At 39.1% G+C, this 72,089-nt stretch overlaps 1 protein-coding gene across 2 annotated transcripts; it reads left to right on the plus strand.

The window, feature by feature from the left end:
* Nucleotides 1-16,114: 16,114 nt before the first annotated feature.
* TFAP2D (transcription factor AP-2 delta) lies at nt 16,115-59,668 on the plus strand. 2 transcript variants are annotated; one of them, XM_077489010.1, is made up of 8 exons: nt 16,115-16,582; nt 17,197-17,694; nt 20,862-20,922; nt 41,414-41,579; nt 45,286-45,404; nt 49,558-49,699; nt 52,054-52,167; nt 59,066-59,668. In XM_077489010.1, the coding sequence occupies exons 1-8, from the start codon at nt 16,544-16,546 to the stop codon at nt 59,283-59,285; spliced, it is 1,359 nt and encodes a 452-aa protein (XP_077345136.1). In that variant the 5' UTR covers nt 16,115-16,543; the 3' UTR covers nt 59,286-59,668. The 2 variants fall into 2 exon arrangements, with proteins under 2 accessions (XP_077345136.1, XP_077345137.1); XM_077489011.1 differs by lacking the exon at nt 16,115-16,582 and adding an exon at nt 16,804-16,993.
* The last annotated feature ends 12,421 nt before the right edge of the window (nt 59,669-72,089 follow it).

The raw sequence follows: 72,089 nt of genomic DNA on the forward strand, positions 1-72,089 counted from the left end.
GTGACCTCTCATGGCTGCTCAGGGAGAGAAGGATTTATCTTCCCTGGGTTTGTCCAGGCAGTGTTAATTTCATAGATGAAAACATTTTCGGCATAATTTTCCTCAGCAGCATATATTCAGTGACAAAAATTAAATGAAAACAATATACTGTACGCCTAAAACTAAATCGAAATTTGATGCCATGTACACACAATCAGACTATCCAGTGGATTTAGTCCGGCGGACAATCCGCCAGACTTTCCAGTGGAGGTCCAGCGGACTTTCCGAGCGAGCGGACTTGTACACACATGCCCACACACGAACAGACTTTTGGCGGAGGTCCACCACACTTGCCCACACACGGAGTAAAGTCTGTTCATTTTGAACGAGACTTCAGGTACGACGGGACTAGCGAAGGAAGTCAATGTCACCGCTTCCTTTGGCAAGATTGACGCCTTGCTAGGCCCGTTGACTGGTATGGATTTTAAGGGGAACCCCTGCGCCGAAAAAAACGGTGTGGGGGTCCCCCCAAAGTCCATATCAGACCCTTATCTGAGCACACAGCCTGGCTGGTCAGGAAAGGGGGTGGGGACCAGCGAGCGCCCCCCCCCCCTTCGGAGCCGTACCAGGCCATGCCCTCAACATGGGGGGTGAGTGCTTTGGGAAAGGGGGGCTGTGCGGCCCCCCACCTCAAAGCACCTTGTCCCCATGTTGATGAGGACCAGGGCCTCTTCCCGACAACCCTGGCCTAGGTTGTTGGGGTCTGTGGGCGGGGGGCTTATCGTAATCCAGGAGCCCCCTTTAATAATGTGAATGAGTATGGGATACATCGTACCCCTACCCATTCACCTGGGGGAAAAAGTGTCAATAAAAAAACACACAACATGGGTTTTTCAAGTAGTTTATTAGTCAGCTCCAGGGGCCTTCTTCTGACTTTGGGGGTCTTCTCGCCAGGCTCCCCTGCTATCTTCTACTCTTTTGCCACTCTTTTGCTAGCATCGTCCTCACCGCCATCCGGGGGTCTTCTTCCGACTTCGGGGGTCTTCTCCCACTCTTCGGTTCTTCTGCCGGGCTACTCCGCTATCTTCTTCCAGCTCTTTTACTAATATTGGCCCGGTCTTCTCGTTTGCCATTGCCGCCACCGACGCCGCCTTCTTCTTCTTCCTTGTTCTTCTTCCTTCTTCTCTTCTTCTTCCTTCCGATGTTGACACAAAGATCTCTCTGGCTGTAATGTCAGGGACACGCTGTGCAGCGACTTATATAGGCATAAGGGGCAGGGACACCGGCTGATGTCACATGCCACATGCCCCGCCCCTTATTTCACAGTCCCAGCATCCCCTGGGAGGAACCAAGTCGCAGGACAAGTCACACAAGTGTGAAAAGGGCCTAAATTAACACTGTATTCAGGGATTTGAGGGAAATGGATTGAAAGGGGCCTGCTCCAGCATCTGAGTATGGTGAGGAAATGGACACTTCACTACATACCAATAGTAAGGGGTTGTAGATGGAGATTAAAGTAAAAATAAAGTCCTACTGCAAAAAATGCAGGCAATTCAAAATGTATTGCCACTAAAACTTTTCCCCCAAGCTGCTACCAATTTTTTACTTCCTACACTCCTTGGCACTGTAAATTTAAGAACAGATCCAGATGGCCAAAAAGTGACAGTGGGCATGACTGAAAATCTCACTGCACAAAACCGCATGGTACCAGCCAGTGCAGTTACTTTGCCATGAAGCTTTTTTTAACAAGAGTCAATTTAAGGCAAAAGTGAACCTAATCACTACTCTTTTCTCATATAATCATCGAATAAAAGCAGCCGGCAACTCCATACCAACAAGCGTATATATTTTCAAGCCTTCAAAGCGAGTACAGTCAGCAGCAGACTAGTTTTAGCGATAAGCCTTGTTCACAGCTGTTGCCGGCTGCTTTTATTCGATGATGGTTTGTTTATTGGTGTGTGGGAGGACACCTCAGCTTGGACACCCTGACTGCAAACTTCCAAAGGAAGACTTTGTTTCCCACTGCTCTGAGCCATACAATCTTTGATCAAATGTTTTCTCATATAAGCTTTAATAATCATGTATAGCTTTCATTACAATACTACGAGGTGATCCCAAACATGAAGGTCTTTGTTCAAGTCCTTCCTGTTATAGGGTGACAGTGCTCTGTCCCTGTGTCTCAAGTATCCTCCTGGGCTACTGATGGAAACTTTAAGTGGGTGTACATCACCCAAACATGGTCCACTATTATGACTGTCAGTACACCAGTCCTGAAAAGTGCCATGTGGCCATCTGTCAAGTACGAGGTGTGACAGTTTAATTCCCGGAATGCCCATGACGTAGCACTATGGTGGTGAGTCACACAGCCATTTGCACTTGAGCATGTTCTGACATGTTCTAACTTGCACTCACCTGGGTAGCAGACCAGTTTACTCAGTCTTTATGGAGTAGCAGAAGAAATTACATTGCGCATTGCACTGTTGATCGAACATGAGTGAGCCCTTGTACACACGGTCAGAGAATCTGTCGGAATGAGTCTTATCGGACCGTGTCGTCAGATAATCCGACTGTGTGTGGTATGCATCGGACAGATTCCGTCCGAATCTCCGTCCAACCCAATTTTCCAACATGTTGGAAATATTTCCTGACCAACTGGGCCGGATGGACCTAATCCGATCATGTGTAGAGCATTTTCATCGGACCAAGTGCCACGCATGCTCAGATCAAATTCCTACATCAAAGCTATTGGCTACTAGCCTGAATGTAGTCCCATCGTAATGAAATTATGTCATCACGTTCTGAAAGATCGGATTTTTCGCCAACTTGGCCCGACCGTGTGTATGCAACAGTTTCGGACACAATCCGTCGGACTAAATCCGACGGGCAAAATCCGACGGATTTGGTTGGCAAAATCTCCGACCGTGTGTACGTGGGCTTACAGGAGTCTGGAGCAGTGGATTAACATCAAATTTTGCATGAAAAATTGGCAAAAGTGCAAGAGCTCAACTTTCTTTGTTACAACAGGCTTATAGTGAACATTCCATGAAGAAATCAAGTGTTTTTGAATGGCAAAGGTAGTTTAATGAGGGGCAGGAATATGTCCACGATGATGTAAGAAGTTTGCAGCCAGAAACACAAAGGACAGATGTAAATGTGGGCAGAGCGTGAACCCTTGTTCGCTCATCCTGGTGTGTTTTTTTTTTTTATCACACAGGGATAGTTTGAGTTTAGAGAACATGGTACAATGATCAACCACCTTTGGATAGAGCTTAGGATCTTCACTCAAGCTTCCACAGCCCTGTTCTGTGGATCCCACTGTGGGTGCAGGCAAGATGAGAGTCTTCACAACTCAATACAAACTGCAAGGTATGAAAAGTATCCCAGTCACTGCACACCATGCAAAGTTATATATTGTGAGAATAATAGCAGCCTCAGGTAAGTCCACCTGAGCCACACCCTCCAACAAGTTTCACACCTGACCCTGGGGCTTAATCATGGACAGAGTGAAATGCATCAGGGACAGTGTTTAGACTGAATAAGTTGAGGCTTCTATTACTTTTGCGATGGATGGCTTTGCATGATGTGCAGTGACTGGGATACTTTTAATGCTTTATGGTCAATCAACATTTTTTTCTTGAAAATTCTGAAAAGGTTACAAAAATCTGTTCAGGGGAAAGGACTACACAAGGAACGAGTACAAGCACTAAATGTATTCTCCCAGGAGAAGAGACGCTTGAGAGGAGATATGATAGCGATATACAAATATCTCAATGGTGATCCCAGCGTAGGTAGGAAAGTATTCAGTCTCAGGGAGTGTAGAAAAATAGGAGGACACTCAATGAGATTGGGGGAGAAGCAGTTTAAACTTAAGCTATGTAGGGGGTTTTTCACTGTCAGGGCGGTAAGGATGTGGAACTCTCTTCCACAATTGGTGGTGTCAGCGGGAAGTATTGATAGTTTTAAAAGATTCCTGGACATGCATCTTAGTGAACACAATATATAGGGATAAGGGAAATGATCTACATGAACACTCATATACCAATTACACAGGTTGGACTGGATCGACTAGTGTCTTTATTCTGCACCACGACAATGTTCCTGCACAACATTTGTTTTACAGTCCATTCCGGAAATTAAATTTCCACACGCCCTACATGCAGATAGGAAGTGCTTGCAATGAGGCTGCATAATATTAGCAACAACAAAGGATGAAAAAGACAGAAACAAATATTTTCTTTAATAAAAAAATATCTTGTTTTTTTTATGATAGAATGTGATTTAGCAAACTTAAATTCCATTTTACGTACTTTAGCATTTGGAGGTAGGATAGGGTTAGGTGTAAGAATTAGGTTACATATTAAGGGTTCATTTTAAGAGTTAGGTTTGTTGTCATGTGGCTCTTTCTTAACCACTTCCCGACCGGCGCACGTCGATGGACGTCGGCAGAATGGCACGAGCAGGCATATTGGTGTACAGGTACGTCCATTTCTATATGCTGCCCTGCCATTGCGTGCGCGCCGCCGGCGGCATGCTCGCGTGGCGGTCAGGAACCCCCGTGAGTCCAGTCGCTGGTCCCGTGAACTCGATCGCCGTGGGGATACCCGCGATCGTCTCACGGGGCGGCTGAACGGGGAGATGCCTCTGTAAACAGCATCTCCCTGTTCTGCCTAGCAACAAGTGACACTGATCTCTGCTCCATGTGATTGGAGCAGAGATTAGTGTTCACTAACACAAAGCCCAGCCCACCACAGTTAGTAACACGCCCCTAGGGACACTTAAGCCCTACACTACCACCCCCTGGTTAACCCCTTCACTGCCAGTGTCATTTAAACAGAAATCAGTGCATTTGATTGCTGTATAAATGACAATGGTCCCAAAAATGGATCAAAAATGTCTGATGTGTCCGCCATAATGTCACAGTCACAATAAAAATCGCTGATCGCCGCCATTACTAGTAAAAAAAAAAAAATTAATAAAAATGCCATAAAACTATCCCCTATTTTGTAAACGCTATAACTTTTGTACAAGCCAATCAATAATCGCTTATTGCGATTTTTTTTACCAAAAATATGTAGAAGAATACGTATCGGCCTAAACTGAGGGAAACATTTTTTTTTAGATATTTTTGGGGGATATTTATTATAACAAAAAGTAATATTAAAAGTAATATTAAAATAATAAAATTGTCGCTCTATTTTTGTTTATAGCACAAAAAATAAAAACCGCAGGGGTGATCAAATACCACCAAAAGAAAGGTCTATTTGTGGGAAAAAAAGGACGTCAATTTTGTTTGGGAGCCACGTCGCCCCTACCCCCCACCCCCCCCACCCCCCCGCGCAATTGTCAGTTAAAGCGACGCAGTGCCGAACCACAAAAAGTGGTCTGGTTTTAAGCCAGAAGATGGTTAAGCTTTAGGTTGAAGATTAAGTGTTACAGTAAGCTGAGTGTTAGCTTTAGGTGGTGGGTTACGTGCTTCAGTTAGTGTGGGGGGCAGAGATAGTGTAAAGGGGGTGGGGACCTGACCTCCCAACTAGGAAAGAAGTTTAGATATAGGAGAAAGTTTAGATATAAAGACATATGGGGAAGCGCTGATCCAAAGGATAATGAATAATAAACCATGATGGAAATCCCATATATGCTAAAGGTTCTTTATTGGCAAGAAAACAATATTATTCTTGCCAATAAAGAACCTTAAACATATATTGTATTTCTATCATGATTTATTATTCAGCATCCTTTGGATCAGCGCTTCCCCATTTGTCTTTATATGTTTTCTCTCATCTGGTCTTTTGAGTTTGGGAGCTGCAGCTTCAGTTTGGTGATTATTATTTTTCCAACAAGACTTCCTTGGTCATCCTTGTTTGCGTCTGTTTTTTGTTGATTTTTTGGAAGAAGTTTAGAAACCAACATTAGAAAGTATTATTTTACCAAAAGAGTAGTTGATGTTTGGAGCAGTCAGAGGTAGTAGGCACAATATAGATTTATACAAAAAGGTAAAATAAATAAATAAATAAAAAAAGCTGAAAAATTAGCAGATTGGATGGACCACTTTTTTTTCTTTACTGCCATCACTCACACTTGTTTGTTTCTATATTTCTATTATGGATATGTTTAGAGTTTAAGTTAAATGAGTGAACAAACTGCCCATATTTACAGAAAACAGGCCAAAGTTCTTCATTTAGTGGCCATAGCAAAACCGCCAATAAAGGACATGACAGATCATTGGCATGGTTGTTTACATTCTAGCACTGGGGGTCTGTCATTTGCTTTCAGAACAGTGGCAAGACAGTACCGTCATGGCAGTAGATTGTCATGGTGGTGGGTCAACATTAGGGGTGCAACGGATCGTCACCGATCTGTGATCCGTACGGGTCAACCTGTTCGGATCGGCACACCACGCAATCCGTGGAGCGCTCTGCTGAACGCGTGGCTTTGGAAAGGCCGTGACTTTGGCCTAGCTCCGGAGAGGCAGCCAACTCAGTACACCCAGCAGGTTTCTCGTCAGGAAGTGATGTTTCGACGCTGCCATCTTGCTACACCCTACACTCCTGCACAGTAATGATAGAGTGAGAAGGGGGCAAGCAGACATCTTGATACACTTACCGGAGATTTCGATTTTACAGTTATTTTCAACACAAAACGGAGCTTATATGCTTAAATACAGTATTTGTAAATCCGACGGACTGTTTAGATGACAGAACACCTCTGATTTTCACATTTAACATTTAGTTAAATGTGAAAATCAGAGATGTTCTGTCACATTAGCAACCATGTAAGGTCAGCAGGTTTGCTGCTGCTTTTAATATTTAACATCTAAACAGTCCGTTGGATTTACAAATACTGTATTTAAGCATATAAGCTCAGTTTTGTGTTGAAAATAACTGAGAAATCTAAAACTCCGGTGGGTGTAACAAGATTTGTCTTTTTTTTTTTTCTGAAAATGATCCAATCCGTGACTCTGATTCGAGGAACGATCTGATCCGTGAGTTTTTTCATCCGTTGCACTCCTAGTCAACATGGTCAGGTGTCACTCATAGTGAAAAACATGGATAAACAGTGCCTTGCAAAAGTATTCACCCTCCTTGGCATTTTTTGTGTTTTGTTGCCTCACAACCTGGAATTAACATGGATTGTTTTAGGATTTGCATCATTTAATTTACAGAACATGCCCACAGGTTTTAAAATGTTTTTTTTTTATTATTGTGAAGCAAACAACGAATAAGATAAAATAACAGAAAAAGTCAATGTGCATAACTATTCACCCCCCCTTCCAGTCAATACTTTGTAGAGATACTTTTTGCGGCTATCACAGCTCCAAGTCGCTTTGGATAAGTCTCTATGAGCTTGCCACATCTTACCACTGGGATTGTTGCCCATTCCTACTTCCAAAACTGCTCCAGCTCCTTCAAGTTGGATGGTTTGGGCTTTTGAACAGCAATCTTTAAGTCTGACCAAAGATTTTTCTATTGGATTGAGGTCTGGGCTTTGACTTAGCCATTACAACACATTTATAGGTTTGCCCTTAAACCACTCAAGTGTTGCTTTAGCAGTGTGTTTGGGGTCATTGTCCTGCAGGAAGGTGAACCTCCCTCCCAGCCTCAAATCACACACAGAGTACAGGTTTTGCTCAATAATATTCCTTTATTTAGTACCATCCATCTTTCTCTGACCAGTTTCCCAGGCCTGACTGCTGAAAATGGTGATGTTCTTTGGGTGATGGGATGTGTTCGGTTTTGGGTTGGCCAAAAAAGTTAAATTTTAGTCTCATTAGACCAGAGCACCTTCATTCCATATATTTTGGAAGTCTGCCACATGCCTTTTTGCAAATTCAAAATGTGCCATTTTGTTTTTTGCTGAAAGTAATGGCTTTCTTCTGGCCACTCTGCCATAAAGCCCAACTCTATGGAGTGTACAGCTTATTGTCATCCTATGTACAGATACTCCAGTCTCTGCTGTGGAACTCTGCAGCTCCTCCGGGTTACCTTAGGTCTCTGTGCTGCCTCTGATTAATGCCCTCCTTGCCCGGTCCTTGAGATTTGGTGTGAGGCCATCTCTTGGCAGGTCTGCTGTTGTGCCATGTTCTTTCCATTTGGTTATAACAGATTTGATGGCGCTTCTATGGATCATCAAATATTAGTATTTTTTTTATAACCTAACCCTGACTTCTCAACAACTTTGTCCCTTACTTGTCCCTTACTTGTTTGTAGTGTTCCTTGGTCTTCATGGCAGTGTTTGGTTATTTTGCTTAGGTGTTGCAGCCTCTGGGGCCTTTCACAAAGGTGTGTATATGTAATGACAGATAATGTGACACTTAGATTGCACACAGGTGGCCTTTATTTCACAAATTGTGTGACTTCTGAAGGTAATTGGTTGCACCAGAGCTTTTTATGGGCTTCATAACAAAGGAGGTGAATACATACGCACATTCCAATTATCAGTTTTTTATTTCTGAAAAATAGTTTTATGTATATATTTTTCTACTATTACACCAGCTTAGACTCTTGTGTTCTGATTCATCACATATAATTCAGATTAAAAAAATATTGAACTAAAGGCTGTAATGTATCAAAATAGGTAAAAAGTCAAGGGGGGGTGAATATTTTTGCAAGGCACTGTACATCACTGGATGATGTGATAACTGTTGAATTTATTTTAGGGGACCATATTTGCTCAATGATGTCACAGTTTACAAAGAAGCCAGCAGAGATATGTCATTTAGTGCCTTTTAACCACTTTCAGACCGGACCAATTTGCTGGTCAAAGACCAGACCACTTTTTGCGATTCGGCACTGCGTCGCTTTAACTGACAATTGCGCGGTCGTGCGACGTGGCTCCCAAACAAAATTGACGTCCTTTTTTTCCCACAAATAGAGCTTTCTTTTGGTGGTATTTGATCACCCCTGCGGTTTTTATTTTTTGCACTATAAACAAAAATAGAGCAACAATTTTGAAAAAAACGCATTATTTTTTACTTTTTGTTATAATAAATATCCCCCAAAAATATATAAAAAAACATTTTTTTCCCTCAATTTAGGCCGATACGTATTCTTCTACATATTTTTGGTTAAAAAAATTGCAATAAGCGATTATTGATTGGTTTGCGCAAAAGTTATAGCGTTTACAAAATAGGGATAGTTTTATAGCATTTTTATTAATAATTTTTTATTATTTTTTTTTTACTAGTAATGGCGGCGATCTGCGATTTTTATTGTGACTGCGACATTGTCGGGGACCCATCGGACATTTTTGACACATTTTTGGGACCATTGTCATTTATACAGTAATCACTGCTATATAAATGCAGTGATTCCTGTGTAAATGACACTGGCAGTGAAAGGGTTAACCAGTGGGTGGCAGTGTAGGGGTTAAGTGTTCCTAGGGGTGTGTTACTAACTGTGAGGGGGTTGGGCTTTCATTTAGTGTACACTGATCTCTGCTCCAATCACATGGAGCAGAGATCAGCGTCACTAGTTGCTAGGCAGAATGGAAAAATGTTGTTTATACAGTATTTCCTCCATTCGGCCGCTCCGTGAGACGATCGCGGGGATGCCCGCGGCGATCGAGTCCGCGGGTCCTGCGACCGGACTCACGGGGGTCCCGACCAGCGCGGGAGCGCGCCGCCGGCGGCGCGGTCCCGATGGCAGGGCGGCATCGAATATTGGACGTACATGTACGCCAATATGCCTGCCCGTGCCATTCTGTCGACGTACATCGTCGTGCGCTGGTCGGGAAGTGGTTAAAGGAGTACATCATATTGCTCTGCATCTTCATGAGAAGCTTTACAGCATTCCCAAAGCTTGTTATTGAAAGCATTTGTGTATTTCCCTTTAAGCTTTATTTAAAGACCCTTTCTACGTTGAATGTTATTTTAAAAATTGTGTTCATTGGTACATGTCCTCCATGAAAGTGTCCAGCTACCCTCACTCCATTTTTAACAAAAGCTTGCAAATTAGCTTTAAAAAAAAGCCACAAACATTGAGTTTGGGCTCCCATAGACTATTTTTGGGTATAGCAAGGTTCGCCAAAATGTTTGCAAACCAAACTCTTCATGGTATTTGCTCATCTCTAGTATAGTAGATACGTGTTAGTGATAAGTGATAATAAAATTAAAGTACTAAAGTCTTGTTTTTTTGTTAAAAACAATAAGCATGTCATACTTACCTGCTCTGTGAAGTGGTCACCCCCGATCCTCCTCTTCTCATTTCCCCCACTGGCGCTCCTGATCCCTCCTTTCTGTTGAGTGCCCCCACAGCAAGCAACTTGCTATGGGGGCACCTGAGCTAAGCCCTGTGTCTATTCAGACATGGGCTGTGGTCCGGCCCTGACCCCTTTCTCTCCACATTGGCTCACTGACTTTGATTGATGGTAATGGGAGCCAATGGCACCACGCTGTTGTCTCTGTCAATGAGGAGGGGAGTCCCGGACAGCTGAGTCTCTCTTGCAACATTGCTGGATCGAGGTGAGGCTCAGGTAAGTATTAGGGGGACTGCTACATACAGAAGGTTTTTTATCTTAATGTGTAGAATGCATTAAGATAAAAAAAAACTTCTGCCTTTACAACCACTTGAAGATTTGGTTCTTGTCAATAAGTCATAAACAGAATGTCCAGCGTTGGAATCCAGGAGTTTGAAAGTAATGTGTCAAGCCTTGTAAAAATCTATCTATCTATCTATCTATCTATCTATCTATCTATCTATCTATCTATCTATCTATCTATCTATCTATCTATCTATCTATCTATCTATCTATCTATCTATCTATCTATCTATCTATCTATCCATCCATCCATCCATCCATCTATCTATCTATCTATCTATCTATCTATCTATCTATCTATCTATCTATCTATCTATCTATCTATTTGTATGTAGCAATGCAAGGAGAGTGTGCATTGTGCAGTAGAAGCAGAGCCATCAGAATTACTGAATGCTTATTACTATATTATACTAATGATTTTATATACTGTAACATAAAGCTATTCAATGTAGATATAAACCTGTTTATATAGTTTGTTCACTTTTAGGTAGATGAGGTTGGACTTAAACTTGAGTAAAGATAGAAGGTACCCCTGAATTCAGTACTTTGTGTACACTCATGTTTAGTAGGCAATCCCCAGAACAATTAATCTCCTTGTAAAACACAAAAACAATTGCTGGAGTTGTAAGAAAACTCTGGATTTTAAGCAGCTTTCCTCTATACCGTACACTAATATTATGTAGAAAAGTCCACTGCATTATTTATGAGACTGTTGCATGTATTAATTATAAATCAGTCCCTCTTTCAAAGAGTTTCACGCGTACAGTCTGCATGTTGTAGAAATCTTTATTGGTGTTGATTCATATATTAATCCACAGCCATTAAAATAGCTGACTGCCTGTGCTTTTCACTGCTCAAATAGATAGATGGATGGATGGATGGTTGAATAGATAGATAGATTGATTCTTATATAGACAGCTAGAAGATAAACAGATGATAGATATTAAATCTTTGAATAAAAATGTGATAGATAGATCGATAGATAGATAGATAGATAGATAGATAGATAGATAGATAGATAGATAGATAGATAGATAGATAGATAGATAGATAGATATTGGGTAGACATTACATCTGTGGATGGATAAATAGCAGAAAAAGTGATAGATAATGAATAAAATAGATAGAATAGAATAAGAAGCGACAGATAATGGATAATAGATAGATAGATAGATAAATACATACATACATGCATACATACATACATACATACTTAGATAGAACAAGGAGAGATAGATAATGAATAATATAGATAAAGATAAAAATATATACAGTAGATGGAATGATAGATAGATAGATAGATAGATAGATAGATAGATAGATAGATAGATAGATAGATAGATAGATAGAAATCTAGATAAAACAGGACTATGTAGGCCAAAACATGGCGTTTTATAAAAAATCATAAATTTTATTTTAAATAATATTAAAAACAGAGAAATTTCATACAAACAATTAGTGTGGTGCTAAGTGGATCAACTGTTTATATATATATATATATATATATATATATATATATATATATATATATATATATATATAAAGAGAGAGAGAGAGAGAGAGAGAGAGCAATGGTTATACTCCTACTTGTTATATCCAATAGATTATGAGGTCTTCATGTGTCAACACGTTTCGCTAAGATATAACTTCATCAGTGTTCATGAACACAGTATAGTTATCCTCTACATAAAATATAACAATGCACATGATCCCTATGTTGGGCTTCCCCTTGTTGCTCCAGTACCTGCCTGAGGATCATGTGCATTTGGTGCTGGATGGATAGATAGATAGATAGATAGATAGATAGATAGATAGATAGATAGATAGATAGATACATTCATAGATCGATAGATAGATGGATATATAGACAGAATGATAGGTAATGGATAGAAATGGATATATAGTGATTGATAAAATTATAGATAGATAGATAGATACCATTTGACACTCTTCAATTTATAAAAACTTGCTCTATGTTGATTTTGCACTTTTTCAATCTGTAAAATGTCCTCTTTTATCATCTTGCACCAGTTTTTCCAACAGTTTAGCCAAACCTGGGGCTAATGAAATATTTGGCTCTTTACAGACCACAAAAGTAACATGTTGTGCATCAATCTATATACATATATATATATATATATATATATATATATATATATATATAGAGAGAGAGAGAGAGAGAGAGAGAGAGAGAGAGAGAGACACACACACAGAGACAGAGAGAGACAGAGAGTAACTTGATGAAGTTGTGTCATGCAAACCTCTAAACCTCTTAAACTAAGATATTTTAGTATACTGTATTTAAAGAGCCTAAGATTATGTTATTATTATTATTATTATTATTATTATTATTATTATTATTATTATTAAGCAATTTAAGCATGTCCTCTCCTTTTAGATATATTGTTTTGTGTACCCTAATTCTAAATACTGTAGACGTCAGAGTTTTTTTTAATGTGAGCCAATGATTACTTAGTAAATACCTACTTTACTGTCCTGCAAACTTTGGATATAAAACGTGTGACTCTTTCTGACTTTGAATATTTATATTGCAATATACAAACTCCAGACACGATAGGAGTGTGTGGTACACAAGTAGCAGGGAAATACATAGCAGACGAGGTAGGACTATGACACTGCGTTACGTGCGTGCTTTGAGGCAAGAAATCGCAAAGCTGGTAAAATGTCACAGCTATTTTTTTTTAGACTAAGAAAACAGATGTTCCCATCTCTACCCTGCTATTACATAACACAGGATAATGTGATCAGCCTGTACTGGGCATAGATGACAACTGTGTAAAGCTAGAGGCGAGGTTTTCATGGGGCTGCCATGATTCCTTATAGAAAGCCGGGTGGAAGGAGCAGCTCGGGCATCATTATATTGTGTGCGGTCAGCACCTAGGAGAAGAGCCAATATACCAAGTCCACATCTAAAAGTTTCCTTTGTAGAATTTCTTGATGTAATACAGTAACTGAATCTTTATTTAATTTTTAATTGTGAGATTTCTTAAACAGTGTCATATTAGAAAGAAAGAAAGAAAGAAAGAAAGAAAGAAAGACAAAAAAAGCTAGATGATAAATAATTTATATATGGATAGATAGATAGATAGATAGATAGATAGATAGATAGATAGATCATGGGTATATGGATAGAGAGCTAATTAGACAGGTAATATATATATGGACAATATAGATAGAGAGATAGATAGATAGATAGATAGATAGATAGATAGATAGATAGATAGATAGATAGATAGATAGATAGATAGATAGATAGATAGATACACAGAAAGATAGTTTGTGGATTTATGGATACCGTACATTGATAGATAGATAATGTATATATGGATACAATAGATAGATAGATAGATAGATAGATAGATAGATAAATCATGGGTATATGGCTAGAGAGATAATTAGACAGGTAATGTATATATGGACAATGTAGATAGATAGATAGTTAGATAGATAGATCATAGATATATGGATAGATAGATAATTAGATATATAGTTAATATATGGATACTATAGATGGAGAGATAGATAGATAGATAGATAGATAGATAGATAGATAGATAGATAGATAGATAGATAGATAGATAGATAGATAGATAGATAGATAGATACATAGATACATAGATACATAGGTAGATAGATACACAGAAAGATTGTTTGGGGATTTATGGATACTGTACATAGATAGATAGATGATAGATAATGTATATATGGATATGATAGATCAATAGATAGATAGATAGATTGATAGAGAAATAATGGATACATGGAGACTGTAGGTGGATAGATAGATAGATAGATAGATAGATAGATAGATAGATAGATAGATAGATAGATAGATAGATAGATAGATAGATTATAGATATAGATAGGTAGAGACTGATGCATCGAAACTGGAGAAAAAATAGCCACAAATCTAGGGATGTACACTTAACAGTCATTAGGATTTTTTTTTCAATAAATAATATATATATATATATATATATATATATATATATATATATATATATATATAATATAAAAGATGAATCCTGACTCCCATGGACACTGACTAGAATTTGTATGGTCATTTTTCTCCAGTTGTGATGACCAATCCCCATAGCTTTAAACAGAGTTAGGGGTGGGAGATTGAGCAATGGATAGATTCCAGACAATTATAATTCCTGAATTTTAGGATTTTCTACATGTGAAGAGAATCAGAAAATCAGCAATTCCTTGATTCGTGAGCCACTTGTGTAATAATTTTAGACGAGTACAAATACACACAGAGACTGATACATGGTCGGGGTGGATAGGTAGACTCATACAACATTTTAAGCTTTATTGTTTACACAAATTGTAACACAAGCCTATCTATAAAGAGACATCCCAGTAACGCTCTCCAGGAGGCACCTTAAACTGTTGCATCTTCCAAAGATCCATTGCAAGTGATTTAATAAACATTCTAAATTCTTTCTCTGCCTTCAGAAAAAAAAACAAAAACAAAATCACATCTCTATTCATGCACAGCGTCTTCTAGCGAATGGCAGCTTTGCATTTTGTAAATAGACATTTTCTTCTATTTCTCTGTGCAAGTTGAGTGTTCGGGACCTCCTCCCACCGTGACGCCTTCCACACCGTCCAAACCTCCTCCTCCTTCTTCTCTTTTTTTCCTCCTGTTTTATTTGATTATCTGAAATGGAGCACATTGGTTTGATGAGGCTGTTAATAATGTGTAGATAATGCTGCCTGTTGACCCCTATGTGGGCTAGTGAAGTGCATCTCAGTCTACTTCACACAAAAAGTGCCTGAGTGTTAGGCGTGTGCCTTTGTCCATTAGCCTAAAGAACACCAGTCCTGAATGACAGCTCCATAGACTGCCAGAACAAGTGAGCCAGCCCTCCCAAATCCTGACCCTTTTTACTCACAAGAACACAGTCTAGTCTTTGTTTGCCTGCGGCCCCATAATAAGACACCTTCCTCGTGTTAACACTTGAAAGAAGTAGCATATTAACTCCCAATTAAAAGCTAGTCTTGCTCTAAGAGTCTCTCTCCGTGAACTTGCGTCCCATCGCATGCCACATATTCATGTCTGGATAGACAGCGCTCGGTTAGTTAACCCTCCCAAAATCACACACAATTATACACAATATAAAATAAAATAAAAACCCTATTGCTGTAGAACTTGTTTGCTTTAAAACACTGAATTAAAAAAAAAATCCAATAAAACAAACATGCTACGATAAATATAGGGAGATGGATCCTAAATGAAAAGACTAGGTCTATTTAATGCAACAAACAACTTGAAAAACAAAATACATAACCGTTTATTTCATAAAACTATTTTTCAATTTCAAAATAGTGAAAAAAAATTAAAACTTAAAAATATGTATAAAAAAAGATTCAAAATGTCATCATTTTTCTAGATTTTATTCGTTTTTTTTTTATTTCTCTCTAAAATTAAAATTATTGTTTTGTTTTTGTTTTTCTAGGCATCGTATAATTTGTTTGTAGACGCACACATTCTAAGCAATTAAATTTAAAAAAATAGAAAAGCGTATAATAAAATACCCGGCCAAGAAGATCTTTTTTTTTTTTCTCAGGTAAAGTAAATGCGATAAGATTAGAAAAAAAATGGATAAAAATGTGAAAATATCCCACAGTTCCTTATTAGGGGAAGATACAATATTTATTTCTTGTCTCCTGGGAAGAGGCTCTTCTATCTATTGTCCTCCCATCTCTCTCACTGCTGATGCTTAATTTTCAAAACTTCTATATTGCCAAGGGACCTACGACATCAGCCAAAGAATTACCCAGCAAGTACAAAATCTGATCCAGGGAGCTACTTGTGAGCAGAGGGGAGAGTTTTTCCTACAGGTTTCCAAGGAGAGTGGGAGAGAGAAGGTTTGACTCTGTCAGTGCAAGCCTTTGGCTTTTTTTTTTTTTTTTTTAATTTGGAAAATACACATTTGGACCTACAAGAGGGGACCTTGCCTATAGGAAAAGTTGCTTTCTTTATATAAAAAGAAGAAAAATGTCTACTTCATTCCCAGGACTTGTCCACGATTCAGAGGTATTTTTTTTGATCCTTTTATTTACTAGTTTTGTTTTTTTTTTGTTCCCCCCCTGTCCCTCATAATCCAAGCTAGCTAGCGTTACAGTGAACTAACGTGTGCTCCTTAAAAAAAAATCTTGCAGAAAAGATAGCAAGAAAATTCGTTATGACATCTGTCGCCTAAGATGGCATTCTGCAATACAACAGTTGTTATAACGAAAAGGGGGACAAAAATAATCCCTCATAGTGAAGCCACAGACTAAGGGGGCATGATGCTGCACGGCTCAACTGATCAGCTAGCACATCAGAAGTCCTGATAGACAAGGCTGCGATGCTGGTGTGGGGTGTGTGTTTATTTTGGGGGAGATGTGGAATTTTCCTTTATTTCTGGGACTGGAGGTCGCCTTGGATGCTTACTTTTAGAACAGTGTAAGTGGAGCTTAGTGCAGATTTGGACCCAATTTTGAATTATTATTATTTTTTTTTTTATTATTATTGTGTGTGCTGTAGGAGTCTACCTACAATGTTTGAGTGGAAGATAACTTCACAATAGTGGCTCTGCTGTCGGTGTGTGCTATTTTAAATGACAAACCTATTTTTTTCCTTTCTCTTTTTGTCTCCCTTCCTTCCAGATACGTCATGACGGATCAAACAGTTACCGTTTGATGCAACTTGGATGTCTTGAGTCTGTAGCCAACTCCACTGTCGCCTATTCCTCCACGTCTCCTCTGACTTATTCCACCACTGGCACCGAGTTTACTTCGCCGTATTTCTCGGCTAACCACCAGTACACCCCTTTGCACCACCAGTCCTTCCACTACGAGTTCCAGCACAGCCACCCGGCCGTCAACCCAGACGCCTATTCACTAAACTCCCTGCACCATTCACAGCAATATTACCAGCAGATCCACCATGGGGAGCCCACAGACTTCATCAACTTGCACAATGCCCGGGCACTCAAGTCTTCTTGCCTGGACGATCAGAGGAGGGACTTTGGCTGTCTAGATGCATATAGGCGCCATGACCTGTCTCTCATGAGCCATGGATCCCAATATGGCATGCACCCAGATCAAAGGCTTTTGCCAGGCTCTAGTCTGGGACTTGCCGGGGCTGGAGGGGAAGACTTCCAGGTAAAGCATATGCACCAGTTTGTGTTTTTAACATAATATGTACCATACACCTAAAGCAGAAATTTCATTGTATAGACTCGTTTGACTGGGCGTGGCTGGGAATCAGGGCTGTGCAGCACAAATAGTAGCTAAAACAAGGGCAAAAAATAAATGTAAATGCTTATAAAATACAAAGTAACATTTCATGTATTACATGTATAATTATGCATCTATATTATATAATTCATTGATAACAAAATAACTGATATTATATCATAAGCTGCTTTTAATAATTACCTTTAAATGTATCCATCCTTACCTTTAAATGGATCCATCTGCTTGTAATGTTCTTCAATATATTTAGACATACAGATTTATTCATTTAAAAAAAAAAAAGAAAAACATTTGTATAGTCTCTCTAATTTTGGAGTGGCTCGGAAAAATTAAACAAAATGAAATTATCATAAAAAAGAAAAAAAAGCCTTCTAAATGTAATGTACAATCTGCATGTATTAGATCTATCATTTTACATCTATGTTACATACTATTTTTCATAATTCTAGTCTAACTATAAGAAAAAAAAACACACTGGATTCTTAGAAAACATTTTTTTTGGATAATTGTTTATCTATAATTGGATAGCTAATTTATATATATATATATATATATATATATATATATATATATATATATATATATATATATATATATGTGTGTGAACTTTAATTAAAAGTAAGGAAAAAGAAAGAAAGACAGAAAGTAAGAAAGAAAGAAAGAAAGAAAGAAAGAAAGAAAGAAAGAAAGAAAGAAAGAAAAACTAAATATAATAATACTCCTACAAATGATAGTAGTAGAAAAATAAATAATAATAATCATTATTATAATGCCATAAACATCTATATTTATATATATTTATATATAAAATGATGATGGTATAGAAAGAAGGTGTGTAATTTTTTTAGGAGCTAGTGGTGTGTAAAAGGAGTGTCAGTTAAACGTGACTTTTCTTGTAAAAGCGAGTAAATTATTGTATTAGCTCACGTTCCACATTCTCGCTCAAGGCTCTTTAAAGCGAATAACCTTCTACAGCTTAGGAAAGCCATTTCTTCTTTTCACAACTGCCCGCGTCTGCTGCTGATTTTTCTCTATCTGTACAAATTTTCTCCCCATCGCCAGCCAGCGAGCATGGCATCTTTCAAAAGACGGATTAGGGCATTTGCAAGAGCCAGTACAAAAGATAATTCCCCAGCAAAAGAGCACCGTAGTTGATCCAATTTACTACTTAAAGCCATTCAACTAGTCATTTTATGCAATGTCATCCGACCAAACAGCATGTTTCGCTTTACTAGAAAGACCTGGTAAAAACAGTAACTAATCCATAGGTCGGACGGGAAAAAAAAATAAAAAAATACCAGCTGTCCAGTTTTGGCATAGTAATTTTTAAGTTTGCATCAACTGTCAACTAATATTAAAGAATCATTTTTACCCTTTAGGATTTACTTAGGTCTTTTTATAGAAAAAATATTTTGACCAAAAATGTAATATGAATATATAATCTAGAATTACACATTAAAATAATAATTTGTTGTTTGTTTGTTTTTTGTTTTTAAGGACTGCTGAAAAAAAAATTAAATGCCTTTTATTTTTGTATTAATATTACTTAGTCATAATATATAGAGAATAATTACTTTTAGTTAGCTGCAATACCTTTTCTAAATTGGTTGAGCTATATTTGAAATATTTTAAAGATGTTAAATAATGAATGCTACAAATGTAAATTATTTTTCCCTGTGTGGAATATTAAGTGAGCCCCCCAATACTTTGCAGTGTACTTAAGTCAACGGAACAGATGCAAACAGTCTCGATGCCGCTAGAAGCATCTTTGAGCCCCCTAAAAAGATTTTCCATGGCCAACAAAAGCTCCTGTCACACCTTTTCTCATCACTCGGGTAATTTATACAGGGCTCAGAATTTTGCCTTCTATCGATTTCATAATCACTTTAAAGCATAACCCAAACGTGTGTTTAATTTTCTGAGCAGATTTTACAAGTCGCTTTTTAGGCGCAAGAGAGAAAGAAAATGTAAAGACTGTAATAGGGGTGACATAACCTGGTTGACTTATCCCACCATTTGCCAAGCTGGCTTCTTTTCTTATTCCTCCCCCTGTCTCGAATCTAAGAGGCCTGTTCAGCATTTCAACTTTAAAATATGGAATTATAGACATTAGGAATTCAGTAAATTTGCATCATTGTTGGAGAAACAGGAATTAAATATCCCTGTATTATATATATATATATATATATATATATATATATATATATATATATATATATATATATATATATATATATATATACTATTCAATGGTGTTTTCTGCCATTAAGTCATTAAGTATTTTGAAAAAATACATCTCATCATCATCTTTAAAATTGCAGAGAAAGTAAGAATTATAATATTAAACATAATAATAATGATTATTATTATTATTACTACTACTACTACTACTACTACTATTATTATTATTATTAATAATAATAATATATCAAGAATATCACTACTATATTTTATAAGGCACCATATATGCAGGTTTATATAAATAAAAAATTTAGCCTGTACAATTATATTGAACTACTACTATTATTATTATTTAATTATTTTTAAGCATGTGTTTGATATATTCTATATAGAAATAAAGAGAGAACTAAATAAAAATATATAAACGCAATTTAGACAGCACAATATCCATTGTGATATTATCAATGATAGTGATTTTCATCATCATCTCAATCATTAAAATTTAAGATTGAGACACCCTTCAAACTATACAGTGTTTTCTGTTCAAATAAACGTAACTGTTATAATAATGTGATTATTATTATTATAGTTGCTATTATTTAAATTATTTACTATTATGCACAGTAGCATACCTAGATATAACATAGATGTGTGCTTTTTAATTGGAAGTAATATCATGGATAACATTAATATCAATTATGGTAGTAATAATATTTGTACAGTCACTATTTAAACAAAAAAAATAGTAATTGTATTGTTCTGCAAGTGTTGTTATTCCTAATGATAATAATAAGCATTATAATAATAATAATATTAATAATTGTAATAAAAATAAATACTTTTGTATTATTTTTTACTCATATCATTTCTATTTTCATAATTGTATCTTGAAGGGATCAGTGGAGGCGCAGTGTGGATTGGTACTAAACAGCCAAGGAGGTGTGATTAGAAGAGGTAACTATTTCTTATTTACTACTGACAGTTAAAAAAGAGTCTATTGCCAAGTTTGTTTTTTGACAAATCTTTCTAGTTGGACACTGGTAAAGAGTCTTTTGTGTCTTCCAAGTATATTGATTTTTTTTTCTTTACTTTATTAGCACAGGGGGCTGTTATTGTCTTTGAGATTTAATACCATATTCACCAGCATAGTGGCTCTTGTAGGTACCAGTCTGGTGCAGGAGTGCAGGGGTTATATTATATATTATGTTTTTGGAAGTCGATGTTTCCTCTTCATTTTTATTGTACCGTGTGATACATATACATTGTGCTCCTGAACTTGCAGAGCTTTAAGGTTTGAGGTGTATTCTTTCACAATAATGTTGGCAATGGGAGAGTTAACCTAATCACCTGACAGGTTTGAACCCCTGTTATTTGTTTTTTGTTTTTTTACTCTCATTGTACGTAGGTAATGTTCCGACCACCTTCTCTATATCTACATGTATATTGTAGCCTGTGCCGTTCTTGTGGTTCTGATAACTTGCAGACACAGGCTAGACTGCCTACCAGACCATTATTATAAAGCTTACACAATTCACGCACCTAGGCTGGCCAATGTGTGCATATTTAAAAAAATGTTGCAGTTTTTTTTTTAATTTTTAGCAATTATAAATTTGCAGTTTTCTGTTTTTCTGTCATATTCAAAATATTGACTGCATGCTTTTTGCAAATTGTGCAAAAAAAAAAATTGGGCGTGCCTACTTAGCACTGGCAATCTGTCGAGACAGAGAGAGAAGGGGTGCTCAAGAACTATAAACCATTCCTTAAATTAAAAAGCCTCTAAAGCATATATGTATTTATGAGTACATGTTTTTCCCACATTATTCTGCCCCTGAACATATAGGTAGTTGGTAGTTATATGTTATATGTAGTTTTATGTAATCTTTCTTTTAATATAAGACATTGGCCAAACTGTGCAGGAAGACCATTGTAATCTACCTATGTATGTATATATTCAGCTACAGTAGATACATGAAGAACAAATAAAGAACTTATGTGCTCAGAGGCGTATTGGATGGAGACAAAAGAGAGAGAATAGTCAAGACATATCCCTCCAAAGTATGATGCAGTAATTATGCAGTAATAGCCTCCTAGTATTCTGCACCGTGATGAACACGCCGTGGCCGCTTACTGTAGCTTCCAGGCTGAGTCAGACAGCTGGCGGTTCTGGTAATCTGCTCGCCAGTTAGAGCAACGAAGCTAACGCTGTATATAACAATGCCGGTGCTGAAAGAACAGCTCCACTCAGTGATAAGCCAAGGATTGTTTAACCCCTTCATGCCCATAAAGCTCTACATCCTCCTTGCAAATTCTTTCGCAAAGGTCTTTTTGAGTGTAGATCTGTATCGAGACAATTTGGGGTTGATAAAACCGAAGAGTGAAAAATCTAGCCTAGATGGGGATGGTAACCAATCAGCTTCTAACTTCATCTTGTTCAAGTCGACTTTGACCAAAAAACAAAAAAAAAAAAAAAAAAACTGGAAGTTGATTGTTTTCTGAACTGCACCAGATTTTTCACTCTCCAGTTTTAGTAAATCGACCCCCTTTGGGTTTTGGTGTGTAGCCTTAGGATTTGGATAGTTGATCGCGTTATACCATGGCATGATTTCAGATCATGTGATCATCATGTTCAGCCTATCCTGGCAATCGTGGGAACACAAGGAGAGTTTAGTACGGCAAGACATTTTCGCTATTTTTAGTTTAGCTCGGCCCTCGGACTGGGTTGCTGCTTGCACTCTCGGATACTGGAGGGAGCATAGGGAACCAATCCGTGTGATTTTTAATCATGTGATCACCATGGTTAGCCAATAGTGATGAGAGTGTAAGTTTGTGTTTATAACCAACTTTGTATGCCTGCAGTACAATGTCACCAAGTGACAACTGGCAGGATAGGCAACAGTCCTGATTCCTCTGAGGGTGGCTACGGACAAGGAAATGTCTTACCTGTATGGAAGGCCCATGCTATATTACCTGTCTTCAACAGCTCACACACCTTCAGGACCCACATTGATTTTGTTCTTTTTTTTTGACTGATGGAGACATGATGATAGCTTTGTTTTATTTTATTTTTGGAAAAGGAGTACTCAACTTCTCACCACAAAAAATGTTGGCCAAGCTGTTTATAAATCCAATACTACCCAGTCGCTGCCAATGTTACCCCACTTCTCTATAGCAATCTCCTGTGTGATAGATGTTAATGTTCATGTACAGCAGGACTTTCCTTCTCCCTACTTCATAGAGAAGGGAAGGATTGGTGCCCACTCAAATGGAAATTTTCCATTAAATTGAAAAATAATAATAAACAATTCCAACAGTTGTATGTCTTCATTATTGCCCCCTGCATAGCCTGACTTTTCCTAGATAATTGTTGGCAATTCTTTAGATTGTTAAAAGGTAAGATAGGTTTAGCCATAGGGCTTACATTAGGTAACATATTTAAATGATAGTTTAGTATTATGAACATTTGTGTTCTATTATGTTAAGTGTGGTGGTTACAGTTATAGGTTAATTATTTTATTTGTCATAATCGATGCAAGTTAATTAATTGATTGATTAGAGATATCTTTAGGGCCTACATTAGGTAGCATATTTAAATGATAGTTTAGTATTATGAACATTTATGTTCTATTATTTTAAGTATGGTGGTTACATTTATTGGTTAATTCGTTCATTATTCATAATCAATGTATGTTAATTAATTGATTAATTAGCGATATCTTTTTGAATTTATTCTATACTTTAATCATTTACTCCTATATATTTATTTCCTTTCATTTCTTGTGATTATTTTTACATTATCTTCCCAAAGATATATCCCAAAGCGCCATTTTTACATTTAATTACCATTGAAGACTTGGGAATCAAACTCTCTTAGGGGTGTCCATTTGTGAGTAATTTTTATTTCACAATAGGTGTGACAAAGATAACTAGTATTAGATGTACCACAGAAAAAATGCTGCCTGAAAAAATTTTTTTCTTTTAACCTTCCAAAAGTTCTAAAAATACAGCCTTTGTTAAATACTGTAGGGTATTTGCTTTATTTTTAATGATGTTTTTCAGGGCTATTTTAATTTTTTGGGCATCAATGCACCAAAGCATGGTGAAAATTTGCCATGGAAATAATTTAGCCTGGAAGCCAAAATACACAATGTTGACTTTAGGCCTTTTAAAACACCAATACAGGAAATTATTATTATTATTATTATTCACATGTTGGATAAGACCAAATAATTGCATGAATAATAGGGTGAATTTTCTCCTTGGCATATAAAAAAAATGTTAGGAAAATAGCTGCATTGCTTTTATTTTTTATGCCATTCAACTAATATATATTATGTTTCCAAAAAAAGAGCATAATACAGAACTGGTAGTTTTACAATACATCAGTTGTTGAATATTCTGTTTACTTTGGAAGGATTTTATTGGGAATTATTTTTTATTTTTAGGCAGAACTCAAAATATAATAATAATAAAAAATAAAAAAAAGCTAGAAAAGAACATGTACACACTTGTTTATCGAGCAATGAGCATATATCATTATTAAACCCTAAACAGTATTGATGTTACTGTAAATGGCATAGACAGATAAAATGTAAAATTGCTGAAATGTTATTTCTAGAGTTACCAAAATGTAAAAAATTAGTCTAGGAAAACATTAAAAGTGGTATGCTTTTTTTTAGGGAAAATATCTATCTATCTATCTATCTATCTATCTATCTATCTATCTATCTATCTATCTATCTATCTATTTATCTGTCTATCTATGTCAAAATGTTTATTTTTTTTAATCACTTAACACAATGCACGCTTATTTGAAAAATTGTGAAACATTAACCGCATGCTTTCCACCATACATAGCTTGAAGGCGCGAGGGTTGTAAATGATTTTCTTTTTTGTGCGCACCTCAAAGGGTCAAAGGATTGCACCATAATTCAAATAAGGAAGTAGAATTAATGTGCAGTTGAACAGCCTCTGGAAGATTAAGAGAAGCTCTGTACACTTTCGATCTGTTGATACCGGGCGAACGGGAACGCAACTCTAGTTTGATAGCAGACGTGAATAATCCAATGACCTTTCACTTTGGAGTTGTAAAGCTTGGTGTTATTGCATTGTGCTGGTGCCTAGAGGTGGGAGTATCATTAAAGCCCTCGGTCCAGTCTACCCAGGTGCGTGCTTCCCACCATCACAAGGTCTAGATTTAATATTTGCAGCCGAACTGACGCAAAGATCCCCCTGCTATCACTTTTAGTTAATGGTGTGCTGAATTTAGCCCCGAGCTTCTCTACTCTCCCCATCACAACCAATAATCTTTACTCTGGCTGCTTCTTGTGTATCGATGCCTTCTTCAGCCCGGGGCAAATACTTTGATATGCTAATATTTCTGAGTAGCAAACTCTGTTGAGATCATATTAACGCCGCTCATACAGAGTGGAGCCTCTGCCTTGGTTGAATATTCAGATATCCGATTTCAAAAGAAATTACTTGAAGTAGCTAGCCTTCTATTTACAGGGGAGCCGTCAGTGATTTTTAATCATTAATTATTTTTTATTTTTTTTACTTTCTCAAGAATTGATGCTTAGTTAAACAGATCAGGGTGTTTTTTTTTGTTTGTTTGTTTGTTTTTTTGGTGAACTGTTTGATACACAGTAAAGTGTACAGTTGCACTTAACTGAGTTTATTATAGGATTTGGAGTTAGATTTTTTCTTTTTACACCCTGTATTTTAGATACAAAGGCATAAAAAATAAAGTGACTCTTTGGCCCGCACCATTTTATAAAACCTGAATGGCGGACTCCAAAAAAACTCATGTTCCTCTTTGTGATCATGCAGTCTGAATGCCCCAGGCAAATTTCAAAAAGCTTAAATACTACTATCGCCTCTAGGCCATGACGAGAGGACAAGACTACCGGCAACAGAGAGTTTTTTTTTTTCTTCCTCCGATTGCCCTTGGCAACATAAAATACAAACTACTTTGAATCAAAACATTTTTGGGGAATTAATATGATCTGAACTCCTTTCGTTTTAAAAGATCTTGAGTTTGTCAAATCGCTTAGAGGTGACTGACATACGAATGGCGAGGCATTTTATTTCTAGATAGGAATGTCAGATCTTATTTGATTAAAACTCTTTTCCAGCCCAGCAATGCTAGACAAATGTCTGCTACCAGCAGAGGATCCGGAACTACTCCCAACCACCCACCTTATTGCTTAGGCATTTTTCATATGGTTTCATGTGCTTCACTGACACGCAACTCAATGGTCACACCACGCCTTCACGCCCGGCTGTCATATGAGGTCTATGACGTATTGGGGTTGATTTACTAAAGGAGTTGAGAAATTTTGACTTTGCAAAGTAAATGTTTAATTTTCTTTGTGAATAAGGGGGCACTGTGTTCAGTTTAGTCATCCAATAACATGCAAGCATACATCAGTTTTTCTTTCTCATTTACACTTGATATTCCAAATGAACACAACTCAACCTTCAGTAAAATTTCAGTGGCAAAGGAACATCCAATACGCCTTTAGTAGAAGTTTCAAAAATGCGCATGGGTCAACTATGGTAGACCTTTTAAAAGGTTAGACTGCTGCCTTCATTTGCAGTTTTTTTTTTTTCTTGGGAGGTTGAAAAATAATCTATTTTTGCCATACATTTTTTGGTTACTGTGGCACATTACCACAATAGGGAGGTCACTGTAAACAATCACCCCATCTAAGGCACAAAGAAGAATGATGTTTCTATTGCACTCTAATGCCTTGGGGAGTTTTGTTTTTTCTCTCTGCTGATACTGTGCGTTATAGTAAATTCTTGAAGTAAGTAACAAGGATTATCCATCGTGCACCAACTAGTAACCATGAATGCGATGAGAACAAGGTATTCCACATTGGATTGACTTTTTGGAATCCAATAATCAGATTCCTTTAAGTATTGTGAGGTTTTAGTAGACCAACATAGCCATGCCATTCATTATTAAAGGGTCAGTCTACTGAAAAGAGATATTTTAGGTATAGGTGACATTTGGTGAGTTTTTCTTTTTTGTTATAGGTGTGGAAAAACATAGGGCAGCTGATATCCAGCCAAGAATAAATCTAAATGTGTACCTGTTCACAGACTGCTATTCTGGCTCATTGTTAAAACTGCTTGATGCAAATCCCACCCCTGTCTTCCTCCGTCTGCCTCTTCTGGCACTATCAAGAACCAAGGGACATAAACACTGCTCTGGCCCTGTACATTATTACATTTATTTCTGATTAATAGACGACACATTGCAGCCCCATGTGGACAGCTAAGCCCCTTTTAAAGGTTACATCAGCAGTTCCAACCAGGTGCACTTTGTCATTGGAGCCCCTGAACCTTTAATTTACATTATTACAGGTACTTATATAGCGCCAACAATTTTCTGCTGAGCTTCACATGTACATTGTACATTCACATCAGTCCCTGCCCTCAAAGAGCTTACAATCTAAGGTCCCTAACTCACATTTGTACATACACACACTAGGGCCAATTTAGACAGTGGCTACTAGCATGTCTTTGTAATGTGGGAGGAAACCCAAGCAGGCACAGGGAGAACATGCAAACTTCCTCCCCTTTTTCCTTCCTTCCAACCCTTCCTTCCTTCCTGCCATCACACTGTCCAAAAGCATTATTGTGTACCTCTGCCATAATAACAGTTATAAAACCATAAATATTACCTTACCTTCTTATTTTTGAGCTCTGAAGACAAAGCTGGTGGCATATGTGCAAAAATGTGGGACATTTAATGCCTTTCTTTTTTCCTTCTTTCTTTCCTTCTGTCCTTGTTTTTGAGCTGTGAAGACAAAACTGGTGGCAGATGTTTGAAGATGTAATGCATCTAATTCCTTTCTTCCTTCCATCCTTCCTTTCTTCCTTACTTCTTATTTTTGAACTCTAAAGCCAAAGCTGATAGGAGAAATGCGAAAATGTAAGACATTTACATTTTTCCTTCCTTCCCCGTCATTATGTTTTCTCCTTTCCTTCCTTCCTCCTTCACTTTCTTCCTTCCATCATACTGTTTGAAAAAAAATATCTCAACTCCTTTAGTAAACCAACCCCAATGTGTCATAGACCATTGGTGGATTTCTCTCCAAGAATTACGGTTATAAAACCGTAAATATTACCATGCCTTTAAAAAGTTAATAAAAAACAGATAACCTACCCATCCACTTGCCAGGAAATTATTTACTGGCATATAGACACCCCCAACATGTTGTGCGTCTCTATTCTCGGTAGACACCCTGGATTCTGTATTTATGCCAAGGAATCTTCCTGAAACTTTAAAATTAGGAAATTTGGGCAACAGTTTTCCATATTGGTAAAATGCATTGGAGGTAATAGTTGATCTGTCCTTGTATCAAAACTGGAACCCCCATTACCCCCAATATTTTGTGGAGTTTTTTCACAGAGATCAAAAAATAGACAGTAAAAGAAAGGGCTCATTCACACAGACAGAAAAAATACTTGCATGCTCTATGTATGTACAATAATGTGCACTGTGTATAGCTGGGGATAAAAAAAAGGAGGACACCTCTGCGTACAGTGCCGCGCAGATCTGCAGATTTCAGTTGTGCATAAACCTGTCTAAACGTGAATACTTTAGGTGCTTATTTTACACAGGACCTTTGCAAGCTGTGATCATGCAGAAAATACGCATATGCCCATGTGAATGCAGGATACATTTAAAAAAATAAAGTGATAATGACTAAATAAATAAATTAAAAAACACTAGTAAAAAAAACACTTAGGGGCATATTCATAAAGAAGTACTTTCACCAAAAACTCACTGCAAGTAAATCAGTTGCACCAGGAAGATTCACCACTATCATTTGCATGGTGAATTTCGCATTCATTAAAATGACAATAGCTACACAAAAAAAAAAACATACCCTCTAAATAAGTAAAAAAAAAAAGAGTTGATTTTTTCTGGCAAATTTCACCTAAGCAAATACAGAAATCCCCCTTTGGCAAAATTGCAGTACTTTTGTAGTAAATTCAACTTTGCTGAAATCACAGTTTATCCCTAATCATCTGCTGATACTGACAGTTCTGGATAGAATCATCCGATCACCAGAAATCCTGGACGCTTCACTTTGGGGTTGATTTACTTAACCTAGAGAGTGTAAAATCTGGCGCAGCTGTACATGGTAGCCAATCAGCTACTAACTTTAGCTTGTTCAATTAAGCTTTGACAAAAGGAAAACTGATGGTTTCTATGCGCAGCTGCACCAGATTTGGCACTCTCCAGTTTTACTAGATCAACCCCTTTGTGTTGTTGAATAAGAAAAGTTTGGAAAATGTATGCGACTGATAGTTGGACTTGATGAACTTGCGTCTTTTTTCAACCTTACCAACTATCTAACTATGTTGTTGATCTTGTGAGTACTTTAGATTTAGGAACTACTACTAGTTTTGCCATGAATAAATGATAGATTGGCAATAATTTTGGGGAGTTTGCCCTGAAACTAGTGCAGGAACATGGGAAAAAACAGGAAGAAAACCTGTGGATCAAGATGTTGGTGGTAACTGTGTAGATTAAATCCTGGGGTACGTTCCTGGCATTCATTAGAACGGAAGAGGTGACTTGGATAGGCTACAAAACGTCTTCAACATTACAAGTCCAATTGAATGTAAATACCTACTACTAGTTGCCCTTGGACTTATTATCTTTAAAACATTTAAATTACCACAATTACACATAACTCACTATATCTATATATATCCTACCTAACAGACTGTTGGGAGTGATTGGTCACTTGGTCTATCGTGACCAATCTGAATTCATTCCTACACGTTCGACTGCGGATAATATAAGACGTTTGTTCCCTAATTTGCAGATTCCGGCAGACATCCTTGGGGGTAGGGCCATTCTTTAATTGGATGCTGCTAAAGTGTTTGACAGTGTGGACTGGCCCTACCTCTGGGAAATCCTGGGCTGCTTTGACCTAGGGGACAACTTTATTAGCTGGGTGCGAGTACTCTACTCAATGCCTTGTGCTAGGCTTCGTATCAATGGCTCCCTCTCTTCCTCATTTTTGCTACATAAGAGCACTAGACAGGGGTGTCCATTGCCCCCCCTTTTGTTTGCATTAGCGGTGGGACTTTTGGCCATAATGATTAGTGAGAACCCTGCTATTGTGGGCCTGCGTAGGGGTCAGCTGGAGGAGAAAATCTCCCTCTACCCTGATGATGCACTGTTGTATCTGAGGGATACCGGTGGTTCGCTAGAAAATTTGATGTTTTTTTTCCGGACTAACCATTAATTGGTCAAAATCTATTCTTATGCCCATCGATCCACTGATGTCCCCTCTGCCTGCCGGTGCCTCCAAGATAGCCGTGGCCTTGTCTTTTAAGTATTTAGGAGTGATGGTTTCACTAGATCCATCTGAATATCTCAAACTTTATTTAACCCCTCTATTGGATAAACAAAGAATTAAGTGTCAGGGCTGGTGCAAATTGCCTGTGTTGGTGGTGGGATGAGTGAATCTGATAAAGATGATCTGGGCCCCACAACTCTTATACATCTTTCATAACTTCCCCCTGTGTGGATATCTTGTTCAAGCGTATTGACTATATATCCTAACCTTTCACAATGGTCATTATTACTCAAGTGTGTCCAAAAAAATATATTGTATTAAATTAATGGTTGTATTCCATACTCTGTGGATAAATATGTGGGTGTCAGAACTATTGGCTATAATGTCTGAGGCAAGAACCTAACGGGTCCAAAAAGCTTGTATTTTTAAAATATTAGGTTAGCCAATAAATAGTATTACTTAAAGTCATTGTAAAGTCTAAAATACTTTTTTAAATAGCAAGCATATTATACTTACCTGCTCTGTGCAATGGTGCAAAATCAGGCTCACTTCTGCATAGAAACCAATCATCTCCCAGGTTTTATTGCCAAAGCTTAATTGAACAAGTTGAGGTTAGAAGGTGATTGCTTTTAATGCAGAAGAGAGCCTGATTTTGCACTCTCCGGCTATAGTAAATAAACACCTCTGTGTTGCTCAGTTCCGACCACTGACCTCTGCTCACAGAATTTGATTGACAGCAGCAGGAGCCAATGGCTCTCGTTGCTGCTTCTCTGTCCTGTGTATGCAGGGAGAGAGGAGAGAGCTGCTACAGATGGGTTAAGGTAAGTAGGTATTTGTCTGTACAAATAGTGGGGCATGTCTTACCTTAATGAAAGGAATGCATAAGCTAAAAAGATATCATGGCTTTACAACCACTTTAATCACTGTTTATAAAAGGCCTTGTCAAAACAGTCTTGGTACTGTCTTTTTTTTTTTTTTTGCCAGCTCCTGAATATCAGGTGATTGTAGAGCCACTTTTACAATACTTTGAAGGCTGTTGCACCGTTTCCATCCCAACCACATATTTTATATTGTACTATACTGTGTTTTTCCTAAAAAATATTTTAATTATTATTATTTAATTATTTATTTATTGTGCTACATAAGAAAATTAAACTGCCACTGTTTTATTATACAGGGCCTCTTCTTTTAGAAAGCTTTCAGAAAAAATATAGTTGGAGTTTTGTTTTGTTTTCTAGCAAAAAAAAATGCAAATTTGTGTGCAAAAAATGGACACAAATTGGATAAAGTGCACTATTACCCAAGAACGAAAAATGTAATGTATGGCAGCTTACCAGTCCTTAGATGTGGTGGCTGCCAGTTTTCTTTTTTTAGACTTGTTTCCTTTATTTTTACCTGGTGAATCTTCCAGTAACTTCCTGTCCTAGTATGACAACACTGTACATGGAAACAGCATTGTCACCCTAGGACAGGAAGTGTGTTGGGACTACAAAATCTCCATAACACAAGGGGATGTGTTCTGTAGCCTCCAGTGAGAACTGGGCAGGACCAATAACAATGCAAAGTGTATAGGGTGCACAGAATTTCTGGCAGGATCAACAGATCTTTTTTTGCACTTATGAAGGTGATAATAAAACACAATATCAATGCTATAATTAACGGATTGCAGGGGAGTAAATAAGAGATATAACTGTTAGGGTTTACACATGATCTAAATTCCAAACTTTCTACCTCCATTGTGGAGATCTTTTAAGGAGGATGTCCACTCTGCAAAAAAAATTTAAAATAGGAAAAGTTAGCGGCTACAAATCTCAAACACAGAAATTGCCCATGGGACTTTAAAGGAGTTGCACCCCAAATCAGAAAATGACAGCATTCATAAAAAGGTAACCTTTTTTATTCAAATACTTGATTAAAATTATATTAAAATGATATGAAATATATAAAAACAATTATGAATAGTTGTATATATAGCATATACGCATATAGAAATAACCAGTTTATATTCTAAAACTCAATGCAGTTCATGAAACAACATTCACTTCTTCAGGATATAGTATAATTTGGTAGGATATCTGTAGAGAAACCATGTCATTATTATATATTTTTTTCTTATTATGGCGTAAACCACTTAAGGACCAGGTCTTTTCTGGCACTTTTTGTTTACAAGTAAAAATCTGCATTTTTTCGCTAAAAAATTGCTTAAAACCTTAAACATTATATATTTTTGTTTAGAAGCGTTCCAATTTTATATTTCACACAATATTTGCGCAGCAGTTTTAAAACGCAATTTTTGGGGAAATAATACACTTTAATTAATAATAATAAAAAAAGCACAATATATGCCCATTTTTTGGTAAAATATAAAAGATGATTTAGTAAACATTGTATAAATAGCTACCTAACATGTCACACTTTAAAATTGCTCACTTTTGTGAAATTGGGACAAACTATTGTACTTAAAAATCTCTATAGGTGACGCCTTAAAAATGTTTACAGGTTACCTGTTTAGAGTAACAGGAGAGGTCTAGCACTAGAATTATTGCTCTTGCTGTAATGTTGGTGGTGGATATCTCACCTGTGTAAGGAGAACATTTGCGTGTGCGACTTACGTATGAGTTCTCTTCCATGCGTAAGCGTGGAGGGAGGGGGTGCTTTAATTTTTTTTCCTTCTTATTTGTTTATTTATTTATTTTTTACACTGTCCCTTTATTTTTATTTTTTATCACTTTTAATCCTTTTACAAGGAAGGTAAACATCCCTTGTAATAGACATAAGGGGTGACAGGTCCTCTTTATGGAGAAATGTGACCCCAGATCTCTCTTGTAACTTTGAAAGCAAAAGATTTTAAAAAAAACATTGATCTTATGTTTTAAAAAAATAAAAATCTGTTTATTTCCACCCTAGATCAGAAGTGGTGTCATGATGTTGCTCTGGTCTTCCTAGACCATAGAGGTGATCAGAGACGTTCTTGTCACTCTTCATCTCTATGGCCAGCCGTGTGATCAGATCATTTCCCGTCTCACCAGTAAGAAGGGTAAGCCAGAGAAAAACCCCTCCCTCTTCTTCTCAAACTGATTCAGTGGCTAATCAGCCATTCAGATTGCTTTTATGAGAAAGAGAATCCCTGGGTTGAAAAAAAAATACTGGGGTTTTGGAGCCGGGAATGTACGTTTAGTATGTATGTATAGTTTCTCTACTTATATCCTACTAAATATTATTTTATCCTGAAGAAGTGAACGTTGCTTCATGAAACTCATTGAGTGTTAGGCCGCGTACACACGGGCGGACTGTTCGCCCAACTAAGTTCGTCAGACAATCCGACAAACAGTCCGTTCAAAATTTGCATGAACGGACTTGACCACACACGATGAGCAGACAGTCCGCTGAAAGCGTGCGCGATGACGTGAACGGCACGTACGACGGGACGAGAAATTCGACGTCCAATACACTGCAATGCAACCTTCGCCGTGTAAATCCTTTCTGAGCATGCGCCAAACTTAGTCTGTCGAACTAGCCTACACACGAGCGGACTGTCCGCTGAAACCAAGTATGGACGGACTGTCTTACGGAAATTCCGTAAGACTTTGTTCGTCAGACTGTCCGCTGAAACAGTCCGCTGAAGCCCACACACGAGCGGATTGTCCGCTGAAACACTGTTCAGCGGACTAAGTTGGGCGAACAGTCCGCCCGTGTGTACGCGGCCTTAGGATATCAACTGGCTATTTCAATATGCATGTATGTTATCATATAACTATTCATATTTTTTTATATATACTTTATGTACAGTACCTTTAATATGATTTTAATTATGTATTTGAACAAAAAAATAACTTTTTAAGAATGCTGTGAGTTGCTGTTTTTGGGTGTAACTCCTTTAAAGTCCCAAGGGCAATTTCTGTGTTTATATATGAGTTCTCATATATCAGGGACTGAGCTGCACCATCATCCATTGTACCTTGGCCTTGTGTATTGTGTAGCAACTACAAATTCTGTAGCTGCTGATTTTTAATAAAAGGACATTTACTTGCCCAGGGATCCAACGCCATCTTCTCCCAGGCTAGTTTTTCACTAGCCTTCGGGTCCAGGGCGCCAACATCATAACTGTGGGCAGCCAGCTATATGCCTTTGGGCTTTAAAGCTGGCTGCGCACTGCGCATGTGCCCATTTTTTTTATATAGGATATGTTTTTTGAAAGGTCCCGTAGTCTTCTGGGACCTGTGATGTGTCCCAGAAGACTGCGAGGAGGGAGGGGAAGAGCAGAATTTCCACTCAGATGACCTAGGCGAATCCGGAAGTGGGTGCAGGTAAAAAACTCAGCACCCGCTCCCTTCCCTCCCTTCCCCACAAACAAAATGACATGCCAAATGTGGCAGGGGTGGAGGACTTAAACCAGAATGTCCCCTTTTGGATGGAGTTCCTCTTTAGGTATCTGTGAATTAACTGGATCCTGAAAGAATCCTTATGAGATGGTGGTTTTCAGTAATAATTGAAGACATTTATGTGCAAACATGTTTATAAATCCATTGTAGCTTGCCATTATCTTGATGTAATGACCTCTGATGGACATTCCAACGTTGGGGTATCCTAATAATGTAGTCTAACACCCCAATTTGTGTTCTTGTGCTGCTGAGCTCCTGTTATTACAATGTAAAAGGCTGCCTCATATGAAGGAGCAAGCATATTTCTCCATAGATGTAAGTGTAAATAATATATTTCTCCAGGAATACAGGCAGCGTTGGGCTGAAGCAAAGACGTAGCCTTCAGCGATACGATTGTTGTTAGCAGCAGGATCCTTTTGTGGGCTTGTTCATGACTTATTTCAGAGAGCAATTGTCATTCATGTACATTAAAAATATATAGTGTATAGTCAGCCTCAAAGTCAATGAGAGAATAAAGAGATACGGACCCAGGCTAATTTAAATTTCACATGTCACAAGGCATTATGGAGGCCTAAATATAAATATAATACAAGGTGATCATCTACACCAACCAATATATAGTAAAAATCTATCTATCTCATAACCCTTACCAAGCACTATCTATCTATCTATCTATCTATCTATCTCTCCCCCCCCTTTTTTTTTTCTTAGTCCCTCCTTCCTTTTTTTTGCAGTGGCATCTAAAAAATCATACACTCACAGTGAATCCAGCGGCATTCCGTAGTGATCCACTGCTCAGCTTCTGCACACCAGTTTCTGCACCATCCTCTTCCTCCCTGACATCATCAGGAGCTGACCGTCTTTTCCTGATTCCTGCAGCCAGCCCCCTTATGACATGACTGTAACATCATCAGGGTGTCGGCTGCAAGAATCAGGAGGAGACAGCTGGCATATGTGCATTTTAGATGGACTGGCACAAAGCTTTCGTGGATGCATGATTTGGGGAACTCAGATCTCAGAGAGCCACCATCAGGGGGAGACAGCCCGTACATATGTAGGGGCCCAGGTGTCCTGAGGGACCCCAACCAGATTAGCCACTTATCCTCACAACCCCATTCAGATGTAAGCTATTCCCTGGCAGACCGCTACTATGTGGGTAGTCCTGCCAGTAGCACTCACACACAGCTGTAGGCCCTTTCCTCCCCTGTTCTCCAGCCCACAGTGAGGCCCTGCCACCAGAATGGCTCTGCTCAGTCAGTGAAGCTCCAGTGTGGATGGCAGGATATCTAAGGGGGGGGGGCACCATGCAGGAGATGGAAGTCCACTCTCACCATACAGTTCATCCATGTGAGACTTACATGGGGCTGTGCTGGAATGTGTAAGGAGGGGACCAGGAGGCCACACAGGGAGGGCTGTTTGTGTTTTGTTTTAGGCAGCTTATGGGGCCCCCAGGGCCACACCTTTTTGCTCTTTTATATTGTGTGTATGTGTGTGTGGGGGGGGGGGCACAATCTGCTTCCTCTTTTTGATAGCATGCTGGAGCCCCAGGGACGACACTGTGCTGCATTTATATTTTGTGCTTTGGATCCCTGGGGGCCACACTCTGCTGCTTTCCTACATTGTATTTTGGGGCACCCAGGGGCCACATTTTGCTGCTCTACTGTATTGTGTTTTGTGGCCCAACACTGTGCTGCTCTTTTATGCATCGTCTGGGGGCCACACTCCTATCAGTATATGGAGTGACACTAGGGTTGCCACCTGTAAAGGATTCGACCAGACAGTCTGGGTTTTGAATAATGTGTCCGGGTTTCAGTCCACCTGAAACCTGGACACATTATTCATACCAGATTGTGGCGTAGCTTCAGGGGACCTGTGTGGCCTCCCTGTCACACCTGGACAGGTGGGGGGGGGGGCATTTACTAGAACCGTTCATCTGTATTTTCCTGGGATGGAGGAGATGGGACTGGAGGAGGACATGGGATGGAGGAGATGGGAATGAAGGAGGAGGATGTGTTATGGAGGTGTAGGAGGATATAGGAGTGAGGAGATGAGACTGGAAGAAGAGGCCATGGGATGGCGTACATGGGACTGGAGGAGGAGGGCATGGGATGGAGGAGGAAAGGGACATGGTGTGATTGCCAGTGAGTGAATTCAGTGGGTTGGCCAGTGGGTGGGCCCTGGACAATGCTGTGGCTGCCCTGGGTGGATTGCATGTCATTCTTGGTAAGGCAAGATACCTGGCAGTGAGAGGACCTTACAATAAAAAAAGGTATTAAAAAAGGGAATGTGTCTGAAGCATTGTGTGATATTTCTAAGATCTGCATAGAGATGGCTTGTCAAAACCTACATTCCATGTAGCGTATGTCCCTGGTTACTCTGGACTTCATTTATGAAAGTGTCTATGGGCTCGTTCGTGTGTGCAGCTATCGTTGAAGCCCCACTGAAAAGCTAACCACAGAGGATTTGACAGGAGGCCTCCTCGCTGCCTGTTTTAAAGCAGTAGTAAAGTCTTACAATATATATATATATCCAGGTCCCCTACAGGTTAATGCTCTAATGTATGTTGTGCATACTAGCATGTTATGGTGGGCTTACCTTTCCAACAAAGTCCTCCAGTGGCACTCTCTTGCCGCTGCCAGCACTTCCATCTTCTCCCAGTCTTCCTTCTGGGTTCCCACGCTCCAGCAAGTTTAACAGCCTGGCTGCGATGACATCACTCCCGAATCATGAATGCGGTCCTGAATGCAGAGCACCAAGCTTACCTATAGGTAAAAGTTTTAAAGTAGTAGTTTACTAACTGCCATTATGCTGAAGCCCAAAGCCCCAGCTGTAATGCAGTTTCATGCAGTTCCGTTTTTTTTCTGCATCAATACAGTCAGTTCTGGTCAGTTTTTGGTCAGTTTCTGCACCAGAAACTGACCGGAAACTGACTGCATTGTGTGAACTAGAGCCATTGGAATACATGGAAAACACTGTGTATGCACTTTTAGTGCAGAACAAAAGCACACAGAACTGAACAGAACTGCGCCTGGTGTGAACTGGCCCTAAATGAAAAAAACTGATCAATTTACCAGTTTCAAAAAAACTGTTTGATTTGATTGTGTCCTCAACCAAACTGTCAAACCATCAAATGGCTGGTGTCATAACTGATCACATGAGCAGCAGTTGTGGTTCAAACAGAAGTGGCTTCTTTGGTTGTAAAGGATAGGAGGGTTTAATTCCTCTGTAGGGCTGTCAGCAGATCAGCCTCTACAATCCCAGCAGTGACGAAAAATGGAGATTAACTGAGCATATTCAGCATGAGAGGCAGTGTATTACACGATTTAAAAAGTATATACACTTATTTTTAATGCTTTATATATAGCTATACCTGCAAAAGGGGTCAGCCTGAAGTGATCTATTAGGACTTCATTTTCTGACTAAAGTACCACCTTTAAGGGTTGATGCACTAAAACTGGAGAGTGCAAAATCTGGTGCAGCTGTGCAAAGAAACAAATCAGACTTTATTTTTTTTTAAATTTTTGTCAAAGCTTTAGAAACTGATTGGCTACCATGTACAGCCATGCCAGATTTAACACGCCCTTGTTTTAGTAAATCTTAATGTCAAAGGTTATATGAAATGTAGTGGTTGGGTTTAGATCTAACATTTAACTATGTTAAGCTCAAGCTTGGATATTATTGTGTTGCCGTTTTTTCAAACAGTAATAGTAATGTAAGACAAAACCCGAGAAAATTCCCAGCTCAACTCACCAACCAACTGAGCTGGGAATTTTTTCCGGTTTTGTCTTGCATGCATTGCCCTTCCATGTGCTCCTTGCTGTGAAGGCCTGTTATAGATGGGGCAGGGGCCATTTTGTTTGATAGTAGTGGTTAGGGATGAGCCCGATATTCGAGTCGAACATGCAAAAATGAAAAAAAGACCCTTCAGGTCTGGTATGGATTTTATGGGAACCACCAAAATAAAAAAATGGCGTGGGGGTCCCCCCCAAAATCCATACCAGACCCTTATCCGAGCACACAACCTGGCAGGCCACAGGAAAAGAGGGGGGGACAAGAGAGCGCCCCCCTCCTGAACTGTACCAGGCCACATGCCCAACATGGGGAGGGTGCTTTGGAGTAGCGAACAAGGGCCTCATCCCCACTTGCCTGCTGTTGTGGGGGTCTGCGGGCGGGGGGCTTATAGAAATCTGGAAGCCCTCTTTAACAAGGGGACCCCCAGATCCCGGCCTCCCCCCCATGTGAATTGGTAACAAGTACATTGTACCCCTGCCATTTCACAAAACAAAAATGACAAAAATTGTAAAAAAGACAAGAGACACTTTGGGACAAGTTCTTTATTTTAAAAAAAACAATGTCCCATAATGTAAATCCATCTATGTCAGCCGACGAGCCGAAAAGAGAAATAAAAAAGCTGCAAAAGCCCCACCTCCATGGGAGGCTCCCGACTAGTGACGCTTCTTCTCAGTGAAAGCGGTTATATAGCTAAGGTTTCCCTTAATATTCATACCAGACCCAAAGAGCCTGGTAATGAACTGGGGGGGCATGCTGTTTTTTTCAATGAGTTTTATCTATATTGCCGAGACCCGACAATTCATATCAGTTTTAAATGACTTTTTTACTTTGGAAATGTCATTTTACTGTGGTACTGTTCTAAAAACAGGAAAACTGTGCCACTTTACAGACATACTAAAGACACCCCCCAGGCACGATATTTAAAGGAATATTTCATTTTTGTTTCACTTTAAGTATTATTAAGCCCCATACACACTATCAGATTATCTGCTGACTTTTTCCTTCAGACTTACCAAAACCATATAATATGAAAGCAAACCTTAGGAGTTTCAATGTGTATGCAATCAGGCAGGCCCTTCTACTACATGGTTTTGGTAAATCTGAAGAAAAAACTCAGCAGATAATCTGATAGTGTGTATGGGGCTTTAAAATCACTGCTCCTGAAAAAACAGCCGTTTTTAAAACTTTTTTGCATTGATACATGTCCCCTGGAGCAGGACCTGGGTCCTCAAACACTTTTTTTGACAATAACTTGCATATAAGCCTTTAAATTAGCACTTTTTATTTTTCATGTTCGTGTCTCATAGACTTTAACAGTGTTCGCCCAAATTTTTTGCCTGTTTGCATGTTTTGGTGTGAACCGAATCGGGGGGTGTTCAGCTCATCCTTAGTAGTGGTAATGTTACATTAAAAAATTGTTTGCATTTTCAAACTTACTCCTGAGTAGCAATCATGAGGGAAAGAAGGACAGAGGGATTAACTGTTTCCTGACCAGCCTCCGCAGTTGTACTGCGGTTGTTTGGCTCTCCTGCACGAATCGCCGTCATTGTACATAGGGTGCGTACATAGCAATCAGTGAGCGTGCACGCCCGCACGTGTGCCCATTCTGCAAATGTAGGAGCAAATCAGCGGGTCACCCACGATCATTCCACAGAGAGGCAGAATGGGGATCTGCCAGTGTAAACAAAGCAGATCCCCGTTTTGTCAGGGGAGTAGAGTGAGATTGTCTGTTCCTAGTGATCAGGAACAGCGATCTCTCTCTACTCCCAGTCAGTCCACTCTCCCCACAGTTAGACGGGACCTCCCTAGGGAATGTTTAATCCTTTGATCGCCCCTGGGGTTAACCCCTTCCCTGCCAGTGTCATTTACACAGTAATCAGTGCATTTTTATAGCACTGATCGCTGTATAAATGTCACTGGTCCCAAAAAAGTATCAAAAGTGTCCACAATGTCGCAGTCCCACTAAAAATCGCAGCTCACCGCCATTACTAGTAAAAAAAATAGTAATAGAAATGCCATAAACCTATCTCTGTTTTGTAGATGTGATAACTTTTGCGTAAATCAATCAATATACGCTAATTGGATTTTTTTTTTACCAAGAATGTGTAGAAGAATACATATTGGCCTAAACTGAGGAAGAAATTAGTTTTTTTTACTTTATTTGGGGTATACTGTATTATAGCAAAAAGTAAAAAATATTGTTTTTTTTCAAAATTGACGCTCTTTATTTGTTTATAGCGCAAAAAATAAAAAACCGCAGAGGTGATCAAATACCACCAAAAGAAAGCTATATTTGTGGGAAAAAAGGAAATCAATTTTGTTTGGGTACAGCGTCGCACAACCACGCAATTGTCAGTTAAAGCAACACAGTGCCGTATCGCAAAAAATGGCCCGGTTAGGAAATTGCTAAATAATTTCGGGGCTGAAGTGGTTAAGATTTAAATAGGGAAAGCTGTGTGATAATAACTACTTAGTACTGTATAACTTACTGCTGCAGACTAAGAGCCGGTTCACACAGGGGCAGCACGACTTGCAGCGCGACTGCCTCAGGCGACCTGCACATGATTTCAGCGGCGGCTTGCAAAATTACTTCTGTCTAGAAGTCAAGTCGCCTGAAGTCACCCCAAAAGTAGTACAGGAACCTTTTGCTAAGTTGGAGCAACTTGAGTCATTCCTATTAGAACGGTTCCATAGTACAGAACGGGACGTGACTTGTCAGGAGGCTAAGTCGCCTGACAAGTCGCCCCTGTGTGAACCGGCTCTTAGGGTACATTATAAGACACAAAAAGGCTAAATTTTGATTGCAGTAATGCTTGCTCTTTCTATCTTAGTAATAAGACTACTGGAGATACAGTTTCTGCATGTTTTTTCATAGTATCTTTCTTGTATATACACCCTGTTTTTATTTATTGACTTCTATCATTCTCATTCTGGTTTCTTTAGGTGGTGCCTGTGTAGTAAATCCCACAGATCTCTTCTGTTCTGTTCCTGGTCGGCTGTCTTTACTAAGTTCCACGTCAAAATACAAGGTCACTATAGCAGAAGTGAAAAGGCGATTGTCTCCACCAGAATGCCTCAATGCGTCTCTTCTGGGTGGAATATTACGAAGGTAAAGTGTGATCAGTTTCTACTAGTTCATTTGTTTTGTAAATTGACTTTCACATTTTAGGCCTATTACAGACAAAACCTTTTTTTCTATTGCTTTGTACAAGCTGGAGAAGCTTGAGAACCTTTGTAATTTTTAGCTACTCTCTGTATCCCTTACTTCTTAGGAGGCTACCAAAGCAGCAAGTGATTGCCAAAAAGTATGAAAAGTGAACAGAATTCTAGAATTTTTTCACTAGCGGGATCACGAGTAGCAAGAAGGGCGTCCTTGTTACTCTACAGAGATCTTTAGTTATCACTTGAGGAATCACTATCAGGAGGAATGAGGTCCTGATTCCTCCGAATAGATCTTTAGTTATTACTTGAAGGATCACTAGCAGGAGGAAGTAGGTCCCGATTCTTCTGTATAGATCTTGAATTATTGATAGAGGGAATACTAGCAGGGGGGAGGAGATCCTGGTTCCTCTGTTAAGATCTTTAATTATCACTAGAGGGATCACTAGCAGGAAGAAGGAGGTCCTAATTCTCCTATATATATCTTTAGCTATTACTAGTGGTGTCACTATCAGAAAGAAGGAGGTCCTGATTCCTTTGTATATATCTTCATTTATCACTAGAGGGTTCACTAGCAGGGGGAAGGAGGTCCTGATTTCTCTGTATAGAACTTTAGTTATCACTAGAGGGATCACCAGCAAGAGGATGGAGTGCCTGATTTCCCTGGATCTTGGATCACTGGAGTGATCATCATTAGGAGGAAGGAGGTCCTGATTCATATAGGTCAGTGGTCTCCAAACTGCAGTCCGGAGGCTCTTTGCTTGCCTTTATCCAGCCCTTGGGACAGTGTTCTTCTCATTGATATAAGATACTATTCCAACCACTGACACCAATGATGGGGCATTATTCCTCCTACTGATACCAATCATGGGGCATTATGCTTTCAACTGACACCAATGACTGGACACTATTCCCCCAACTGACACAACAATGGGGTACTATTCCTCCCAATGACACCAACGTCCAGATCCCCTAAGGTCTGAAGGACATTAAAGATCCATGATATGTAGCAGTTGCCACAGCTTCATAAATGAGGGGGAGCTCTGCTGATTTCCATCATCCAATCAAGTGCAAGCAAAAATGCTTTTTTTTCTTGCCTTTTGTAAATCAACCACAGTGCTAAAGGTTGCCTATCTCCCTACTGCTGTATGCACATTCCTATTGGCTACTGAGGCAGCCTATAATGTGAAGGAAGAACTTGCCTTAGAAGTGTCAACGCTTTCTCTGTATGCAATGCCAGGCAGTCAAGCACATTAAAGCATACTGAAGGTGCTGTAGGTCTGTGCAATGCTTGGTGCCTGCACTTTGGAGCAATTGGAACTTTCAGTATTCTTTAAGTGATCAAGTCTCTTTAATGGATAAGTCATTAGGAAATTAGGTGCCACAATGTAGTTTTATGGTCCAAAGAAAAGGTTAATCCAAACATGTTTGCCTTCATAATTATTATACAGTTATTAAGCCTGCCCAGAAAAAAAAAAACATTTTCTCGAAGAAGCCCCAATTCCAAAGTGCCCGGCCAACAGAGACACTCTGTTTACATAAGATCTAAGAACTTAAGAGCAGCACAGTGGTGTAGTGGGTAGCACTTTCACCTACTAGCACAAAGGATCACTGGTTCAAATCCCAACCAAGACACTACCTGCCTGGGGTTTGTATGTTCTCCCTGAGCCTGCATTGGTTTCCTAAGACAAGCTGTTAGTTTATTTGGATTCTGTCTAAATTGGCCCCAGTGTATGAATGTGAGTTAGGGACCTTAGATGGTAAGCTCCTTGAGTACTAGGACTGTGGATGTACAGGTAATGCACTGTGTAAATTGACTGTGCTATAAGTACCTGAAATAATTAAATAAGGCCTGCTCCATCTCCAAGTTGTGTACAACCAGATCTATAAGACTACAGGGTTAATCAATTATGGCTAGGATATAATAAATAGAGGAATGACTGACTCTATGCCTTCATTTATTCTCTAGTGCGACACAACAGGAAAGCTAAGTTTATGTTATTATTAAGGTACTATAAGGTGCACACATAAGTGACATTATTAGGAGTTACCTTTCTGGTTTCTCAATGTATTCATTTTATAACAAAAACATTGTTGATTACATTTAAAAAGGAATCTTCTGCAACATATGGAATGTACAACATTTGATAAGTATAAGAAGCACTGTTGCATTGACTGAAACCTCAGGACACCCATCCATGCATCATCTGAAAATGCATAGAGTCTATATCCCCTTTTTCCCTCCAACATACATTATATGTTTGGTTGGGCGGGCCCCCTAATGTTTCATTATTCCTCGTACACTCTATTTCAAAAACCTACCAAAGTAGCCACAAGGCCATCGCAAATGTGTCACTCACAGATGGATTCACAAGTCATTCTTTATATATTTAATGTGAAATATTTACATCTTAAGACTGCTAAAAAAAATTCTAGCATGGGATTCAAATTGACACAGATCATTCTAAATTGAGAAATGGATTTTGGGTGGTGTTGGTCGTTAAGCGAGATCAATTTGATTGCTAAAGATTGCTGCTGTCTGAATGTCTAGTATGAATGCACAAGTCAGATAGGATGTTTATATTATTTTGGGTTGTGGGTCTTCATTTTGGCCCTCACAAAATGGTGCCGCCCTCCACTAAGTTGCAGGTTTGCTTAGGGTGGCTATTGTCCCATGTTTAGCCCTTGTTATAGTAATACAATATAATATGTTGTAAAAAGTCATTTTGATTATTTTTGAGTGATTCTCACTTAGTTTCTGTTGAGTCTCCAGGACAGTCAGTGAAATCGCCAAACAAAAAAACAAGAAAAACAACTTTTTCTACTAAAACAAGATAAAAAGGTTTTGGCTATAGATACCCTTTAAAATGTTGTTTTGTTTTATTGTTGGAAAGTAATGTTCCTTTACATTTGTTAGGAAATTATGTTTAAAGTAAAGAACTTTTGGCATTTTAAAATGAACAAATAAAAGAGGAAATAGAAAGAGAAAAGAGGAGTTCTTTACTTTAAACTTAATTTCCTAACAAATGTAAACCATATGTTCACCTTTACTGTAGTTAATGTGTTTCTGTAGGCAAAACAGTTTTTTCACATTTTGAATAAAGTGAATACCACGCCAGATGTTGTGTAGTCCAGAAATCAAAATGTATTGGTCCTCAGTAAGGATGGCATAGGATATTACACCAGCATGTTTGAAGGGTTGTTAAAGCCTTCCTTCATCAGGGCTTTAAAAGCTGTATAAAACTGGGAAGAGGAACTTTTGGAAAAGGATTTAGGGACTTTTTCGTTCATTTGATATAGAAGTATTTCAGCAGTCAAGCAGATATTTTTTTCATGGCTGTCTCCACTGGATAGATTCCCCCTCCCTACTGGCCCTTCTGACCATTGTCACTGAGATTGAAAATGATGGGTAAGGGTAATCCAGAATTGTTTTGGTTGCCACAAAGGGGGAGGGGATCTCCAATGGGTACACTTGTTCTCAGAGAAAGTAACTCAATCTGGTAGAGACTGATCACAGGATCAATAAAGTTTTATCATGATATGGGAGTTATGCATTTAGCCTCCATTCTTCAATTAATAATATTATGGCAGAAGCTCTCTGTCTCTTGCTAAATGGATATTTCATTTCATCCAAGTTGTTTTTTCTTTCATCGCAGGGCAAAGTCCAAAAACGGGGGTCGCTGTTTGAGAGAGAAGCTGGACAGGCTGGGTCTTAATTTACCTGCTGGCAGAAGGAAAGCTGCCAATGTAACCCTGCTGACATCCTTGGTAGAAGGTAAGTGTCTCATCCCTCCATTGTTACCTGGATTAACTTTTACCGCACTGTCCAGTAATCATAAGACTATTGCAAATCTTTCCAGTTGTTCAGTACCTCGACATGTGAGGGAGGTAGCTCGCTCGCCTTTGATCATTTTAGATGAAGTCACATAGCGTACGAGAGGATAAAGCACCTGAAATGGAGTAGTGCTTACAGTCAGAGCAGATGAAAGTAGAGCCTCACATAACGGGTATTACAATCCACTTTCCTTTATTCCCTTGAATGTTTGGATGCACTGATCAAATCAAGCAATAGCTTTCTTCTGAGGCCCTAGGAGATCTTTCAAATACACTTCTAATAACTCCTCTTCATACATTGCAGTTGTCTCATGTTTTCCTGCCCAAAAACCTGCAATGTTTATTTTGATGTAGGTGCTTTTTTTTTTGTTGTTTGCTAAAATTGCCCAGTATATTTTACTTTTAGTCTTTGTCGTGGAGTTGATGGGCTGGTGGTTTGTTAAAGAGTATGTGCAGTCCTGTTTTTTTAGATTTTTAAGTAAAAGAGACCAGCATATTGGAAATCATTTTATAATATGTGTTTGATTCTAAAAACTCTCTTTTATTTATAACGAACTATGGCTAAAAGTATCTGGGTAGCCCTTCAAATTATTAAAGCGGAACTTTACCCTCCTCTGCCACATTTGGAAAATTATATTTTTTTTGTGGAGGAGCAGATACCTAGTACCTACTCCTACTTCATATCCACAGTAATATTTGTAATGGAAATTTCTCATTGTTCCATGATCATGCTGACCAATGTGAAGCTCACCTCAGCCTTCTTCTTCTGGTAAGTTGTCCCAGAAGAAAGAATCTCAAAGTTCAGCACAGTCATGTGGTCAGGCTGACCAATGAGTGCTTGCCATTGCCAGCATTATGTTAGATACTCACTGCGGTAATATGAATTGTGGTGTATGGTGCTCAGACTGAATTATGATGGATACTGCAGGGCTATGTATTGTGGTGTATGGAGCTCAACTGGACTCAATGGGTCTCTACAGAACCCTGACCTAAATCCTATTAAACACTTTTGAGAAGAATGGGATTGCCGATCTACGTCTTCTCATTCAACATCAGTCTCTAACCTCACAAATGCGCTTTCAGTAACAGGGGCATACATTCTCAAAGACACACTCCAAAATCTTGTGGAAACCCTTCCCAAAAGATTGGAGGCTGTTATAGCAGCAAATAGGGGGCACATCCATATTAATGTTCATAACTTTGGAATGGGATGTCTAACAAGCTTACAAAAGTGTGATGGTCATGGTCATGTGCTCACAACTTTTGACCATATAGTGTGTGTATGTATGTCAGGGCAACCATAATTGGTTATTAAAATCGTAGGCTTTGCTTCCTGGTTGTAGTGCTATACAGTGGGCAGAATGCTCACTGACCTTAATAAATAGGATGAAGAATTGTGTGCTAGCAAAACTACTGTTTTTTTTGGATGCCCCTCACACACGATTGGACATTCAAAGTGAGCACTGGTTCACCTTATTTACTGTCATTGCTCCCGCTGCTGTGTCTCAGCCAATGAGGGGAGGGAGACTCGGGACAACTGAGGCTCCCATGTACATGCTGGATCGAGAGGGTGCTCATTTGAGTATTAGGGGGGGCTATGAAGAAAGCTGCACACTGAAGGTTTTTTACCTTCATGCATAGAATGCATGAAGGCAAAAATCTTCAGCCTTTACAACCACTTTAATTCTGCTCAGTATTAATTTTTGGTCTGAGAAAGTCATAAACATATAGAAACACCTGGTGCTAGTAATAATAGGTGCAACTGCTCATGAAATAGGTCTCTTTCAGATGGGCGGTCAGGGGGGTGGTAAAAACGGAAGTTGAGCCATGGTTTGTCCACCCACCTGCACTGTAAAATAACAGCTGGATGGGTCTGTTAAATTTACGTGGCCACAATGCTTTGATTTGTGGACACTGCATTTTTAACTGTGGGAGCAGATTTTGACATGGTCTGCAGACTTCCCCACCAAGTTAAATGGGGCTGCATCACAACTGCGTGCTATTCCGCAGCCATGGTAGGAGTGAGGAGGCGATAAAACCTCCTCATCACCTGTCAAATGCTCTCTGAAAAGTACTTTGACTGGAAGAAGAGGACCTGAGATTGGTACAATGGGGATTTCTGCAGATCCTGACCTGGAGTGCATGCAGGCTCTAAAACAGGGGAAACTTGCCTGGGTAGCAGGTTGGTGGGAGAACATCAAGACATCTCTAACATTCCCACAAGAACCAAGCCTCCCTGCTTCTGCTGTACCAGCTCCTCTGGTTCTCTCCTTCTAGTTCTAGCAGTTCTCCACACATGGACATTTGTTAGCATGCTTCACTGAGGAAGCTGACAGGCTCAGAGAGGCATGCTGACAGTGGAGACATCATGGGCCAGACAGGGACGACCAAAAGGCCAGATGTGGCCTTGAGGACCACAGTTTGCTCAGGTCCAGTATAAATGAATCTTGTTTCAGTCTCAGACTGCTGCCTTTCTGACTCAAAAAGGACACTCAGTAGAAGACAAGATCTAGTGTGGGTAATTGAGGAGCTCCCTGTACTCTTAAAAGCAATGGCTACAGGCCCTATTGTTACCGACCAGGCAAGTAAACTTCTGGCCACCTCATCTTAACCAAACAATAAATATGTTTCAGGAATATACAATAGTTGAACTGTATCTCCAGCTAACTTCTTTTTCATTTTACAGACTAGAGCTGGTATGGATTACAACCTTGTTCAGGTTATACTTGCTCTTGGTTAGTTCACTTTCTCTACAGGTCCTGGTGACCACAGTCACTAGAACAGAAAATGATGGAAAAAAATAAATTCAGTTGTCATCAAAAGAGAAACAGAAAGGAAATCTACTGGTTATACAAGTTCCACTGACAGTTGTCTAAGCTCTTGTACACACGGTCGGAGATTCCGACAACCAAATCCGTCGGATTTTGTCCGACGGATCTTGTCCGAAACTGTTGCAAACACACGGTCGGACAAAGTTGTCGGAAAATCCGATCTTTCAGAACGTGATGACGTTACGACGGGACTACGTTCAGGCTAGTAGCCAATAGCTTTGATGTAGGAATTTGATCTGAGCATGCGTGGCACTTTGTCCGATCGGAATTCTCTACACATGATCGGAGTATGTCCGATCGGAGCATTTTGTCCGAAAATATTTCCGGCAAGTTGGAAAATTTGGTCCGACGGAAACAGTCTGATGCAGACCACACACAGTCGGAATATCCAACAAAACGCTCCGATCGGACACATTCCGTCGGAATCTCCGATCGGACACATTCCGTCGGAATCTCCGATCGGACACATACCGTCGGAATCTCCGATCGGACATATTCCGTCGGAATCTCCGATCGTGTGTACAAGGGCTAAGAGGGGATTTCCCTCACTTCGGAGAAGTGAAACACTTCTTACTGAAGGAAAACAGACTGTGCATTTTGCAAGTGCAGTTTCAATCTTCAAAGGACAGTTGCTTCAGAGCTTAGTAAATGAGGTAAAGCTTCACTTTGCAAAGAATACCCAATCACGTGCAAGAAAAACAAACAAAAACAAAACAACATTTTTGATGCACATGATTGGCTATTGGAAGTCAGCAGAGATTCCCCTAACTAAGCTCTGGAGCAACTGCACTTTGTAGAGTGCAATTGCCCTTGCAAAGTCCATTGTCTATTTGCCTTTAATAAATCATCCCAAAGCCTCTCACTTCGTGTTGTGTCTCCCTTAAAAAAAAAAGCAAAACTAAGTAGAGTTCAAGTAATTAGCCTGGTCATGATCCTTTTAAAAGGACCTCTAGATCATACTAGTGTGAGGATTTGATACTTTCCATGTGCACAAATGTAAATGCAGTTGGGGAAGCCACCAAGCGGTCCAGACATTGCACATGGATATGCAGCTATAAACAAAAGTTTGAAAAGTTACATAAACAATTTGTAAATTTTGTTATGAGTTTAGAAGATTTTCTTCTGTTTTTACATCTGTGTTAACTTTAAAGTAAATCAATTATTGTGTTGTAATGAGATAAAATAAAATGTAATCTGGATGGTGAATGTTCAATCTTACATTCGTGTCTTATTTTGACACTTTTTCTTTTTTTCTTTTTACAGGAGAGGCATTGCATTTGGCCAGAGATTTCGGGTATACCTGTGAAACAGAGTTTCCAGCAAAGGCCGTAGGTGAACACTTGGCCAGACAGCACATGGAACAGAAAGAGCAAACAGCGAGGAAAAAGATGATCCTTGCCACAAAGTAAGCATAAGGTCCCACGTTGTAAATAAATATTTGTGTACAAGTTCACCAAAATTCACCCATACATACAAACATTGGGACTTTTTTACATGAATGCAGAGAATGCATTAAAGTAAAAAAAATGTCCAGGCTTTAGAATCCCTTTAATCTATTATAATGATAGATCTTTTTGAATGTAAAAGAAAAAGTTTATTCAAAGTTGCTCCTCTGTGATACTAAACCTTACCTTCTGTGCTTTTGCACATTAGATCATATTAAGCACTACAAAGTTTACACGTGTGTACCAGATATAGAAAAAATACTTTTTGTTGTGTTCTCAACAACAAACATCATCTTACATCTAGACTGGCAATGTAATGGTGGACTACAGTGGTAAAATAAAAATTCACTAATTTCTCATGAGTCTAACCATGGAGTTTTACATAGTAGAGATTGAGTTGAGCGGCAATCACTGACAGCATTGCAGAGATCATGCTTATAAATAACTGCCATGGCTCCAGGGACTGAAATACAATGAACTAACATCTCAAGGCTTCGCTGTCAAGGTGAAGCTATAGCTCCTTCATAAAGATGACCCGCGGGCAAATAATTGATATGAAATATGTTAATAAACCAAAAAAAAAAGTTTCACTTTAAGTGAAATTCTACCTTTTGTTGAGAAAAGATCAAACAGTTGTATGCATTGGTGTTGATTCACTAAAATTGTAGAGTACAAAATCTTGTGCAGCTCTGCATAGAAACTAATCAGCTTCCAGGTTTTATTGTCAAAGTTTAACTGAACAAGCTGAAGTTAGACTCTGATTGGCTAATGCCGCGTACACACGAGCGGACTGTATGACGTACTTAGTCCGTCGAAACACATTTCAGCGGACAATCCGCTCGTGTGTGGGCTTCAGCGGACTTTTTCAGCGTGCAGTCCGGCGTACTAAGAATTTCGGATTTTTCGAAATTCTGTCCGCCGTACTTTGGTAACAGCGGACAATCCGCTCGTCAGTATGCTAGTTCGACGGACTAAGAATGGGGCATGCCCAGAAAGGATTTACACGGCGGAAGGGTGCTTTGCTGTGTCTTGGACTTCCTATTTCTAGTCCCGTCGTACGTGCTGTACACGTCATCGCGCAAGCTTTCGACGGACTGTTTGTGCATCCGTGTGTGGTCAAGTCTGTTCAGTCGAAAGTACGACGGACTGTCCGTCGGATTGTATGACGAACTAAGTACGCCATACAGTCCGCTCGTGTGTACGCGGCATTACATGCACAGCTGCGTCCGATTTTGCACTCTCCAGTTTTAGTAAATCAACCCCTTAGTGCTCATTTTGGCAAAAAAAAAGCAGATAGTTAAGTGTTTTGATCTGGTAAATACAGAGATAAGTCAGAGAAAAATACCCCCCACCCCTGTGCAAGTTTGTATAGAGCAGCCATTCTCAACCAGGGTTCCATGGAATCTTAGGGTTCCTTTAGAGATTGCTAAGAGTTTCTTGAGCTGTGGCTGACTGACATCTAATTTGAGGGTGTTTTCATGGTTCAAGGGCAAATATCACTTGGCAGAGCCAGCTGCAGGACACATGTAGCCCCCCTTACCACTGAACAAGTAGTAGTTGGCCCCAGATTATTTAGAGCAGCCATTCTTATCCAGGGTTCCATGGAACCTTAGCGTTCCTCTGAGTCAGTCACTCAGATTGTATAACATGTTGGGAGTTTTAATTCTGCTGTCTACCTGACTGTATATCTATGTCTATGACTTCAGTTGAACTTTGAAACGCCAAACAGTAACATTCATTTATTTCTCAGGCTGGTTGGGATCTTGCAAAAAGATCTTATGGGAAAGCCTGCTATTGATAGTATTGATAGATAGCGACTCAGTGACTCAGTGTTGGATCCGGGAGCAAGTGGAGATCACTGGAGTACCGGTATCTTCTTCAGTGATTTCCAGCTTCCTGGGCATCTGTAAGTTAAGGTATATGTATAATTACATTGGTCCAAGCAGGATGAATGTCACTTTGTATAAAATATCCTTGAATTCTTCTTTAAGTCTTGTAGCAGCATGTATGATATGTTGTAGATATGGGAGTCTTTTTACTAGTATCCTGTATTGGATAATATTATCGTAGTGAAGGAGAGAGATTATGAGAGTGTGGGTTTATGGATTTCTAAGTTTGGAAAGAACACATTTTGGAAATGTACAAGGGGAAATGAGAAATGAAATAATAGAGAAAGCCAAAGGTATTCCAAAGATATTTAACTTGTGGGGTCTTGTGAAAAACCTGGTTTCATCACTGGAGCTTAACCATAAAGGTTTTGTTTGCAAAAAAAAAAACATATATTAATAATAATTTATTTGGTCCTATTTTTAAGGCAAATCTGCAAAGAATTTCAAGATCTTCTAAGTCAAGACAGATCGCCTTTGGGCTCCTCTAGACCCACTCCAATCCTAGACCTTGACATTCAGAGACACTTAACGCATTTTAGGTAAGATAATTATCATTTGGCATTACGGTTTCCTATGATTTTCTATCGTGCTCTTATGACAAAAATATTGCCAAACTACTAACTGACACAAATATGTGATACCAAATTTTATGCATGTGAGTGTTGAATTATTTCTGTTAAAGGCTATGTTCACCTTTCAAAAATAATAAATGTATATAATTTTGTAGGTAACAAAATGTGCATTTAGTTTTAGCAGATCACGGATGCAATGTCGGCAGAGACTTGCTATAGCTTTGTGCCCATATCCCTGTTTGACCTTTCAGTTACAAAGCTAGTGGAAGACTGAATAAAGCATACTGAGCAGCAGGCTTGCAGCCCATTCAAACTACATGTAGGTCTGCCGTGGTGGAAGATGGCACTTGTAACCCTCACCCACTGTCACAGAGAGGGGAGCACTAATGGCGGGAGGTGGGTGCATAGCAGCATGTGTTAATATATGTGTTACATGCTCCTAAAAATTTAACTTATCCTTTAAAATTATTTCACGCTATTTTTTTTCCTACAAAAATGGCTTAAGTCCAGCTCTTTAACAGATTTGGCTTCAGATTCCTGAGCATTAATTTGACTTATTGGCACCAAGGCCACATTTATGGATGTTTTGGACAATAGACATGGTTGTAGAAAAGAAATCACTATGGTTATTGCTTTTCTTCCAAAAATCAAACAAACACAAAAAAAATTATGTTAAAAACACCATTCATTGTCCTATTATTGTCAACATTAGAGGATCCATGAGCCAAGACACAAGTCTTGTTAGGGGACTTCTTTTGCTTTTTGGAAATCCCCTAGCAAGATATATTTTTGACACCCCTATTCATGTACTCCATGCCAGTAAGGATACCCCATCTACCCCCATTCATCTACCCAATGCCAGTGAAGATACCCCATCTACACCTAAGTGGAGATACTTCACCATTTAGGTATCAGGAAGAGCAGGACACACAATCAGTGGACAGTGGTGGGCATTATATAGCAACCTGCTCCCCATGCAAAGTTTCAGCTCATGATCACAGCATTTAGAAGATGCTCTAAGATGCCATTTGGCTAAATGCCAAGAACCACAAAAAAGCTGGTGCTGGAATATGTGGAAAGCTGTGTCATGTAAAAACCATGACTGGATTATTTAAAGTCAACAGAAACCTGTCCCAACCATAAAAGAGCAAATGTATTTTATTTTCCCAAAGGTTCACAGTCATATTCTTATTGATTGCCAACTACCGTATCTATCGGCGTATAACACGCACCCCTAGTTTAGGAGGGAAGTTTAAGGGAAAAAACCTTTTGAAGGGAAGTTTCAGGAAAAAACTTACATTTTAACTGCCCATGACTGCAGCCTTATCAATGTTCATCTGCAGCCTTGCCCATCATTGCAGAATGATCAGTGTCCATCTGCAGCCTTGGCCATCATTGCCAAATGATCAGTGTCCATCTGCATCCTTGCCCAACAGTGTCCATCTGCAGCCTTGGCCATCGGTGTCCATCTGCAGCCTTGCCCAAAATTACAGCATGACTGTTTTTAAATGTTACCATCGTCAAGATAGACAGAGCCGGATGTCCTGTGTACTTGGTTCCTCTCGGCTCCTCTAGGCACCACTCAGCTCCTCACGCAGTCCTGCCCAGTCCCGCCCCTTGGCCCAGCTCCTATGATGAACACAACACCAGTCCAATGACAGGACATAAATGCTAGGGGGCAGAACTGGGCGTGACTGTGATCGGAGCTGAGCAGAGCCGAGCTTAGCTGAGTACACAGTAAACTCAGCTCTGTCTATTTAGGTGGTGCTCGATCCCTCCTTCCCCTCCAAGGCAGCGGTTCGGCGTATAACATGCACCCACGATTTTCCCCTGATTTTAAGGGGAAAAAAGTGTGTGTTATATGCCGATAAATATGGTATATAGAAGTAATCTATGTTCAGGTCTACAAAACAGTGGGAAGGGTGCCAGCACCCATATGACCCAAATTTACTATAGATTGGCCCTAGCTCTCAGAGGGCCCAGCTTCACAAAAGTTGTATCTGACCCAACTCAAATTACTTGAAAGAAGTTAACTTTCTCATTTACCTAATATGCATTCTGTCTTTCAAAGAGGTAGCTTAGATGTAAACTGCTTTATAGTCCTTGCAATCTAGGTGTATTTTTTGTTTACGTTTATAATTTATTTATGTCGAGGACTAAGAATTTGATTTTCTTTAAACTGTCAGATAAAGATAAATTATTTCCTGTAAATACTTCATATGCATGATTTCCAGCCAGCAGGTGGAGCCATAGGCACCTTGTTACATGGTTACCAGGTGCTTATCTTGGCTTTGTTAAAAAAAAAAAAAAGTGATTAATGCACAAAAAAGTGATTAATGCTTAGAAGTAGGTTACTAGAATCAAGGCCATATGTTTTCTACATTAAAGAACTGGCAAGTGTATAGTTCAGTTATGGGTTAGTATTTTAAGCGTCAATTGCATTTGGGATTTGTAAATAAGGGTAGGGCTTACCTGTTACATCCCAGGAAATTGAGAACCTGTTAGGTTAGTTGGTAACCTTAGAAAATTATGCCTACAGACCCAAGATGGGAGCCTGACCAGTTCAGAAAGTATTTGCAAGTTAAATAATTAATGAAGACTGAGTAGATTAATCTTTATAAGTTTAAAGAGCTAATCCACAAAAAAATTAAAGTGGTTGCAAAGGTTGAATTTTTTTTTTACTATGCATGAAGATAAAAAAAACTTCTGTATGCTGCTCCCCTGCAGCCCCCCAAATACTCACCTGAGCTCCCTCTCAATTCAGCAATGTGCATGAGAGCCTTGGCTGTCTCAGGACTCCCTCATCTCATTGGCTGAGACAGCAGAGGGAGCCATTGGCTCTCACTGCTGCCAATAACAGCTAGTGAGCCAATGAAGAGAGATCAGGGGTGGGGCTGAGCCGTGGCTCTATGAGTCTTAAATACGGATAGGACAGGGCTTCGGAAGTGACTTGCTATTGAGGGGAATGGTCAAGGGGGAGGAGCCAGGAGCACCAGCAGGGGACCCGAGAACAATTAAACAACCTTTAATACCACTTTAATACTTCATGAGTGGTCTTTACATACCTATTGAATTAAAATATTTTTGGGAGTTTCCAGAGGAAGGATATCCCTGACGTTTTTTTTTGTTTCATTACCGACCCACTTTGACACATGAGTGATTTCGACGTCCTCAGGTGGCCCCATTCCAGTTGTATTTCTAATAATACCAGTAACTTTATGTGACCAATAGTTTCTGGACACCTGACCATAACAACTATACTTATTGGACATCCTATTGGACATCCCATTACAAAACCACGGGCATTAAAATGAAATTCCCCTTTGTGACTTCTACAGCCTTCAATCTTCTGGGAGAATTTCCATGTGATTTTGCATTGCGTCTGTGGGAATTTTGCTCATTCAACCAAAAGAAAAATTGTGAAGTCAGACCTACCTTGCAATGAATTAAACAATTCATCCTAAGGAGTTTAATAGGGTTGAGGTCAGAGCTGTGTGCAGGCCACTGAAGTTCCTTTACACCACTAACCTCATTGAACCATGTTTTCAGTCCTGTTGGAACTTTCCTAAACTGTTGAAACAATGTTGGAAGATTGTCCATAATGTCTTTGCATGCTTCATGCTTAGATATTAACAATAACCCTCTCTGGAAACACCTGAACTCCATAATTTTAAAGGGGTGCCCCTATACTTTTGGTCATATAGCTAGTTGATCAACAGGTGTGTACAAAATATTTCCCTTAAAGTGTAAATGAAAATCTAACAGGGAGCAAGGGAACTTTGGCTTCTGCAGCTCTGCAGATCCTGGACATATGAGACATGTCTAACAAAAACTATAATGCAACTGAACTGATCTGACCCTTTAAATAACACAAGCAACTCAGTCTATTATTTAAAATTTGGACTAATAAGCTCTACAAGTATTTTTTTTTTTGTATGCATCGTTCTCTAATTATAAAATATAAATTCTTGGCACAATAGAAATGTACAAGGTAAATGAGCTTTTCTTAGTAAAGATGGTCCCAGTTGTGTAACTGCATAATTCTGAGAAATAAATTGATTTTTGGAGCAATCTCATGTGTTGTTTCAAGGATATTGATCGTTCTAACTTTATGTAAACAGCATTGTTAAGCACTAACTGTAAGACCTTATTTTACATCATTTTTTGTTTTTCTTCAGTTTTTATTTAATTTCAAAGGGTATGTTTATTTATTTGCATAGACCATCTGTGGGTATTCTATGCTGACACCATAGTACCTTTTTTACATCCTTTGTTGACATGATAGGGGAAGCATGTGACACATGCTGATCATATTGTGGAAGAAACACTTCTTTTTTTTTCTTTGATATGATGTACAGTTATCTTTCCAGCCACATAGTATTATGACATAATTAAGATTAATAAGATTGCATAATGATTGTGTGATTACATAATGTGATATTGTGTATGATATTTTGTTGAATTTGACATTGGGAGCATATCAGTTGGTAGCGGCGTAAATCAATCATTGTGTCACAAATAATGAGATAAGGTTTTAATGGTAATATTCATTTTAAAATATATGACTAGACAAAATGTTTATTTTTAGTTGTGGACAGAAAAGTGGAGGATTTAAACCTCTGGCAGGTTTTATTGCTTCAAATCCTCTCCTGGTGACAATGGCTTCACCAGACAAGAAATGTCCAACAGAAACACTAACAGAATAAAAATGTTAGTAGACCTGTTGGCTTTTTTTTTTTTTTTTTGCTTTCTGTGTTGTAGATTTCCTCTCACTTCCTGAATAATAAAAACATTGTAGAACAATTATCAGTTTACTCCAATTTTTTGAGGCCTGGTGAAAACCAACAGGCATAAAAAAAAAAAAAAAAAAAGACTAAATAGAATTAATGATACGTTTTTTTCAAATTCTTTATTGTTTTTTCTTTATGACAAATATATATCCAAATATAAAAATACAAACACTTATCAACCACCAAATACTATTTACCATTATTTATACCCCCCACCCCCTTTTTATTACTAAACCTCTCCCATGACCTCCCCCTTCCTTTGCTCTCTTTAATTCTACATATCTCCTTGACAGCTTAAACTCTCTCCAGACCTTCCATTTACTTTCAAATCATTCTATTCCCTCCTCTCCACAGAACCTGAGATATCCCATATTGTAAATCTCACCAACTTTTTTACACCAACTTCCCATCTTAGGACTTTCTATCTCCTGCCACTGCCAAGGTATTAAGCTTTTGGCTGCATTCATTAGATTGGGAACCGATGTACTCAGGTAATGTTTAATTGGCATTCATCCCCATGAAACAAACAACTCCATGGTTCCTCTGTAATCTCTATATTGGTTATCTCCTTAATTACCTGCATCACCTCTCTCCAATAGTTTTACATTTTTGGGCACTTCCACCATATGTGGGCCCCACATTCCTGCAAGCATAGTCGTAAAATTTCCTTTTGACATTTATGTGCCTTATCAGGTGTTATATACCAGCGTTCTACAAACGTATAATTAATTTCAATGGTTTTATTGTCTATTGCCTTGGAATGTGTCATCTTGAGGATTTTTCCATAGTGTTGATCTTTCTCTCCCTTACCCAGTTCTTCTTCCCACTTTGTTATGAATGGCGGTATTTCCACCACCTTCAATCTCACAAGCACTTTATAGATCTTTAAGATCCCCTCTTTGTTCCTTTTGCCATACATAGCTGCTCAAATGGCCGTAAGTCCTCCTCCGATCTTACTGGTTGAAGCAGTTGGGTAAACAGAATGTTTCAGCTAGGAGTACCGCCATTCGTCTATTACCATTAAGTCTTTTTTTGTTTTAAATCCTGTAACCTGTATATTTTTCCTTTCATCGTGATATCTTTTAAATGTGCATCTTCTTTTTTAATCCATTCCCCAAACAATCTCCCTTTCCCCAGTGGACATTTTTCTTTTGTGTGCATCAAATCCCAGATTGCCAAGATTTCTTTGTTACTACATTTTCACTTATTTCTCTATATCCAGGTGGTATCCAAATTATTTCCCCAGTGCTACATTGCTATTGTTTTCCAATTTAGCCCATCTTTTTTCCTTATTCATTTTTACCCATTCTAATACCCGTGATAGTAATATTGCATTATAGTAATTTTTGATATCGGGCACGCCCAGCCCCACTAGCTTTTTGTCTTTATTCAGTACCGCCGTTTCTTTTTCTGCCATATAAACCTAAGTAGTAATGTTTTTAGCGTGATATAATATGCTTGTGGGAGGAGGATTGGCAGCATTTGCATTTTATACATGATCTTAGGCAAGATTGCCATTTTAAAGATATTTAGGATAATTATCCTGCCTAACCAAGTGAGGTGTCCTGTTTTGTTCATTTCCGTTTTTACTTCATTCAGGAGCGGAATAAAATTTGCTTGGTATATTGTCTCTTCAGATGGTGCTATTTTTACTCCTAAGTATTTTTATTCCTTTTCTCACCATATAAATGGGAACTCTTGTTGGAATATGTGCATATCCTGTTTCTTCACGCTGATATTATCAATCTCTGATTCAGAGGGGTTCATTTTAAAGTTTGATATTTCGCCATAGGTTTTTAATCGTTTCATTAAATTGGGAAGGGTTACTCTAGGTTTGGTGATGTAAAACAGTATATCATCGGCATATATATAATTAATGATATAATTGATATTATTTATTATGTTATTATATTAACTAATAATATAATTAACGAATGATAAAATTAATAATACAAGACAAGAAATACAATTTTAACATAGCTAGCATTTATTGTACTGTTTGACATCTTAAAAGCCCTATGTCATGTGAATTTAATTCATATGTTTACTTATTTTGTCTGTTTTTTTTATTTTAGTTTGATCACCCATGGTTTTGGAACCCCAGCAATATGTGCAGCTCTTAGCACTTTCCAAACAGTCCTAAGCGAAATGTTAAATTATTTGGAAAAACACACAACAAACAAATCTGGGGGAGTTACAGAAGGCAGTCAAGGAAATGGCAACTCGGAAAAAGGACCCTTGCGAAAATCTTCTGATGTTGTGGTCAAAGATGCCAAAACTGAAAAGACTGATTAGCCTGGCCAATTATATCCAGAGTTTTTTTGCTGCTGATTATTTTTTCTTTTATATATACATATAAATATATCTTTAGTTTAAACTATACAAGGGACCAAATCACTTATTCTTGAACTGTAAAGTTATTTGACAAAACTTTTTTCACATTTTTAGTTTGTTTTTAAATTCTGAAAAAAAAAAATGAATATATATAATGATGCAAATGATGTTCATACCTCCAACAGGTCTCACTGCGGATGTAATTTTCAGATTATTTTGGTCAATATTTACTTTTTTTTCACTTGTTTTTATTCAACGTTATCTGATTTTGGTATGCAGAAAAAGCACCATACGGAGAAAAAAAAACTTACAGAGGAGAATAAAGCTGAAAGCAATCAAATTTACTATGTTTTATGTTCATCGTATTGTGTTAAAAAAAATTGTTTTGATTTAGTTGTAAAAAATTGCATGTCACAAAAAGCCTCCACTAAATTAGAAAAAAAAAATGTCTTAATTCATAAATTTATAAGTAAATGTGTTTTTTTAATTAAAGTCCTTAGATTTTCATTATTTCAAGTTAGAATAATCAAATCTTGAAGTAAAATATTGTTCCCATTTGATAGTTACTTTTAACGAGATTTAAAAGGTCAGCATTTACTATAATAGGTCTATAAAATGTTAACATAATGCTATGTTAACCATCTTGCTGAGACAGATACATGAAAAGTGATAAAGGGCCCTAAAGTTATTCGCTTTAAGAGGAAAAAAGCTACCCACAGTGATAAAGTGTATCACATAGAGAAAGTGTCAGAAAGTTTGCCCAGTTGGGCAGAGCGGAGGCACAATTTTGTTGTTGTTAGTGTGATGAAGTCACTTTAAGTACTTACCTTTCTTGAAGAATATGCTGTCCAGGCTCTTTTCAGTGATGGCCACATATCTAAAGACCTATTTAGTTGGTCATATGATTGTTGCTAAATAGGAAGGATCACACTTCTGATCGTCTCTTGCAGCAGATATTCTGTGACTAGATGGCAGATTTTCAAATAAACGTTTGTACGAACGTTCATAAACAAAAAAAACAAAATCCTCAGTACATTTAATGACTTGAAGAATGTCACTCAAAAGTACTTCAAAGTGTTGCTTTTAAATTCTATTCTGGAACAAATGGACTTTACCTAAGCCCTTGTACACACGGTCGGACATTCCGACGGAAAATGTCTGATCGGACCGTGTTGTCGGATAATCCGACCGTGTGTGGGCTCCATCGGACTGTTTCCGTCGGAATATCCGACCGACAAAGTTTTAGAGCTGGGCTATAAAATTTTCTGACAACATGATCCGATCGTAATTTTTCCGATCGTTTTTGTAGAGAATTCCAATCGGACAAAGTGCCACGCATGATCAGATCAAATTCCTAGACCAAAGCTATTGGCTACTAGCCTGAACGTAGTCCCGTCGTAACCAAATTCCGTCATCACGTTACGAACAATCGGATTTTCCGACAACTTTGTACGACCGTGTGTATACAACACCAGTTTCGGACAAAATCCGTTGGACAAAATCCGACGGATTTTGTTGTCGGAATGTCCGACCGTGTGTACAAGGGCTTACAGAAACCACATTTGTTATTAGAAATGTATTTGTTCATGAAACTTTTTTCTATCCTGCTTCTTTGAATTTTCTTATTTCTGCGGTCAAAAACAAACATCGATTTGACCTCAATAATGATTATATATATGCATCTATATACAGTGGTGTGAAAAAGTGTTTGCCCCCTTCCTCATTTCCTGTTCCTTTGCATGTTTGTCACACTTAAGTGTTTCGGAGCATCAAACCAATTTAAACAATTGTCAAGGACAACACAAGTAAACACAAAATGCAATTTGTAAATGAAGGTGTTTATTATTAAAGGTGAAAAAAAATCCAAACCATCATGGCCCTGTGTGAAAAAGTGATTGCCCCCCTTGTTAAAACATACTATAACTGTGGTTGTCCACACCTGAGTTCAATTTCTCTAGCCACACCCAGGCCTGATTATTGCCACACCTGTTCACAATCAAGGCATCACTTAAATAGGAGCTGCTTGACACAGTAAGGTCCACCAGAAGATCCTTAAAAGCTACACATCATGCCGAGACCCAAAGAAATTCAGGAACAATTGAGAAAGAAAGTAATTGAGATCTATCAGTCTGGAAAGGGTTATAAAGCCATTTCCAAAGCTTTGGGAATCCAGCGAACCACAGTGAGAGCCATTATCCACAAATGGCGAAGCCTTGGAACAGTGGTGAACCTTCCCAGGAGTGGTCGGACGCCCAAAATTACCCCAAGAGCGCAGCGACGACTCATCCAAGAGGTCACAAAAGACCCCACAACAACGTCCAAGGAACTGCAGGCCTCACTTGCCTCAGTTAAGGTCAGCGTTCATGCCTCCACCATCAGGAAAAGACTGGGCAAAAATGGCCTGCATGGCAGAGTTCCAAGGAGAAAACCACTGCTGAGCAAAAAGAACATCAAAGCTCGTCTCAATTTCTCCACAACACATCTTGATGATCCCCAAGACTTTTGGGACAACATTCTGTGGACCGATGAGACAAAAGTGGAACTCTTTGGAAGGTGTGTGTCCAAGTATATCTGGCGTAGAAGGAACACTGCATTTCATAAAAAGAACATTATACCAACAGTAAAATATGGTGGTGGTAGTGTGATGGTCTGGGGCTGTTTTGCTGCTTCAGGACCTGGAAGACTTGCCGTGATAAAAGGAACTATGAATTCTGCTGTCTACCAAGAGATCCTGAAGGAGAATGTCTGACCATCTGTTCGTGTACTCAAGCTGAAACGAACTTGGGTTCTGCAGCAGGACAATGATCCTAAACACACCAGCAAGTCCACCACCGAATGGCTGAAGAAAAACAAAATGAAGACTTTGGAGTGGCCTAGCCAAAGTCCTGACCTGAATCCTATTGAGATGTTGTGGTATGACCTTAAAAAGGCCGTTCATGCTCGAAAACCCTCTAATGTAACTGAATTAGGACAATTCTGCAAAGAGGAGTGGGCCAAAATTCCTCCAGGACGCTGTAAAAGCCTCATTGCACGTTATCGCAAACGCTTGGTTGCAGTTGTTGCTCCTAAGGGTGGCCCAACCAGTTATTAGGTTTAGGGGGCAATCACTTTTTCACACAGGGCCATGATGGTTTGGATTTTTTTTCACCTTTAATAATAAACACCTTCATTTACAAATTGCATTTTGTGTTTACTTGTGTTGTCCTTGACTATTGTTTAAATTGGTTTGATGTTCCGAAACACTTAAGTGTGACAAACATGCAAAGGAACAGGAAATGAGGAAGGGGGCAAACACTTTTTCACACCACTGTATACAGTAAAGCATGTTTGTTATATTCACTGTGGACCCTAAGGGGTTAATCCTCTGCAATGTGTAAAAAGGCTGTTTTATCCTGTCTTCTCTGATCTTCTCCTTCTTCCAAAGTTCCCAATCCATCTTCTGATAAGACAGAGCCATTTGAGGCACTCTGCACATGCTCAGTTTGGTGTGTATTGCTAGAGAGTTGTTGTTTTTTTGGGAGGGTGCGTGTGATCAGCACAGGGCCAATCAGCACTGTCCAGATAAAGGGTCAGGGGTCCTGCAGTCTTATAGGACAATCAGAGGAGAATGAAAACTCCTCCTACAAGCTTTAACTAGACACTGATAGAAGTCACAAGACTGCTATATACTACTGATGAGAAAAGGTATTTAACAGTGTATATTTCCTTAAATAATTGCATTTCCATTTTTTCTGTACTGTGGGAGACCAGATATAGTGAATGCAGGATACTGGGTTTAGTAACACTTTAAGCATACTTTACCTCCTTCATGACCAGAGCATTTTTTACTATTCAGCACTGTGCTACTTTAACTGGCAAATGTGCGGTCATGCAACATTGTATACAAATGAAATTCATATTATTTTTTTCACACAGATAGAGCTTTCTTTTGGTGGTATTTGATTACCACTTTTTGTGTTTGTTTTTATTTTTTTTATTATATAAATGAAAAAGACTGAACATTTTTGAAAAATGAAACAGCAATATTTTCTACTTTCTGTTATAAAACATATTTGATAAAAAAATTGAAAAAAAATCGAATTTCTTCATAAATTTAGGCCAAAATCTATTTTGCTGCATGTCTCTGGTAAAAAAAAAAAAAAACAACAACAATTGTTTATTGATTGGTTTGTGTGAAAGTTACACTAAGTGTCTACAAACTATGGTATATATACTGGAATTTACAAAGCTATAGACACTGTACTTGTGATGTCGATGATCAAAAATGTATAGTGTGACTGTGATAGGGTAGAGAGCAATCTGCCACTAACAGACACTGGCTGGAAGGGTCACTAACAGACATTGATGTCGCTAGTGACACTAGTACAGTGATCAGTGGTAATACTGGTACAGTACATTGTACTGAAGACACTGGCTGGGAAGGGGTTACTAGGGGCAATCAAGGGGTTACCTGTGTGCCTGACAATGTGTAATGTGTGCAGCTTCTACTTTACTTTCTGGCTGTTTTTTCTCCCTGCTTTCAGGGAGAAGAAACAGCCAGATCACTGTTCCTATGTACACATAGGTGTTTGTTTGTAAATACAGAACCCAGTGTTTGAATGGACACATCCGATCAGCTGAATTTAGCAAAAATCATTGACTGAAATCTGCTGCCAAACTGGCGATGTGTCCAGTCACAACATGGGTCGGCACGCACGCCCGAACCCGGAAGACAGACAACGACATACAGGTATGTTATCCAGGCTGCTTGTGCTGCCTGTCCACAGTAAATTTACTGTGGGTGAGTAGAAGGTCGTTAAAATGAAAATGTGGAAAATTATAATTATACTAGTGTATGGACAGCTTTTGATTCTAGGTGTTTACCTAAGCTCACATAGGGATATAGAATCATCCTGTAAATGGTCGCTTTTTGTTTTTTTTTGGAGATAAGTACATGGAGGCATCCATATTTATATGTTGCATATTCATGCTCTGTTTCTTGCTTTTTCTTTTGTTTCAGGTAATAGTAAGTGGGGGTGGTGGTGGTAGGAGGCAAGTGCTGAAGGGTAGTAGGGTGGTTGACGTGGCAGCACCTGATTAATAGTTAGTCCTGATTAATAGTGGCAGACAGTGATTCTATTTCAATGCTCCTCTATTTCTAATGAAGTTTATGGTTTAGATGACCTCACTGAGAACTACAGACTTTCTACCGTTGTGCTCATAGTTTTACATACCCTTGCAGGATTTATGATTTCATGGCCATTTTTCAGAGAATATGAATGATAATACAAAAACTTTTCTTTCAGTCATGGTTAGTGTTTGGCTGAAGCCATTTATTATCAAACAACTGTGTTTACTCTTTTTAAATGATAATGACAAAAGAAACTACCCAAATTACCCTGATCAAAAGTTTACATACCCCAGATACCGTGTATTGCCCCCTTTAACATCAATGACAGCTTGAAGTCTTTTGTGGTATTTGTGGGTGAGGCTCTTTATCCTCTCAGATGGTAAATCTGCCCATTACTCTTAGCAAAAAGCCTCCTGTTCCTGTAAATTATTGGGGTGTCTTGCATGAACTACATGTTTGAGATCTCCCCAGAGTGGCTCAATGATATTGAGGTCAGGAGACTGAGATGGCCACTCCAGAACCTTAATTTTATTCTGCTGTAGCCAATGACAGGTAGACTTGGCCTTGTGTTTTGGATCATTGTCATGTTGGAATGTCCAAGTGTGTCCCATGCGCAGCTTCCTGGCTGATGAATGCAAATGTTCCTCCGGTATTTTTTGATAACTTACTGCATTCATCTTGCCATTCATTTTGACCAAATTTCCAGTGCCTTTGTAGCTCACACGTTCCCAAAACATTTGCAATCCACCTCTGTGTTTCACAGTAGGAATGGTGTACCTTTTTATCATAGGCCTTGTTGACTCCTCTCCAAATGTAGCTTTTATGGTTGTGGCCAAAAAGGTCAATTTTGGCCTCATCACTCCAAATGACTTTGTGCCAGAAGGTTTGAGGCTTGTCTCGGTGCTATTTGTTGTATTGTAAGCAGGATACTTTGTGGCATTTGTGTAGTAATGACTTTCTTCTTGCGACTGAACCATGCAGCCCATCTTTCTTCTAGTGCCTCCTTATTTTGCATCTTGAAACAACCACTCCACATGTCTTCAGAGAGTCCTGCATTTCACCTGAAGTTATTTGTGTGTTTTTCTTTGCATCCCAAACTATTGTCCTGGCAGTTGTGGCTGAAATTTTAGTTGGTCTACCTGACCCTGGTTTGGTTTCAACAGAACCCCTCATTTTCCACTTCTTGATTAGAGTTTGAACACTACTGATTGGCATTCCCAATTCCTTGGATATCTTTTTATATCACTTTCCTGTTTTATACAGTTCAACTAACTTTTCCCACAGATCCTTTGACAATTCTTTTGCTTTCCCCATGACTCAGAATCCAGAAATATCAGTGCAGCACTGGATGAAAGATGCAAGGGTCTGTCAGGAGGCCAGAAACTCATTGACCTTTTATACACACACTAATTGTAAGCAAACAGTTCACAGGTGAGGATGGTTATCTTTAATAGCCATTCAAACCCCTTTGTGTCAACTTGTGTGCATGTTATCAGGCCAAAATCACCAGGGTATGTAAACTTTTGATCAGGGCCATTTGGGTAGTTTCTGTTGTCATTATGATTTAAAAAGAGTAAACACAGTTGATTGATAATAAATGGATATAGCCAAACACCAACCACGAGTGAAAGAAATGTTTTTTTTGTTATTCATATTCTCTAAAAAAATGGCCAAGAAATCATAAATTCTGCCTATGAGCACAACTGTATATGGCAAAATACACTTAGGAAACTATTATTAAACATGGATTCCAGTGACTCCCTGAAAGCAATAAGTCAAAGAATCAAAAATGTTTCTCCTTCAAATCAAGTGAACTAGACCCAAAATTTACTTGTGAAATTCATCTTCATCAATGTTGAAATCCAACAGTAGAAAGTTCTATGGGAGTGTCTTTGGTTGAGTGGAGGTAAAGATTCCTTCACCAGCTAAAGATTTCTTCACCAGTTCTATATCTAGACTGGGGGAAAAAAGAACGAAGAAAACAGAAATGTGTGGCACTCATGGGTGGTATTCCTGAGAAAGGTACAGTGGTGCAATTATGTTTAAAATGAAAACTCTGCCAGCACTTATAGCTTGAACCAAATAAAATATTACGCTGCGCTAAATAGTGCTACACCATGTGAGTCTGTATCATAGCCTATTGCCATAAACCCACAGACACATATAAACATATACAAAATATATATAAATTATATATAAAATTATATACACAAATGATAGTGACACTATAATCTCCAAATAGTGAATAAATAAAGTGTTCATGTGCAATATGATCAGAAAGCTAGTGTGATCCAGTAGGGTGTATAAAATCCCCTTTTACATACTAACAAAAAAGTGCTTCTGTGATCAAACAGATACTGTGACAATCACAAAAATGTGACAGTCTTGGTATAAAAAACGTGGTAATGATATTACAAAACTGTGCCAAAAGTGCATGTGCATAAATCACTTCAATACATGTGTTCCTGTATCACAATCCTTATTAGGAAACAGTCCTATAGATGGTTTGTAGCAGTTCTACTGATAGTATGTGTTAAATGCATAAACGTGATATCCGGAGATCCTTCAAATGGTATGCTTCTACATCCATCCTTGCTGCAAAACGTGCATTGGTGCAATCCGATTGGTAATATGCTCACCTTAGAGCGTGCGACTCAGCTGTTACACTTAGTCAAATCATGCATGTGAACCACTACAGGGTTCTAAGCTGGTTCCTGGATCACAGGTTCCCACTGTAGTATAGTTTCAACAGTGTGTACTGAGCAGGATTCAGCCAAACTGACACCTGCATAGAGGGGTAGAATGAGGCCTGGCTGTCTTGGGCCCAAGTAGGCCAATGTCCCGAGAATTTGCGAGTCCTTTGCTTTCCCTCCTCGTCAGGAACTTTTCCCTGCAGCTACCTCTGTCCAAACCAGGTGGGGTACCTGTCCTTACTCTACCACAAAAATACACAGCAAATCTAGGAGCCTTTCTTTTAGCACTTATAGCTTGATTTGCTTTTGTTTATCTAGCTAGGTTACTTTGCCGTATAAGCAAGTAAGCTCGGACCTCTGCAGTGTATAAATGTGCTTTTACTACACAAAAGATGCTGTACATACAAAACTATTACAATATTAAGAATACCAGTCAACACTGACAAATATACAGGTACCTATAACAAGCCAAATGCTACTTACTTCCTAGCAAATAAACAGCCTATGGTCTGTAAAGTGTAGAAATATTCTTAAAAGTTAACTCAAGTTTCAGTGTGTTCATGATCTGCATAGCAATGAGGATTAAGGCTTAATAAGCAGTTGCTGAAGATCAGGCGTTCTTCTTCATTCCTGGTTCCTGGTTCTAAGGAATGATGAGAGTCCCTATCCAGCTTATCTCTGACAACTTTTTATATGTCAGGTTGTTTACAATAGCTACCAATAAGGATGAGCCGAACACCCCCCGGTTTGGTTAGCACCAGAACCTGCGAACAGACCTAAAATGTGCGTGAACTTTAGAACCCTATTAAGTCTATGGGACTCGAACATTCAAAATCAAAAGTGCTAATTTTAAAGGATAATATGCAAGTTATTGTCCTAAAAAGTGTTTGGGGGCCTGGGTCCTGCCCCAGGGGACATGTATCAATGCAAAAAAAATTATTTAAAAACGGCCATTTTTTCAGGAGCGGTGATTTTAATATTGCTTAAAGTGAAACAATAAAAGTGTAATATTCCTTTAAATTTCGTACCTGGGGGTTGTGTATAGTAGACATGTGCATTCGTTCTCATCCGAATGCATTTTCGTCCGAATTTCAGGTATTTTCGTTATCGTTTTGACAAACGATAACGAAAACAACACGACTTTAATGTAAAAAAAAACGGCATGTGTTCCCTTTCAAGAGCATACCAGGCCCTTCGGGTCTATTATGGATATTAAGGGGAACCCCACGCCAAAAACAAAAAAAAATGGTGTGGGGTCCCCCTCAAAATCCATACCAGACCATTATCTGTGCACACAACCTGGCAGGCCGCAGGAAAAGAGGAGGGGACGAGAGAGCGCCCCCCCTCCTGAACCATACCAGGCCACATGCCCTCAACATTGGGAGGGTGCTTTGAGGTAGCCCCTCAAAGCACCTTGTCCCCATGTTGATGAGGACAAGGGCCTCAACCCCACAACCCTGGCCGGTGGTTGTGGGGGTCTGCGGACGGGGGGCTTATCGGAATCTGGAAGCCCCCTTTAACAAGGGGACCCCCAGATCCCGGCCTCCCCCCTGTGTGAAATGGTAAGGAGGTACAAAAGTACCCCTACCATTTCACCAAAAAAGTGACAAAAAAGTGTTCAAAATGACAAGAGATGGTCTTTGACAATTCCTTTATTAAAGTCTTCTTTAATCTTATTTCTTCTGGTCTTCTTCCTTCTTCTTTTCTTCATCCTTTGGTTTCTTCCTCCATCTTCTTCCTTCGATCCTCTTCTTCCTCTTTTTTGGCGCGGGGTTCCCCTTAAAATCCATGCCAGACCGGAAGGGCCTGGTATGGATTTTGAGGGGGACCCCCACGGCATTTTTTTTGTTGGCACGGGGTTCCCCTTAATATCCATACCAGACCCGAAGGGCCTGGTATGGAATTTTGGGGGACCCCCACGCATTTTTTTTTTCTTAATTATTTTTTTCTTAACCACTTGCTTACTGGGCACTTAAACCCCCCTCAGTCCGAGACCAATTTTCAGCTTTCAGCGCTGATGCACTTTGAATGACAATTGCGCAGGCATACAACACTGTACCCAAATGAAATTTTTATCATTTTTTTCCCACAAATAGAGCTTTCTTCTGGTGGTATTTAATTACAGCTGGGAGTTTTATTTTTTGCTAAACAAACAAAAAAAGATGCAAAAAAAAAAAATCATGTTTAATAGTTTGTTATAAAATTTTGCAAACAGGTCACTTTTCTCCTTCATTGAAGTGCGCTGATGAGGCGGCACTGATAGGCTGCACTGGTGGGCACTGATAGGCTGCATTGGTGGGCACTGATAGGCTGCACTGGTGGGCACTGATAGGCATAGTTAAGGCGGCACTAATAGGCACAGATAAGGTGGCACCGATGGGCACAGATAAGGCGGCACTGATGGGCAAAGATGGGCACAGATAAGATGGCACGGATGGTTGGCACAGATGGGTGGCAAGGATGGGTGGCACTACGGGGGCACTGATAGGTACCACTGATAGATGGGACTGATGGGCACTGATAGGTGGCACTGATAGGTGGCTCTGATAGGTGGCACTGCTGGGCACTGATGGGCGGCACTGCTGGGCACTGATGGGCACTGGTAGATGACACTGATGGGCACGGATATGTGGCACTAGGGTGCAGCACCTTTGTTGAGGCAGATTGTGGGTACTGCTGGGTGGCACTGTGGGCACTGCTGGGTGGCCCTGCTGGGTGGCACTGTGGGCACTGCTGGGTGGCACTATGGGCACTGCTGGGTGGCACTGACGGGGGGTACTTATTTTTTAATCATCTTTAGTGATGAGGGGGCAGGTGGGCACTGGCAGGGGGCAGGTGGGCACTGGCAGGGCTGGCCGTGATCGGGACTGATCGGGACCGATGACCGGCTCTTTTTAATAGCCGATTACCGGCTCCGTTATATCACATGATCAGCTGTCATTGGCTGACAGCTGATCACGTGATAAGGGGTCGGGATCGACCCCTTGCTCGGATCGGTGATCAGGCGAGTCTTATAGACTCGCCGATCACAGAGCGCGCCGCGCGCGCCCCTCAGGGGGCGTGCAGGCCGCTCGTGCACGGGACTACGTCAATAGACGTAGTCCCGGCAAAGGAGATCCGCGCTGTAGCCGTCATTCGGCTATAGCGCGGTCTCAAGTGGTTAATGCTAATGACCTGTGTGCAATGCAAATAGCCTTAAAAAACCCATAGAAGACATACAACATTAGAATCCTACTATAGCTTGTAGTCAAAATATTAGACCGGGAATGTATGATTGCAGCATCATAAGTGAGTTTTGCTGCTCCGTCGAATTTTCTTTAAACATTCCGACAGACACCATAAGCCTTCAATTACAGATTTGACCATAATTAATTTGGATTTTCGGACGAATGCAATTTTTTTACGAAAATAAATAAAAACGAATTTCAGGAGTAACTAAATACATTTATTTTTCAGACAAAAACTAAATTCCGAAACAAAATATTTCAGTCTGCACATGTCTAGTGTATAGTATGCCTGTAAAGGGGCGCATGTTTCCCGTGCTTAGAACTGTTCCTGCACAAAGTGTCATTTCTGCAGGAAAAAAATAAATTTAAAAGCACTCACGGCTATAATGAATTGTTGGCTCCCCGTAATACATTCATTAAAAGTCATTGATAAAAAATAAAAAATAAAGTGTGGGGTTCCCCCAAATTCCCTTCAGGTATGGTATGAATATTAAGGGGAACCCCACGTCAAATTGAAAAAAAATTACGTGGGGTTCCCCCCAAATATCCATACCAGACCCTTCAACCTTTAAAATTAGCACTTTAGATTTCTCCCATAGACTTGTACAGGGTGTTCCGCGGCTTTTTGAATTTTCCGCGAACACCCCAAATTGTTCGCTGTTCAGCGAACAGGCGAACAGGTGAACAGGCAACTCGAAGCTCATCCTTAGTTACCAACAATGGTTACAAACTTGTTTACCTTAACAACAAAATACCAGACTTCTGCACTGTATCATTTTCAATTAGAGAGGCATTCTCAAATTCTACCTCAAGATGGCACTCATACATGCTATTTGACCAGGTTACTTGTTTACTTTACCGACAAAGACAATAGACTGCTCAACAGCCAATTGAAATGCAATCAAGTTCATATTGTTTGAGGACAGCCTGTGTAGTTGTTACCAAGGCATTCGTTTGCGAAGTTTCCTCAAACAAACTCAACAGTAACCTGATTTCTGTTTCTGTCTAAACAGGTTGTTTTAAGACCAACTAGTCTGATGGAGAAAAATGTTATATATATATATATATATATATATATATATATATATATATATATATATATATATGGTAAATAAACATTCATAAAAAAGTGTAGCACTCCCAAGACAAGTGCAAACAAATTAAAAGAACAATAATCAAATAAGATCAAAAGTAAAGAAAAAGTATAGCCAAAAATGGAAAGAACAGGCAGATCTAAAAACAAATAGCGTGGAAAAAGTATAGTTTGAAAATGTTTGAATATGTGAATCAACAAAAAAAAGAAAGTCCCAATTAGGAAATTTCCAGCAAAATAATAGTGAATCTTCCAAAATAAATTTATTTCAAACAAAGTGAAAATGAGACACCTCCACGGCAAACATGTGCTCTAGTGAATAGATGCACGTTACCGAAATGTTTGACCACCTGTAACGGATGGCTAAACAAACTTTGTGTATATTACATGTGACAAGACAAGGGGATCATCAAACCTCTTAGCCCTTGTACACACAGTCGGACATTCCGACGGAAAATGTCTGATTGGACCGTGTTGTCGGATAATCCGACCATGTATGGGCTCCATCGGACTGTTTCCATTGGAATATCTGACCGACAACGTTTTAGAGCTGGGCTATAAAATTTTCCGACAACATGATCCGATCAGACTTTGTCCGATCGTTTGTAGAGAATTCCGATTGGACAAAGTGCCACGCATGCT

The sequence above is a fragment of the Lithobates pipiens genome, unplaced genomic scaffold, assembly GCF_037356315.1.
Source record: "Lithobates pipiens isolate NorthernLeopardFrog02 unplaced genomic scaffold, aLitPip1_a1.2 Scaffold_18, whole genome shotgun sequence".
NCBI lineage: Eukaryota > Metazoa > Chordata > Amphibia > Anura > Ranidae > Lithobates > Lithobates pipiens.

Excerpts from the sequence above, each read along its gene's own strand:
- TFAP2D (XM_077489010.1), top strand. The coding sequence starts at position 16,544 with ATGTCTACTTCATTCCCAGGACTTGTCCACGATTCAGAG. Across the intron at positions 17,695-20,861 it reads CTGGAGGGGAAGACTTCCAG|GGATCAGTGGAGGCGCAGTG; the intron begins GTAAAGCATATG and ends TGTATCTTGAAG. Across the intron at positions 52,168-59,065 it reads AGACACTTAACGCATTTTAG|TTTGATCACCCATGGTTTTG; the intron begins GTAAGATAATTA and ends TTTTTATTTTAG.